Here is a 72089-nt window from a genome sequence, read left to right as displayed (position 1 = left end):
CCATGAAGTCACAACTGCCATGGCCACCGTAGGGGATGTTGAAAGCCGGAGGTGAAGGAAGTTAAGACAGGAGGTCCACGCAGTTGGGACCTGGAAGCCCAAATCAAAAGTAAATGGGCAAGGTCGTGGGCCTCAGAGAGTAACACGCGCACAGATGTGGCATGATCTCATGGCAGCAGGGGTCGATTGGAAGAAAATAGACCGACAACCCAATGAACTCCTGCTGGAACTTTGGAAACAGTTGTGCCCGGAACAGCAATTCTGGAGAAGCCTAAAGGAGAGGTCTGGGAAAGTACCTCCAGGACTTCATGCAGCCACTTGAGGCCTTCTCATTTCAGCTTAATTAGGGGTGGGGCCAAGGTACCTGGTCAGAGGGCATGAGCAGGGACTAAAGGTCCCACGTGGAACTGTCCATACATTGGACCCCTTCAATTGTGCAGAGGGTTTTGGCCCTAGTTGACACTGGTGCAGACTACAGTCTCATTTATGGGAACCCAGAACTGTTACCTGGACCAGCAACCTGCATTGATGGCTATGGGGGAAAGACTGTGGCTGTGAAAGCTGTTTCCTTACCACTGGGTGTACGAAGGCTTCCCCTTATACCTACAAGGTTTATATCTCCCCCATTCCGGAGTATATTCTAGGGGTGGACGTGCTACATGGCCTCAGCTTACAGACATCAGTAGAAGAGTTTTGTCTCCAGATCTGGGAGGTGAAAGCGGTGACATGTGGGCATTGAGCCATTGGCCACTAATATAACTGCCGCGACTGCGTTGGGGAGTCAAGTAGAGGGGAGTCGACGAGAGTCTATCGGTTGGCAGAAAAGTGGACAGCAGGTTGCACGTCATGTGAGCCTCCAGTGAGACAATAGTGGTATGACTCCCCTACCTATGGCTCCGTGGGTGTTCCTTTTTGGCCTCGCCATGTCCTGCGTTCTTATGTGGGGAGCGGGAGAAGAGACCCTACAGGCCACCCAGTGTGACAAGAACTTGCCAAACTTGTGGACAGAACTGGATCCACGAATCCAAGAAGCAAATAAACACCTAATACCTCAATCCCAACAGGCCTTCTCCAAGGCACATTGTATTGAAACTGTCTAAAATCAACGAGAAGGAAAAAATCCTCAAGGCAGCCAGGGAAAAGAAGACGGTAACCTACAAAGGAAAGCCCATTAGATTATCATCAGATTTGTCAGGAGAAACTCTACAAGCCAGAGGGAGTGGAACCAGATATTCAAGCTATTGAAAGAAAGAAATTATGAGCCAAGAATAATATACCCAGCAAAGATATCCTTTAGATATGAAGGAGGAATAAAGACCTTCCCAGACATACAGAAACTGAGGGAATTTTCTAATACACGACCTGCACTACAAGAAATACTAAAGGAGGCTATTCGATCACCATCAACAGGGACAATTTGTGGCAAGCAAAACATAAAAAAGGGGAGAGTAAGGACCTGAACCAGAATATGGGAATGGAGAGAGTAAGCGTGCTGAAGAAAATGGAATACTCTAAATATCAAACTTTCCTTTACATAAACTTAAGGGTGACTACTCAAAAAAATCCAGAACTGAAATATATACTGTAATAAAAGAAGAAACAGAGGGAAACATCATAGAATACCACCACACAGAAATAATAGACAACAACAAAAAGGCAAAGAAACAGTCTTACTAGAAATCTAAAGATAGAATGACAGGAAATCCTCACATATCAATAATCACCCTAAATGTAAATGGACTGAACTCACCAATAAAAAGGCACAGAGTAGAAGATTGGATCAAAAAACTAAATCCAACCTTATGCTGTCTCCAAGATACACATCTCAGCTACAAGGACAAGCGTAGACTCAAAGTAAAAGCATGGAAATTGACACTCCAAGCAAATGGTATCTAGAGAAAATCAAGCGTAGCTACACTGATATTAGATGAAACAGACTTCAGGGTGAAAAAGGTAACAAGAGACAAAGATGGACATTTCATAATGGTAAAGGTGAATATATAACCAGAAGACATAACAGTCATCAATATTTATGCCCCCAATCAGGGAGCACAAAAATATACCAAGCAACTACTAACAGAATTAAAGGGAGAAATTGACCAAAACACATTTATACTAGGGGGCTTAAATACATCATTGACAACTATGGATAGATCATCCAAACAGAAAATAAATAACAAAATAACAGCTCTAAATGACATATTAGATGAAATGGACATAATTGACATACATAGAGTACTTCATCCTAAAACATCAGACTATAAATTTTTTCCTAGCGTACATGGAATATTCTCAAGGATAGACCATATATTGGGACATAAAACTAACCTCAGCAAATTTAAAAAGATGGAAATCATACCAAGCATATTCTCTGATCACAAAGCTTTGAAATTGGATATCAACTGCAAAAACAGATCGGGAAAAAACACAAATAGATGGAGATTAAACAACATACTTTTAAAGAACGACGGGGTCAAAGAAGAAATTAGAGGAGACATCAAAAGATACATAGAAACAAATGACAATGAAAATACATCCTACCAAAATTTTTGGGATGCAGCAAAAGCGGTTTTATGAGGGAAATTTACATCATTGCAGGCCTATCTCAAGAAACAAGAAAAATCTCAAATAAATAACCTCATGTTACACCTTAAAGAACTGGAAAAAGAAGAACAAGTGAAACCCAAAGTCAGCAGAAGAAAGGAAATAACAAAAATCAGAGCAGAACTAAATGAAATAGAGAACAAAAAGACAACAGAAAAAATGAATGTGACAAACAGCTGGTTCTTTGAAAAGATTAACAAAATCGACAAACCCTTGGCTAGACTCACTAAGATAAAAAGAGAGAAGACACTAATTAACAAAATCAGAAATGAAAAAGGGGAAGTTATCACCGACACCACAGAAATACACAGGATCATCCAAGAATACTATGAAGGACTATATGCCACCAAATTCAATAACCTGGAAGAAATGGACAAGTCTTAGAAACATATTGCCTTCCTAGGCTGAACCATGAAAAACTGGAAAATCTAAACTGACCGATCACCGCTAACGAAATTGAATCAGTCATCCAAAACCTTCACAAAAGAGGGTACCAGAGGCTATGGGGGGAAAGGGAGTGAGAGATGAGGGTAAGGGGGATCAAATATATGGTGATGGAAGGAGAACTGACTCTGGGTGGTGAACACACAATGGGATTTATAGATGATGTAATACAGAATTGTACATCTGAAATCTATGTAATTTCACTAACGATTGTCACCCCAATAAATTAAAAATAAATAAAATAAAATAAAAGGCAAAAAAAAAAAAAAAAGCAAAAGTCCGGAACCAGATGGCTTCACTAGTGAATTCTACCAAACCTTCAAACAGGATCTAATACCAATCCTGCTCAAACTCTTCCAAAAAATTGAAGAAGATACAGTACTCCCTAACTCATTTTATGAGGCAAATATTACCCTGATACCAAAACTTGGTAAGGACAACACAAAAAAAGAAAACTACAGACCAATATTTCTTATGAATACAGATGCAAAATCCTAAACAAAATTCTAGCAAATAGAATACAACGGTGCATTAAAAAGATTATTCATCACGACTAAGTGGGGTTCATTCTCAGAGCACAAGGTTGGTTCAACATCCGCAAATCCATCAACGTGATACATCACATAAACAAAATAAAGGACAAAAATCATATGGTTATATCAATTGATGCAGAAAAAGTATTTGACAATATACAACATCCATTTATGATTAAAACACTTATTAAAATAGGTATAGAAGGAAAATACCTTAAGATAATAAAGGCTATATTTAAGAAACCCTCAGCTAATCCCATTATTAATGGTGAAAAACTGAAGCCCTTTGCTTTATTTTCAGGAACACGACAGGGCTGTCCCCTATCACCTTTGCTTTTCAGCATAGTGTTGGAAATCCTTGCCAGAGCAATCAGGCAAGAGAAAGAAATAAACGGCATCCAAGTTGGGAATGAAGTAGTTAAAATGTCACTCTTTGCAGATGACATGATGCTATATATAGAAAACCCTAAAGACTCCACCAAAAAGCTATTACAAACAATCAACGAATACAGTAAAGTTGCTGGCTATGAAATCAACATACGAATGTCCATTGCATTCCTGTATACTAACAATGAAATCTCAGAAAAGAAATTAAAAGAACAATTCCTTTTGCAATTGCAGCAAAAAGAATAAAATACCTAGGAATAAACTTAACCAAGGATGTGAAAGACCTATATGCTGAAAACTACACGACATTTTTTAAAGAAATTCAATAAGACACAAAGAAATGGAAAGACATTCCTTGCTCGTGGATTGGAAGAATCAACATAGTTAAAATGGCCATATTACCCAAAGCAACTTACAGATTTAATGCAATCCGCATCAAAATCCCAAAGGCATTTTTTAAGAAGTAGAACGAAAAATCATCAGATTTGTTTGGAATCACAGAGGACCCTGCCAAAGCAACCTTAAGAAAAAAGAACAATACTGGAGGTATCACACTCCCTGACTTTAGGTTGTACTACAGGGCTACAACAATCAAAACAGCATGGTATTGGCAGAGAAACAGACACATACACCAATGGAATAGAATTGAGAACCCAGAAATAAAACCACCAATGGAATAGAATTGAGAACCCAGAAATAAATATGGACAGATAATTTTGGACAAAGAAGCAAAAAACATACAATGGAGAAAAAACAGCCTCTTCAATAAATGGTGCTGGCAGAATTGAATAGCCACGTGCAAAAGAATGAAACTGAACTGCTGTCTGTCACCATGTACCAAAAAAAATTCAAAATGGATCAAACACTTAAGCATAAGGCCTGAAACAATAAACTGCATAGAAGAAAACATAGGTACTGATCTTATGGACCTTGGGTTCAAAGAGCTTTTTATGAATTTGACTCCAAAGGCAAGGGAAGTAAAAGCTAAAATAAATGAATGGACTGTATGAAACTTAAAAGCTTCTGCACAGCAAAAGAAACCATCAACAAAATAAAGAGGCAACCAACTGAATGGGAGAAGATTTTTGCAGCAGTGCCTCCCATAAGGGGCTAATATCCAAAGTACACAAGGAACTCATGCAACTCAACAACAAAAAAACAAACAACCCAATTGAAAAATGGGCAGACGACCTGAAGAGACATTTCTCTAGAGAGGACATACAAATGTCAAGTAGACATATGAAAAAATGCTCAACATCACTAATCATCAGGGAAATGCAAATAAAAACCACGAGATATCACCTCACCCCAGTCAGAATGGCTTCCATCAACAAGACAAATAGTAACAAGTGTTGGAGAGGCTGTGGAGAAAAAGGAACCCTCATACACTGTTGGTGGGAATGCAGACTGGTGCAGCCGCTGTGGAAGGCAATGTATGGGTTCCTCAAAACCTTATGAATAGAATTACCATATGACCCAGCAATCCCTCTCCTGGGTATCTACCCAAAAAATCAGAAAACATTTATCCGTAAAGACACGTGTGCTCCAATGTTCATTGCATCTTTATTTAAGGTGGCCAAGACATGGAAATAACCAAAATGTCCTTCGATAGATGAATGGATAAAGAAGATGTGGTATATACACAGTGGAATACTATTCGGCAGTAAGAAAAGATGAAATTGGCTAATTTGTGATAACATGGATGGATCTTGAGAGAATAATGCTAAGCGAAATAAGTCAGACAGAAAAAGCAGAGAACCCTATGATTTCACTGATATGTGGTATATAAACCATACACAACAAAACAAGAGAAACAAATGAGAAATAAAAACTCATAGACACAGACAATAGTTTAGTAGTTACCAGAGGGTAAGGGGGGTGGTGGTGGGAGATGTGGGTAAGGGGGATCAAATATATGGTGATGGAAGGAGAACTGACTCTGGGTGGTGAACACACTATGGGATTTATAGATGATATAATACAGAATTGTACACCTGAAATCTATGTAATTTTGCTAACAATTGTCACCCAATAAACTTAAAAAAATGTATACTTGAAACCTATGCAAGTTTACTATCCATTGTCACCCCAATAAATTTAATTAAAAAAAAAATAAAAATGGACATTTCTTCAAATATGACATACAGGTAGCCAATAGACATCGAAAAAATGTTCAATCATCAGAGAAATGCAAATTAATACTGTAATAAGATACCACCTCTCAGCTGTCCGAGCGGCTATCATCAATAAATTAAGAAACAAGTGTTGATGAAGATGTGGAGAAAAGAAAACGCTCATGCACTGTTGATGGTATTGCAAATTGGTTCAGCCACTATGGAAAACAGTATGGAGGTTCCTCAAAAAATTAAAAATAGAACTACCTCATGATACACCAATTCCACTTCTGCGTATTTATCTAAAGGAATTCAAAATAGTAATTTTAAATGATATATGCACCCCTATGTTCATTGCAGCATTATTTACAGTAGCCAAGATATGGGAGCATCCTAAGTATCCATTAGTAGACACCTGGATAAAGAAGAGGTGGTACATATATACAATGGAATATTACTGTGGGGACAAAGCCCCAAATAGCAGTTTCCAGGCTCTCGGCCTCACATAGAAAGGTGCTGGCTCGGGTAATAAATGGCCATCAACTGTAATCAGATGGCCAGCAGCTGTGGCTAGTTGACCGTCAACTGTAACCCGTAAGCCATTGGCCAGTAATATAACTGCCGTGGCTACGCTAGCAGAAAAAAAATGGGGGCTAGCAAGAGCGGATTGCAGAGAGGCGGATGCCACCGGTGAGAATATAGTGATATGACTCCCCTACCTATGGCTCCGTGGGTGTTCCTTTTCGGCCTCACCATGTCCTGCGTTCTTATGTGGGGAGCGGGAGAAGAGACCCCTGACACTCTGCATGACAATTACTCAGCCAAAAAAAAATGAAAATTTGCATTTGTGATAACATGGATGGATCTAGAGGATATTATGCTATGTGAAATAAGTCAGACAGAAAAGACATATACTGTATAATTTCACATATATGTGAAATCTAAATAACAAAATAAATGAACAAACAAAAGTTAGACAAATTGATAGATACAGAAAACAACCTGATCGTTGCTAGATGGGAGGGGTCTAGGGACTGTGTGAGAAAGGTGAAGGGATTAAGAAGTACAAATTGGTAGTTACAAAATAGTCATGGGGATGTAAGGTACAGCACAGGGAATATAGTTAATAATATTGTAAAAATTATGTATGGTGTCAGGTGGGTACTAGAATTATCAGACGGCTGGATAACCTCGTAAGCTATAAAAGTGTCTAACCATCATGCTGTACATCTGAAATGAGTAGACTATTGAATGTCAACTGTAATTGAAAAATAAAAAATATTCTTAAAAAACCTATAGGCAAGTAACGTGTAGACAAATAATTTACACAAGATCTCACAGCTAGTCAGTGGTGGAACTAAGATGTTTAATTCCCATATTTTTTAGTAACTGAAAAAAATATATAAACAATCCTAGATACTATAACAGTGTTCCTTAAATATGAGAAATGTGCGAACCCCTTTTAAAGGAATCAAAAAGTTCTCACAGATTTCATTATCACCACATCCAGAGTCAACATGTAAAAGCGGTGACATAGTAGACCTGACAAGCTCAGGGGGCAACATGGCAGGACTGACAAGCTCAGTGACCGAAAGTAACCACACGAGATGGTCTGATCTTAAATTACTAACTGGGCAGGGCATGGTGCGTAGTCACATCCAAGGCCAAGAGCTTCCTTAGGTCAATCTTTACCTTAAGTGAGCCCTGTTCATTGCAGCCCTTATGCATCAAGGATAACTTATCTTTCAAATGTCAAAGTAATTTTCTTTTCCAGATGCCTTGGACACACAGCCGCTGGCACCAAAGCACAAGACCACGGAACTCCTCATTGTTATCTTGTAGATGGTTAAATTTAGCTATCCTTTACCCACGAAAGTAAAAGAAGTATGTATCTTTCCACTTTACTTTTTATCCAGTCCTAGAAGTTTCCCCACTTTGCTTTTTCCTGCCTCCCTAATCTACCACTCATGGATTTCATGTAGATCTTCTGTTCTCTTCTTTGATTCTACATGCATTAAAAAAGTACAAAACTGCCATTCGCAGGAGCATCTTCTCAGTCCTTTGAAATCTTGCTTGCAGGCATGTCCTCATATTTGGCTTGAAAAAACTCTTATAAAAACACTCTTAGTTAAAAAAAGAAATTGCCAAACTGTCTTCCAAAGTGGCTGTATCATTTTGCATTCCCAACAGCTACAAACGAGCCTCCCTGTTGCTCTGCAACCTCACCAGCATTTGTTCTTATGATTAAAATTTTTTTAAATCATTTTAATATGTGTGTAGTGGTATCCTGTTGTCATGGTCAACTCACTTTTGAAAATAATTTGTCAGTATTCTACAAGCGAAAGATATAAATATGTATTATGATTGGGCAATTTCATATATGTATCGTGTTTCCACAAAAATAAGACCTAGCCAGACCATCCTTTGTAGCAAAAATTAATATAAGACCCAGTCTTATTTTAACATAAGACTGGGTATAACATAATATAATATACAATAATATAATGTAATACCGGTCTTATATTAATTTTTTGCTCCAAAAGATGCAAAAAATGGTGGTCTGGCTAGGTCTGGCTAGGTCTTATTTTCGGGGAAACATGGTACTAGAAGACATTGTTAAGAGCAAAATAAACAAAACTGGGAGCAACCCAAATGTTTGTAGACAGGGGAATGAACAAATTTAAAATGTTCTACTAATATAATAATAGAATACTATGTAGCAGTCCAAAAATATTTAAAACTTAATGTATTATTTATGGAAGTGTACATAGCAATAAAACTATAATGAATATTTGGGTAATGATAAACACAGAATTATAAATAGTAGTTACTTTTTTTCAGGACTTTTTTTGGGGAGGGGTACACAGAGAGCTTTAAAGTAATTGGTTATGAGTTCTGACAAATAAGTTCACGAACTCATCCTAGAAAAAGTGCTACATACCTCGTTGCTGAATATCACTACAGTCACCTTCAAAGTCCTCCCCTTAGGAAGCTATGCACCAACTCCAGTGCCTAGTTCACCCTTCAAAGCAATTTTGGAACGCTTTTTCTGGAATGACCATCAGAGCTGTTGTTGCGTATTACCCTTGATGTCCTGAATGTCATCAAAATGTCTTCCTTTCAATATTTTTTTCATCTTTGGGTAAAGAAAGAAGTCATTGGGGGCCAGATCAGGTGAGTAGGGAGGGTGTTCCAATACAGTTATTTGTTTACAGGCTAAAAACTCCCTCACAGACAGTGCCGTGTGAGCTGGTGCATTGTTGTGATGCAAGAGCCATGGACTGTTGGCAAAGAGTTCAGGTCGTTTTTGTCTTTTTCACACAGCCTTTCAGCACTTCCAAATAGTAAATTTGGTTAACTGTCCAGTTGGTACAAATTCACAATGCATAATCCCTCTGATATCAAAAAAGGTTAGCAACATCATTTTGACTCTTGATTTGGACTGATGGAACTTTTTTGGTCGTGGAGAATTGGCTGACTTCTATTGTGCACTCTGACGCTTTGTTTCAGAGTCATATTGGTACACCCATGTTTCATCACTGGTGATAACATGGCCCGAAACATTGTCTTGCCTCTCCAAAAGATGTTGGCAAACTTCGATTTTCCTTTGCTTTTGTTCATTAGTGAGCTCCTTCAGGACCATTTTTGCACATACCTTTCTCATGCCAAGATTTACAGTTAAGATTTTCCTAGTAACTGTTTTTCTATCAATGTTTACTTGGTCTGTATGCTTCTCGCAGTCAGGGGACGATTTTGATGCACAACTTGACAAAGTTTTGCAATGTTTTCGTCAGATCTGCTCATTACTGGCCGCCCTGACCTCTCTTCATCAGTGACGCATTCTCTCCCCTCAGAAAAACGTTAAATCCATTTGTATATTGCCGTTTTCTTCATGGCATTATCCCCATACCCGGACTAACATGTCCCTGATTTCACTTCCACTCTTGCCATGTTTAAAAAGAAATGGAATGTTTGTTCGTTGCTCTAATTGAAACTCAGACAGTCTCGCGACAGCACACAAAAACATGCAACAATAATGAACACCACTCAACAAGACTGCCACACGTTTACATGAACACAGCTGTGAGACACTGACATACTAAGGTTATGAAACCTTACCGAGCTGTTTGTACCGTGCTGCCAATGTAAGCACACCACGGCAAGTTTGCATTCTTAATTGTCAGACTTTCTATATCATTTTCCTTAAGTTAGATAATGTGTACACCCATGTTTATTTTATTCTTTGTATCTTATATACACATTATTTACTTTGCAGTATTTTTTTATAGTGGAGGCCAATGACACTGCATTATTTCATAATGAAAAGAAAGAAGTAGGGCTAGCCCCGTGGCTCAGGTGGTTGGAGTGACGTGCTCCTAATGCCAAGGTCACCTGTTCAATTCCCACATGGGCCAGTGAGCTGTGCCCTCTATAGTTAAGATTGTGAACAACAGCTATCCTGGAGCTGGGCTGTCACAAGCTGCCTTGGGCTGCTGTGTGCTGCCATGTGCCTCCATGAGTGGCGGGTTGCCCGTGTGAGTGGCCAGCAACTGCCGTGGGCTGCTGTGTGCTCCGTGGGCTGCCGTGTGCTGCCATGAGTGGCTGGTGGCCAGCGTGAGTGGCTGGCAGCCGGCGAGAGCTGCTGTGAGCGGCCAACCGAGGACTGGCAACAGACTATCTCAGCCGTGGGGACGGGGGGAGCGCAAGGCTCATAACACCAGCAGGGCCAGGGAACTGTGTCCTACCCAACAAGACTGAGAAACAACGGCTTGAACCAGAGTGGGGGTGGGGGAGGTGGAAGAAAGGGGAGGAAAAAAAAAAGAAAAAGAAAAGAAGTGAGTCAAGTAGGTCCAGCTCATACTCAAGGGTGTAGTCAAGGGCATGAACCCCAGGGCGTGAGGGTCCTTGGGGCCGAGTCAGAAGCTGCCTACAGCTTTTTCATTTTCAAGTCCATTCATTATTTAACAAATAGGTATCGAGCGCTTTCATATGCTAGGCAGTGTTCTAGTCACTTGTGATACGTCAGTGAATAAAACAGACAAAATGGCCAGCCTGTAGCAAGGAGAGTTAATTATATGTATGTATGTTTCAAGGTGATAAATGCAATAAAACATAGGGCAGGGTAGGAACACTAGGAGAGTTGGGGTTGAGGGTGGGGAGTCAGGAAAGGCTTCACACAGAGGGGCAACTGAACAGAAGGTGAAAGGAGGTGAAGAAGTTGGATACGTGGGTATCTGGAGGTACAGGAACCAATGCAGACTGCAAGGCAGGAGCACACTCGCATCTTTAAGAAAAAGACTTCGGCCACTGGCACCGAAGTCCAGTGAGGAAGGGCAGTGTAGTAGGAGACGAGGTCTGAGAAGGAAGGACCAAAACCTGCTGAGCAGGAGGGTATTGTAAGGATTTTGACTTTTTCCTGAAATGAAATGGATGCCTTCAAAGCGTTTTGAGCAGAGGAATGACATCATCTTATTACATATTTTTGTTTTATAAACTTAAAATAGTTAAAAGACTATACATTCAAAAAGCACACAAAACACAAGTGTATAGCTTAATAAATATTTACCAAGTCAACAATCTGTCAGCTAGTACCCAATGAGGAAACAGAGCATCACCAGCACTCCAGAAGCTGCCCACACGGCCCTTCCCAGTCATACTTCCCTTCCTCTACAAAAGTAACATTATCTTGACTTTTATTGCCAGATATCAATTTTGCCTAATTTCAAACTTTATATAAATGGAATCATACATGTTCTCCTTTGTGTCTGGCTTCTTTTGCCAAACCTCATCAATGTTGTTGCTCATAGTAGTTTATTTTCACTGTTATATATTACTCCATTGTATGAATATACCAGTTTAGTCATGCTTTTGCTGCTGGTCTTTTGCAGTTTTCTGTTTGGACAATGCTATGAACATTCTTGTACACGTCTTTCAGTATATATCTGTCACTGGCTTGTAGGTATACATAATAAATAGGCTGGACCATTTTCCAAAGTGTTTGTACCAGTTTAAATTCCCAATGGTGCTTCATGTTTTAACAGGATCACTCTGGCTGCTGCACTGTGAAGTGAATGTACAAGGGGAAGGGTGGAAACAGGAAGACTGATCAAGAGGTTTTACAGTCATCCCTAGGATGTGATCAGGTGGGGCTCGGCCCAGAGTGGTATTACTGGAGATGGTGATGATAAATATTTGGGTTCTGATTGTATTTTAAAGGTAAAGTCAACAGGAATTTCCTGACAGGATGGATATGGAGAGCAGAAAAAAGAGAGGGGGAAAGGATATGCCTGAGGTGTTTGGCCCAATCAACTTTATGAATGGAATTGTCATCAACTGAGATAAAATCTGTGCAGCCAGTTTGAGAGGGAGGATCATGAGATTTGACATGGGCATGTTACATCTGAGATACCTATTAGCTATTCAAAGGGATGTGTCAGGGAGGCAGCTATCATTCAAGAGAGAGGCCTGAGTCATTGATAGAAATTTGGGAGTTGTTGGAAAATGATAGTGTGTTGGTCAGGGTTCAATCAGGAAAGAAGAATCACACAGTAATTTGAACAGGAAAAGTTTGTATTAAGAATTATTAACTACAACAGGGGATTGGAGCTACGTGACATGAGCTAGTAAGAAAAGAACTTTAAAGAATATAAGAATAGCAGATCCGAGGAGCAGCAACTAGGGTAGAGATAGAAGGCCCAGGAAGAGTGTTGTCTGACCCCCACCCCGACCCCCTAGCTGGAATCTAGACCTCATCGGAGGGGTATTGCCATGGCCCACTTGTGTCAGGGGCGTCCCAGGGGTGCTGCAGCACGGCAGCCTCTTGGAAATCCCTCTCGAGGTGTTCAGAAAGGTGAGGTGTCTCAGTAAGGTGACGCCATGGCAAACTGCTGGGAGCTGGTGGGGATGAGTGAGGGGGTTGCTGCTAGCCGCCAAGTACTGGAAGAGCCTGCCCTGGAGAAGTCAGCCACCGGCTGCCCGGCAGAGAGCAGAGCAGAATCAGGAAGGACTGTTCCTGCAAAGTCTCTCCATTGCCCTATACTGACAAAACCTAACAGCATACCAGTGTCAACGGAAAAATATTTAAAGGGCCCAACTCCTTTTCTTAAGGGTAGGCAATGAAGAACAAATTTGTAGCAATTACAATAAATTGGTAATTGATAACGATGGCATATGAAACTAGAAGACAGAATAACATCACCCAGGGAATAAGTATAGACACAGAAGAAAAGAAGACTAAAGGCTGAGCCTAGTGGGTTCTAACTTAAACAGGTCAGGTAGGAATGGAAGAACCAGCAGAGGTCACTGAGAAGGAAAAGCCAGGGTTGTAGGTGGTATTCTGAGATCTAGGTGAATCTAAGAAGAGAATAGGAGGAACCAGAGAATATATGGACAATACTTTTGTGAAATGTCGCTACAAAGGAGCAGAGAAAAAAGCTATACTTATCTGGTATAGGAAATGGGTTTCAAAAAGAATGTTTTGAGGATTAAAGAAATTACATGTTGTATGATAATGGGAATAGTCTACTAAAAACTGATGATTTGGGGGAGAGATTAGACTGGCTGGAGTGATGCCCCGGAGATGATGGAATCCAGCACTAAAGTGCAGGATTTGTTTTGGTGGACACAGCCGTTCATTTACAGTAACAGGCAAGGAGCAGAGAGGGGCATGGGTGGATGCAGTGGTGGGAGTCTCCACCTCCATTTCCTCAGCGAAGTAAGAAGGAAGCGGGAGGTGGTGGGAAGGACTGGAGAGAGAAGAGAGGTATGAAACGCTCATTTGGAAGAATGGCAGAGACCAGGCAAAGTTAGAAATATTAAAGTGTGGGCAGTCACCGTGGTTTTAGGCTTTCCTGTAGCCATGTTTAGTTGGATTGCTGTAGCATGGAGGAGATGGAGAATTGGGTTTCCCCAGGCTTCTCATTTTACCAAGCAGCTATGATGTGAGGAATGAAGTACGTGAAAGACTTTTGATAATGACTGACCATGGAGTTTAAGCTAGCTTACCAGGGAGGGAGAAGTCGTCAAGGGAGGAAGGTAGTAAAATATGGGTTGGAGGTCCTGGTAGGGTTACAGGAGTTTTGGTTTCAGGGCATTCGAGTGAATAACCTGGAAAGACAGGAGGTTGGAGTGGAATGCTTCAGGGGTTGCAGTCCTCGGACCTGACAAGGTGTAGGGTATGATCACAGGGGAATGAGACTGAGCTAAAACAGAAGACAAGAGTGGCTTCATGGAGCCAAGACGTTAGAAGGATTACAACCTGTACACTGAAATCTCCAAGAAGTAAGGTGCTGGAGTTACAAAATTCCAAGCTCATCACGATGCGGGAAGTCTGTGCCCTGGGGGGCAGCCTCCCGAGCAAAGCAGAGAGAATCCCTGCGGGATGCTGCGGGAGAAATCCCGCTCGCTGTGAAGGGCGGGCGTGCCTGGGGGTGTCGGTCAGCCTAGCTCTGCGGGGCAGAACTGAGCTCTGACGAGGCACTCGTAGGGTTATATTGAAGAGAAAACCTCCCAGACAGGAGGCAGGTACAAACTCTGAAAATGTGCCTAGTTTGGTCGGCACAGGGCACCCACCTCACCTGAGATGGGGGCTAGGAAAACTCCAAGACTGTCCCTCAGGGGGACTGGGCAAACCTGTGCTACAAAACTGCAAGAGGTTGCGTTCTCCGTGCAAAGTCCCTTCTAAGAACAGAAAGGCCGAGGCGTTTCGTGCCCGGTCAGTTCGTCCCTGCCCTCAGTCTGTTGGTCCTCGTGAAGGAGGGAATTATAGCACTAAAAGAGCCCGAGAAATGTCCAGTTCTGCCATCGGTAAGTATGAGCAAGCTGACGAGCCACAGCGACTCCCAGGCGAGTGACACTCCTTTAGGCCGTGCGGGACAGGGAGTGCCTGGGGCTTCCGGAGGGGACGGGCGCGGGGGCCAGGCCGCAGGGTCGCCGCGGCCTGCGGGGGGCACGCCGGGGCGCGCCGCGCTGGGGCTCCGAGTCCCCGCCCCGCAGCACAGGACTCGCAGGGGGGCCTCGCTTCCGGCCCGGCCCTGCGGCGCGGCGCGCGGCTCCAAGGGGAACGCACCGCGCAGGCGTCCTCTGCGCCCACCCCCGGCCTATGACGAGTCTTCCTTCCGGCTTCCCCCGAAAGTCTTCCCTCCCGGGTCTCTTTCTTCTGCCGCAGCCTCGTTTCCCGCCGGCGAGTAGAGTATCCGCGTTGGGTGCCTTTCCGTTTCCGGCGTTGCCCATGCGGGCCTGAGGAGGACTGGCCGCTGTGAACCCGGTGAGGGCTGTGGGCTTGCGGAGGCGGCGGCAGGAGGGTCTCCGGGGTGGGGCGCTGGGGGCATCGCGAGTGGCGCGCACGGCAGGGTCTTCATTCGCTCTCTCGGGCAGTCTGCCTCCCAGGAGTGCCTCAGGCGCTGGATAGACGTAGTCCGTACCTGCCAGACATGTACTCCCGGGACCTTGGGGGACTGGCTGAGTGAGTTCGTGCTGAGACAGGAGGCGGTGGGGAGAGTTAAGAGGTGGTTCAGGCCTTGGTAATCGTAGCAGGCAACAACTGAGCCAGGTCTGTTGACTTCAAATTGTGCTTTTTCCCCTCCCGTCCCCCACTCCAAAAGGAGCAAGGCATCGCGGACGTACAAGTTCAAACCCCAAATGTAGTAGAGAAGAAAAGTAATGTCCTGAAATCACACAGGTATTTATTTTCAAGGCGTCCCCAGAACCCAGCTCTCCTGACTCCCTGCCAGCTCATGCTGCTGCTTGTGGACTTGATTTCCGCTGGCGCGTGTCTCGGGGAAATTGGACTGAGCTGCGTCGCAGCCTTCTGATGTGGCCGCACTGCCTGGCACGGAAGACTTTCGTTTGAATTTCCTCCGCTAGTCAGGGCATAGCTGTAGCCATCTCCTGGCACAGTGCCTACATCATAGGCACACACAAATATTGATTGAACTGAAATTAATTCAGTACCTTAATTGAATGACGTGACCTCCCAATGCCCCCCACCCTTTCCAGCGGTTCTCAGGTTATGGGCCATGAATTCCCGGGACGCTCAGACATCGTTGTAAGAGGTTCTGCACACCCGTGTGGTCTCCAGGCATCATCCACAAACAATCATATCTCCCACGCAGGTATTACTGTTTTTTAAGTGTGTATAGGTGATTGTTATAATTGAAAAGTTTTACAGGATCAAACTAAAAGTAATACCGCTATCATGTTGGAGTGTTACTAAAATTCTTTATTTTTTTAGATAAAATACCTTAAAAACAGTTTAAGTTTGAAGGCAGCTGATATTTAGGGCTGAGCTGTCCAGTATATGGAAACCACTAGTCACATATGACTATTTAAATGTAGAGTTGAATTAAAATTAAATTTCAATTTCTCAGTTTCACTTGGTACATTTTAAATTCTCAGTAGCCACATGTGGCTACTGTGTTGAAAAAGTGTAGCTATAGAATATTTCCATCATTGCAGGAATGGACAGTGCTGATGTAGACACTTAAGATGAATAAACAGTAATCTAAGCAGATGTAACTAATCTAATTTATAGCATAACAGAGGAGTGCAACTGGGGATAATATTAAGCAGTTTCTATCCCTGTTGGGTCAACAATTGCATATCTCTTCATAAAGAAATAAATGTATTGTTTTTCCTTGGTTGTTGTCTAGAGTGTAAAAATGCTTTCCACCCCTTCTCCCACTACTCAGTGTAGGTTAGGGTTACTTGTGAATTGGTGAGAAGCCACTATGGAGACGAAAGACCAGAAGAAACACAGGAAGAAAAACAGTGGGCCTAAAGCTCAGAAAAAAAAGAAACGGCATCTGCAGGATCTCCAGCTTGGAGATGAGGAGGAGAATGCCCAAAAGAGAAATCCCAGAGCTTTTTCAGTCCAGTCTGCTGTGCGGATGGCTCGATCCTTCCATAGGTATGTGAGCTGGATTCATTTTTTCTTTTTAAACAGTAGGAGCCTCTCCAGATGACGTTTGGATTCAGTTCTAAAGGACATGGAGATGTGTGCCATATTTCTTTTACTAAAGCATGAGGAGTCTTTCTTTTGGAAGCTCCCTTGCCTCCAGCATCTGCACAGTGATGGCTTTTTTTGCCCAAGAGAAAAGCTGAGGAGTTTTTCTTTACAGAATTTGTTTGCAAACTTTAAACAATTATATAAGACCTGATATTATATTATGTTATGTTATATTATATTATATTTTATACCCGGTATTGGATTATATTATATTATACCTGGTCTTATAGTACTATAAGACCCAGTCTTATAGTAAAATAAGACTGGGTCTTACATTAATTTTTGCTCCAAAAGACGCATTAGAGCTGATTGTCCGGCTAGGTCTTATTTTCGGGGAAACACGGTAGATGTGCTTGTGTTTTTTTTTTTCCTGGATATGAGTCATATAATTGTAATATATAGTATTAAATAGCTTTATTTAATGAATCCTAATATACTAAGCAGTACACTTTAAACATTATTGAATTGAATTCTCCCAGTAAGAGAGCCACATTTAACCCCAAAGCCTCTGCTCTTACTCGTTGTGATACACTGCCTCCATGTTGGCCTTTTATTTTCCTTTTAAACTATTATAGTCAACTAAAAGCAATCAGATTTAAGGTCTGTATAGTTTTCACTCTACTAATGAAGTCAATCTGTTGTATCTGTTATATATTTACTGAAGTGGTTATTTGGATTGGAGCCAGAAGTTAATAAGTTAATTGTATCCATATACTGCGTTTCCCCGAAAATAAGACCGGGTCTTATTTTAATTTTTGCTCCAAAAGATGCATTAGGGCTTATGTTCAGGGCATGTCATCCTGAAAAATTATGCTAAGGCTTGTTTTCGGGGAAACACGGTATTGTCCTATTCTCTTTAAAATCTTTACTTATAAGGGTAATAACTTATATTTTGAAAATGAATTTACTTTTTTATTTCATGCAATTAGGACTCAGGATTTGAAGACAAAAAAGCATCACATTCCGGTGGTTGATCGAACTCCACTAGAGCCCCCACCAATAGTGGTGGTAGTGATGGGGCCTCCAAAAGTCGGAAAGAGTACGTTGATCCAGTGCCTCATTCGGAACTTCACCAGGCAGAAGCTGACGGAGATCAGAGGCCCTGTAACTATTGTGTGTGGTATGTGGCAGGTGTTGTCATTTTCTTGACTGATAAATGTTAATATCGTCACTTCGTACTTCCTCTCTTGTAGTTTCACTAAGTTGGCTGTAGCTTCAGAAAAAGATAGATTCCCAGAGATAATAATGATGTACATTGTTCTGACTGCTGTATGGATTTGCCAGGTGTGTTCTTCTGAAAGGCTTGGCAGGCCTGGGCACGCTGGCTTTGTCATGGTGAGCACCTTATTTAACAGCGAGTACCTGCTATGTGCCAAGGATGCCTGCTTTCCCTCATGAAGCCACAGTCTTGTGGAAGTGAGGGAGTTCTCTCTTTATCCTGTGGGGACTTGTCTGTTCTGGGAGATGGTGACTTTTCTCAATTTGAGGAAAGATGAAACAAATTTCCAAAATGGCATTGATAGAATCTGAAATCTCTTATTAGAGCAGTAATGTACAGTTTACCCTTGACCTGCATCGGTCCACTAATATGTGGATTTGTACAGTTGGCTATCTGTATCCCTGGGTTTTTGTAATGACGAGCAGGGAAAAGGAGGAGGGACACAGGCTAGAGTGGGGCTAATGAATTTATTTAGCAATATCTAATCAATTTATTTAGCAATATGTAATAGCAAAAGAAAAAGGCAATTAATAGAAAATGTTAATGTCAGAAAGTAAACGTGGTTAAGATTAAACTATATACATTGATAACGAGGTCATGTTAAGGGAGTACACATACATGTAAGTTTAAGAGATCCCAACATATGTTTACTATTGATCAAAAATCACTTGGCTAAATATACAAATAACATCAGTAAGGAGTATCCAAAAGCAGTAATAAGCTTTATAGGATAGTGACTATTACAGTAGATGCCCAAAGCTCACCAAACGGGCAGAACAGCACTGGAAAAGTCATAAATCAGAACCTTGCTACGTCTGTAGCTGAGACAAACTCAGGCCTTTCCCACACTGGTGTTTGCTAGTTCCCAAGATTGTTGCTGCTGTTGTCTTTGTTGTTAGAAGTCAAGGTGTCTTCTGATGTTATAAGCTACAAGCTGCATATAAGTTTTTAAGGTGTTAACAATCTGAAGAAAGTTGCTGGTGATGGTGGTGATGTTGTTGTTAGAAGTTAGGACGTCTTCTGATGTTGTAAGCTGCAACCTGCACACAAGTTTTCTAGATGCTGACAAGTTCTCAAGAAGGCTAACGGTGGGGAACAACACTGGAGAGGCCGGGAACCAGCCAGACCTCACCAGGTTCGCTGCTGAAAGTCAGGACATCCCCTGGTATAAGCTGCATGTTGCTGGAAGTCTTCAAAATGTTAGAATGATGAGAAATCACCAATGACAAATGACCAAATGACGAAATAATAATAATAATTGTCAACTGAGGTCTGTCTTATATTTTTCTCAGATGTACCTTAGAGCCAAGTTCTTTGTTCCTGCCTTCCCCTCCAGGAATAGCCAGTTCCGGGAGGGTCCGGCAGTTACTAATATGAATGTTGTCCATCCGGCCAATTCATCCGGATAAGCAGTATCTGCTGTTCTTGCTTGAAACCATCAGCCCAAGGTCTTCCAAGGCCTGTCATGTGACCCTGATATAACTTAGCTACTTCTTCACTTTGTCTGCTGATGTGGGCGAAACACACAGAACAAGGAGGGAACTCTCTCAACTCCGGATCAAGAATTTCTTTAACCCTAAGCTAACCATCACCTCACAACACAGATGGAACAGAACAACAAACATCATCTCATATCTCCCCTACTCGAGAAAATGAGACCAAACAGAAAAACAACCTCATCTCATGTCTCTCCTGCTGGGAGAATGAGACCAAAGGGGGACAGAAAAACAACCTCATCCCATATCTCCCCTGCTCAGGAGAATGAGACCAAAGAGGGAATTTACTCAACCCCTGATCACAGCACAGAAATCACCTCACATGTATGGACAGATAAAAGCTAATAGACAAAAGCTCACATCAACCAATGAAGGCAAACTTTCCTCAACATCTACTCTACAGTTTTGCTTTGACAGATTCAACCAACTGTGGATCAAAAACAGTATTTTTCAATCTGCAGTTGGGAGTCTGCAGGTCTGGAGGGCTGACTATATGCATTGTTCTATACCAGTTTGTATAAGGAGCTTGAACACCCACAGATTTTGGAATCTGTGGAATTCCTGGAAACCATCCCCCATGGATACCAAGGGAAGACTGAGGTTTTGGGAGAGGCAAAATTTATATATGTGGATTTTCCACTTTGGGGAGGTTGGTGCCCTAACCCCTCATTCAACTGTAGTTGGATTGAGGATTGTCTTTGTCTTTAAGGCTTTTGTATCATGGTGAGTGATTTCTTTTAACTTAATTTAGAAATAATAATTGTTCCGTGCACATTCTGTTACATTAGGTCTGGGGATTTTTTTTTTAGCGATAATGGGAACATTTTGGTAGAGAGAGAAGCTTTGGCCCACTGCTGAACAGCAGGATCAGCGTCATCATAAAACCTGCTTGTCTGCCCATTCTAGTCAGAATGTTATCTGTTTGAGCACTTTATTCATATGAGTAGACTTTTGATAATATTTTAAAATTAGAGAACATAGTGAAAAAAACCGAAGAAGGAATATATTTGATCAGTTTTCTCCTATAAAAATGAACTTTTGGCATACTCTTGTAAGTGTGTATGGTGCTTTACTGGATGCAATTAAAAATGATAATTAGAGTTAATAGATATATTTTTTCAAGATTTGTTTAAAAATAAAATTTTTGTCTTCAATTATAGGTAAAAAACGCAGACTTACCATTATTGAATGTGGGTGTGACATTAACATGATGATTGATCTGGCTAAAGTAGCGGATTTGGTAAGTCAGTGGGGACTGGGTTTCTGATGGGTACTTAAAAAAGTGTGATAGGTTATTTATCTCATATTGACGGGAAGAAAGGTGTATGGTTATTAAGGGCATGGTGAGTATCATCAGGGATGAAAGATGTATTTGAATTGATGATAATGGTAATAATTATTGGTATAATAAAAATGGGATGCGTACAATAAAATGTATTCTAAAATCTAAAAGCAAGTACCACTTCTCGGACCCTCACTGGGCACTGTGCTAACAGTTCTCTATATATTTAGCCCGTCTAACCTCTAGTGCCGTAGAGGTAAGTCGGTATTATCTCCCATTTACATATGAGGAAAGCAAGGCTCCCAGAAGTTAATTTGTCTGAGGATGGGAACTCTGCTCCTGATGGTGCCAGATCCTCTGTTCTAAATGATTATGATAAAATAAATACATGGATTGCCCTTGAGAAGTTGTCAGAGTTTAAAATAAAAAGTCTATACAGTACTTAGCATATGGAAATTATGCCGCTTTGATTGCATTTACAGAAATGATACTGTTTATTAATTATTTTTTAGACTAGCAAAAATGAAGCCAATATGAAAAAAAATAAGACATTGATTAGTAAGTGATACGTTGGTTTTGGTTTTTTTTTTTGATTCAACACTTCCTGGATAGTTGTTTGGTGACTGAGCTACAGATATTGTCCTTTGGCCCAGGAACTCTTCTAAAGTATAAAAAGTAATTTAATGTAGATGTTACGGCTATGCCATTTTAATATCAGAAAACTAAATACTACTCAAATTTTGAACATGTCATGCTACCATTAGTAAAAATAAGTGTGTTATTGTCAACACAAAATAGTATAAACTTACTAAATCTTGTGTATTTGAAATGATTGAAATAGTTTAGCATATGAGTCAATAGTTTCTTTTTTGTAAAAGAGAAACTTGATATAAGTCCCTAATTTTAAAAGCATGCATATATTAAGAAAGGTGTCTTCATATACATCTTCTTAAGATTTAAAAAGGAACACACGCCTTTGGTAAAATATTCAAACTGTACTACAGAGTATATACAATGCATGTTTTGTCTTTTTTTGCTCTGACCCCTAATCTCTCAGTTCCCCTCAAAGCAGTATCTTTTCAGATACGTCTAAATACACATGCAACCCTTTTAAAGCACACACTGTTTATTATACACTGTTTTGTGCTTTGCTTTTTTCACTTAATATGTCTTGGAAGTATATAATAAGCATTATAGCTCAGCCTTATTCTCTTTCAGTATTCATTGTGTATACCTTAATTTATTTAACCTGGCTTATGTTGATTGCTCTACTCTGGGTTGTTCTAAAGCCTCTATGTCCCAGCAAAGGCACACATAATACATGGATTTGTGTATGCGTGCACACTTGTGTGCACTGAAGGAGAAATATCGCCTTCATTTAGCTTTAGTTGATGCAGACTGTCAAAGAGGGGAATGTTTGCCACCTGCTCTGATCCTACAACTGATTGCTTGCCTCTTGGTACTCCATGGTGTCTGATGGGGGGTAGGGTGGTCCCACAGCCAGCCCTTTGACTTCAGCCTGCTCTAATGCTGGACAGCCCTGTGTGCAGCTTAGCCTCTACTCGGCAGCAGCAGCCATGCCTTTCTGCAGTGCTCCGTGGCCCTCCTTCATGTATTTTGAATATTATGAATATTCTGTAATTTAATCAAAGACATATTTTTCTGGGTTTTTAAAACTACTTTTTGTTAGCTACAGAAAGATGAGAACAGAGATGTCTTTATTGTCTTAAAACTAAAAATCTCTAGGAATCAACTCTGAAATTATTTTGCATATTTGAAGAGTCATAAATTTTAAAAATCGATCTTATCTGCTTCTGTTTTCTTATAGATTACCATTTATAACTTCAGTGTTTTTTGACTCAATTCTAAACTGGTAGCTTCTTTTTTTAGTTTCGGGGCAATTATATAAATTAACATATAAGATAGAGCTTTCCTACTTCCCAGCAAAAAAACTTTTTGAGAAGTTTGAAACAAAAATGTTTGGTTTTTCTGTACATTTTTTTATATGTTTCATTTATCATTGTTTCATTTTATTACCACTTCCTCCCATTTTTTGGATGGCAGAGATCTGTTATTTGGTTTCCTTGTTAGAGACCTGTTATTTGGCTTAAAAACACCTTACCAAAAACTTAATTTCTTGAAGTGAGGACTTTTCAGGTAAGGGCCAAATTAGACCCAGCCTTTTCTGAGTTATTTCTTATACATCCAAATTCTTGAAATGGAAGTTTCTATCATGGTGGACATTTTCTCATGGTTGGATTTTAAGAGCAAGTCAAAGGGTGGTTTTTCTTCTGTGTCATGGTAATCCCTAACTAATCATTTGATTTAGTAGAGCAGGAGTTGTCACTTTTTTTCCTGTAAAGGGCCAGATAGTAAATATTTTAGGCTTTGTGGGTCATAGTTTGTGTTGCAACTACTTAACTCTGCAGTTGTAGTTCAAAATCAGACGTCGGTAATAAGTAAATGAATTAACGTGGCTTTGTTCTGGGATAACGTGAGTTGGATTTGGTCCACATGTTGTAGTTTGCTGATGATCTGTTTTGGGTAGTTTCCTTGAGAAATTGTGTCTTCTGCTTTTAGGTTCTGATGCTTATAGATGCCAGCTTCGGGTTTGAAATGGAAACATTTGAGTTTCTAAACATCTGTCAAGTACATGGCTTTCCTAAAATTATGGGTGTTCTCACTCACCTAGATTCCTTCAAGTATAATAAGCAACTGAAGAAGACAAAGAAGCGATTAAAACACAGGTTCTGGACGGAAGTCTACCCGGTAGGAAGAGAATAAATTATTGAGTGCTAACATTGCAATCTTTTAAAAATAGATGGGATGAGTAAGAGAGATTAACAAGTATCTCTATAGGACTCACCCCCCTGAATTTCCTTTCTGTATTTGTTCGTAGTCCCCGGCATATTTCCCCGAGGTAGTCTTTAGTCTGGACTGTTGGTGTGTCTCATTTGTCTCTGTCTCCCCCAGCACCAGGCAGTGTCTGGCTCTAAGTGTTTTAGATTTGTGGCTTAGTAGAGTTCGTCTAAAGTCTCTCACAGTTACAGGCCCGTTGGTCATAAGGTTTTTTCTGTGCCCACAAGCCTCACTGCCCTCTCTGTGCAATACTCCAGACAGATGCCTCTGCCTGATTGGAGAGCAACCTTGAAACTAAATGTATTTGCAGTTCTGCCCCTACAGAGCCCTAGCAGGATGATTCCTGAAAGAAGCGAGAGAGGTTCTGGAAGCATTGTCACAGTGGTTTGCTGGAAGTCTCCCTTTCTTAGGTTGCTTCTTGGTTAGAGGCCTTTATTTTGGTGCAATATTGAATTTAGTTGAAATTTATTTATTTTTATTTTTTTAATGCTTAGGGTGCCAAGCTGTTCTACCTTTCTGGAATGGTACATGGAGAATATCAAAACCAAGAAATTCACAATCTAGGCCGTTTTATTACAGTTATGAAATTTAGGCCGCTTACATGGCAAACCTCTCACCCTTATATCCTGGCAGACAGGTAAAAAAGAACATGTACATCTTTTTCTTTCTTGACCATCTATTTCAAAGCTAAGAAGGTTAAAAAAAGAACAATAATAGAGCTTATTTTATGCTTATTTTTGAATAGTGGGCGGGGGAGAAAGGTGGTTGATGGAGATACCTACTTTTTTGTATCATTACTTAAAGATGCTGTGTTGTGGGAATACAGTATGAACTGTCCAGAAACATGTGAGGACTTCAAAGCGTTTAAGGATACAGGATGTGGCCCCATCCTGCTTTACCAGCTTTAATTTGTGCCACAGTACTCCAGTCACTCAAAAGTGTCCTGTGCTTTCCTTCCGTTGTACTTTTTCTCATATTTTTTTCTCATCCTGGAAGACCCTTTTTCCACCTTCCAAAACCCAAGCTACACTGAAAAACCCAGATCAAAGCTTAATCCTCCTCTAAAGGGTTTTTCTGGACATGTTCTATACTTTTCCCTGACACACATGCATGCATTTCCCATTTCTGATGTCTTATGGAATATATATCACATAGAGAGATGCAGCCATGTTTGCCTCCTTTTCCTTTGGTAGGTGGTGAACTGTGCTTCCTTTTTCTGTTTTTCTGTAATTTTCCAAACATGTTTGGTGAACTAGTGAATGTGTGAATTATTGAGATGTGAAGGGAGGTACAGGAACTTTGGCATTCATTTCTGCCATATGATTGGGTTTTATTTTTCTAGGATGGAAGATTTGACAAACCCAGAAGATATCCGAACAAATATCAAGTGTGATCGAAGAGTGTCTTTTTATGGTTATTTAAGAGGAGCACACTTGAAAAATAAAAGCCAAATTCACATGCCAGGTATCCTTTTGTTGTAAAATGTCTTGTATTTGTAGAACTCTTGGGAAAACTGAAAAATGGCCAACGCAGACGGGCCACCTTGCTGGGGTTTTTAGAGTAGCACAGCATTGCGTTGGCAGCAGAGGTATTGAGCTGGCCAGTCCCCTGCTCCCATTGTGCTGTTTAGCTAGAGAGGCACAGTACCATGTCAGATGAGACCGTTGTCGTGGGTGAGCCTTCTGACTGGGCCATTTCTGCCACCAGTTGATAGACTTGTCAGCTGAAGCCATCTTCCTGCCTCTGTCCTCCAGGTGTAGGAGACTTTGCTCTGAGTGACGTCAGTTTTCTTCCGGACCCCTGTGCCCTTCCTGAACAACAGAAGAAGCGCTGTTTAAATGAAAAGGAGAAGTTGGTTTATGCACCTCTCTCTGGAGTTGGTGGGGTGCTGTATGACAAAGATGCTGTCTATGTTGACCTTGGTGGCAGCCATGGCTTCCAGGAATCGGTGAGAAGGCAGTTACAGGAAGTAATATAATCAGCTTTTATTTACTGAAGCTTTTTGTCTCCGTTCATATTTCTGAGGAAGGCCACAGTGATAATGTAAATATGCAGAACACCTAATTGCACCGAACAGAAAGTAAAAGTTAGGTTCCGTCCCCCTCCCCCACCCCCCGTGCTTCCAGGATGCACAGAGATCAATCCCAGGTCTCCCAGCACGAGCATTGCAAGCACTCGGCTCCTGGACTCTCTCTTTATACAAAATCAGTGTTTTCTGGGTTCTCTGCTCTTTTTCTTTTATTTTTGTTTCTCTCTAAACATATATATAATTTTTTAGGTTATGTATGTTTAGATTATTATATATTATGTGTAAATACTATACATGTGGTATTTGTGTGTGTGAGAGAGAAGTATTATTTGTTACATGAGATCCAACTATAAATGCTTTTGCACCTTCTGGGGGCATCTAAGAATGTACAGTTGCATTGCTCCCTGTTGGTATTTGTGGAGCTGCTTCCATCCGTGTACAGCTGTGCACTACTTCATGGTATGGACAAACCTCATTTACTGGGCAACCTTTGGAGCACTGAGGGGCTCACCCCGTTTCTCCTGGCCTGAACAGTGCTCCTGGTCTGCAGCGAGCACCCTTGCCCGTGTAGCTCTGCTCACTGGGTGGGATCTTTCTATGCAGTAAATTCCTTGAAGTGAAATTTTTGAATCAAAAAGGAGCAAGTTTTTTTAAATGGATTCTAGATTTTTATTCTTTTATTCTTTTTAAAGGGATATTATTGGGCTAAGTGCTTTCTGTAGCTTTGGCACCAAAGGTTTCTCTAGCTAAGCATTTAGGTTATCAGATTGTATATTTTATGAACTTTGGAAAAGTTTAATGAAGACAGAGATCAATTTTAGGCTTTGTTGTAAGAATTTTGTTTTATTTTTTGAGGCAGTTAGAAGGGTTCTTAGGCACTATGTTTAAGGGTAATTTTGAGAAAATAATGGACAGCGGTGTGTATTCAGAATCCTTGTGCATTCCTCACTTTCCCTTTCTTGGTGACCTTAACAGGGCGAGGCTAGGCCCACCCATGAACTGGTCCAGAGTCTCATTTCCACCCATGCCACTATTGATGCCAAGATGGCTTCAAGCAGAGTGACACTTTTTTCTGATTCCAAAGCACTGGGGTCAGAGGATGTAGATAATCAAGGGTAAGTTTGCTATTTTTCTATTTTTGATTTAAAAATATTGTATAACAGAAGATTATATCACCTATAACTGCCATCATAACACACTTCTGTCATTCCAGGTTTTGTTTAGCTTTGCTTTGTATATGGTTTTTTTTGTTTTTGTTTTTTTAAATTTCATTGGGGAAGGACAACAGGACTTTATTGGGGGAACAGTGTGTACTTCCAGGGCTTTTTCCAAGTCAAGCTGTTGTCCTTTCAATCTTAGTTGTGGAGGGCGCAGCTCAGCTCCAGGTCCAGTTGCCGTTATTAGTTGCCATTGTTAGTTGCAGGGGGCGCAGCCCACCGTCCCTGGTGAGAGTTGAACCGGCAGTCTTGTGGTTGAGAGGATGTGCTCCAACCAACTGAGCCATCCGGGAGCTCAGCAACAGCTCGGCTCAAGAAGCCGTGTTCAATCTTAGTTGCAGGGATTGGAGCCCACCATCCCTTGCCGGAATCGAGGAATCAAACCGGCAGCCTTGTGGTTGAGAGCCCACGGGCCCATGTGGGAATCGAACAGGCAGTCTTCAGAGTTAGGAGCAGGGAGCTCCAACCACCTGAGCCACCGGTCTGGCCCCCTGCTTTGTATATGTTTATGTCTCTGAGGACTCTTCACTTAAGTGACGTTACACAGAAATATTCTTGAAATAATATGCAAAATTCAGTTTTTAACAGACTCACAGTATTCCTCAGCTGTCACAAAACCTTTTCCATAGGTTGTTTTTTACTTAGGAGACCTGAGGTCACTTGGCTTTCTTTTAGTGGTCAGAACAGTGGCATAGGCAGCGTCAGGGAGCTTGTTCAGATGGCTCTCCAGAGCCATAGACCTTGTGTCTAAGAGTTTTACTCTGGTTGTTTTGTAGTATCTCCTGTGGGTCCACTTCTAATATCTGGCTTATCTGAATTATTTTCAGTCTCGGTTGGGACTTTGTATGCCTTGTACATAGTGGGTGTTTTGGTTTTGTTGTAGTGATTTATGACTCCCAATAAAAATCTGTCTGAAAATGATTGAGATTATGTAGTTTATAATTTATTACAAATATATATAAGTGAAGGAAAAAGATCATCTGCTGCTCTCTAGCTAGTAGTCGTATAGCATGGTAGTTGAGTGCAATAGGTGTACTCGTTTGGGGAAATCTTCTCTAAGCCTCAATTTCCTAATATCTCACAGGAGTTTTGATGATTGAATATAATAGTGTACATAAACTATTTAGCATGATACAGATGACAAGTATTCAGTAAAAAATGCCTGCTATGATCAGTGTCAATTTTTTGAGTATTCTTCTATTCGTTCTTGTCCACGGATACTTTTTCTAACGTAGTTACAATCATAATACATGTAAAATTTCTATATATTGTGAGCATTTCCTTTTTCTATACAGTCATTTTTAATACTCATAATTTTGTTATTATGGATGTATTCTAACCTGTCCTTTCTCTTTCAGTTCAATTTTTAGTACTTTCCTGATTGCTTTTTTCACACTTTTATATAAACTGCTATATTAAGTAGCTTCATAATTTATTTCATCCCGTGGTTTTAGCATCTTGATGATGATTCTTTATCAAGTATTGCATTAGTGACTTGAAAATGGCAATATTCTTAATCTATTTCTCTTGTACATTTGGTAGCTGGCATTCTTTAACAAGGAGCTTTCACTTCCACCCCTTATTTTAGTATCACTGTTGACTAATGGACTTTTGTTTATTCCAGTTGTTCTTGTCCCATTTCCTATCATTATTCTTTCTGATGCCTATGTTCTTTCATTGTGCCTCCTGTGTCCTTCTGGCACATTCCTCTGTTGTTTGAGCACTACTAGCTTCCTGACACAAGAGGGCGTTCTAGGTTTACTTTGTACTTTCTCTGCCTTGGACCTGGAGTCAGCCATTTCTCTAAGGATCATCTGTTTCAAGCTTGGAAATGATCAGTCTTCTAAAAGATTTGTTAAACATTCAATTCCGCTTTGAAGTTATCTCTTTATTCTCTTAAGTTCTTTTGAAGAGTGTTGTTAGGGAACTGTGCATGAGTTTGCTTATTAACTATTCCGGTATTTAGCAAATCATTACTTCCTAGGCTATGTCATTTAAAACCATCCCTTGACATTTTCTATTTCTTTGCATGTTTATTGACTTGCCATTTCTAGATTAGTGGATTGTCGTACAAATTGAAGTATTTTGCATTTACTTGGTAATATAGGCTGTGGATGCCAAAAGAGGAAAAGCATGTGGATTTGAAAACTGGTCGAGTACGTCGGAAAGCCATTTTTGGAGATGAAGAAGATGAGTCTGGAGATAGTGATGATGAAGAAATGTCTGAAGGTGACAAACTGAAAAATAGCTCTAGTGATGAGGAAACAGAGGAGGAAGGAGATACTGAAGTCTCTGATAAGGTGCATGTGACTGGCAGAGGTGTCAAACGGCAGAGACTCGAGGAGGTGGAAGAAGACGCTGAGGTGGATTTGCCAGCGTTTGCTGACAGTGACGATGACCTTGAGAAGAGCTCCGAGGGTGGAGGAGAAGCAGAGGAGGCTGATGAAAGCAGTGAAGAAGAGGAATCCAGTGTGGAAGGAGAGAGGCATGCTTTAGAAGCTAAAGCTGTAGAAGGAGGCGGCAAAGAAGGTCTTTTACAAAGTAATGGCTTTAGTGGCAGCTTGAATGTGGAGAAAACAATGAAACAAGCAACTGTCACTATTTTCGATTCAGGTCATTGCACAGCTGAAGAGGCATTTGCATCTGAAGATGAATCTGAAGAAAGCTCCTCTCTCAGTACAGAGGAAGAGGATTCAGAAAACGAAGAGGTTGTTAGGAAAAAGTTTCAAAAGCCTTTTGCAGTGGTCAGTGGTCAGAAACTGGGGTCAGAGAACTTAATTGATGAGACCAGTGATGTGGAAGACTTACTCAAAGAGGAAGAAGATTACACTGAAGAAAACAATTTTCCCATAGGAACTTCAGGTATGCTACAATTTAATTCCACTGCTATTATAAACTCGGCACTGAAAATGTTCTACAAATAGAATGTCTACATTTGGGGATCTGCTGTTTTGGATATTGTTAACTGTTCAAATATTGCACCTCATAAAAGGATTTCAGGATGAATGAGCAGTGAGCTTGAAGCAGAGACGACAGATAAACTGATTTCACTAATGTTGGCATTGTCCTTTCAGGTGCCCTCAAGTGGAAGGAAGACCTTTCCAGGAAGGCAGCTGAGGCCTTTCTGAGGCAGCAGCAAGCAACTCCAAATCTTCAGAAGCTCATCTACGGGATAGGTAAAAGAGCTCTGGTTCACGTCTGGATGCATTTTAGTTTCTGAGATTATTTTCTAAAAAGGAGATGAGGAAATTGGTTGGAAGATTTGAGTGGTACTTGTGATACTCATATGTCCCGTCCCTCGCAACAAGGGCAGTGAGGGTGCGAGAAGGGGTGGTTTGGGTTTTTTTAAGCAAGAAACAAACAGAGACTTAATGCAGTTAAATCTCTCTGAAGGCCAGTCTCTCAGTCTCAGAGGGCTGGAGCCCAGAATAAAGCCGGCTGGAGGCTTTTATTGATAGGTACAAATACAAGAAAGTAACATTGTTTCTTACATGGTCTGTGAGACTCAGACCTCATAACAGAAAATGTTTATTCCAATCACCTTTTGTCTTTAAACAGCGGAAGCACAAGGTCCCAGGATGTTTTTCCTTAAAGTATGTACCTTTTCAGGATCAAGTCTCTCACATTGTAACAACTCTGTTGAGAGAAGTGGAAACAGGTGCAAGGGAAAAGCCAGAGCCGGCAACAGACTTTCCCAAGCAGGGGGAAGGGGAGGCAAGGCCCTTTCCCATACCTGTCCAAAGCAGCTCATTGGGGTCCCCACTCGGTTCGGCCAGGCTTAGGTTGTATCTCTCGTGAGATATCTTACCCATCTTTGGCTGCAAACCATCTTTTGGGGACCAGACAGAGAGACATAAGGTGTAAACACAAGGATGGAACAGAGTCCCAGAAAGGCACAATCTCACAAACTCTTCTTTCCTTAAGGAAAGACATGACGGGACAGTTGGCTAGGCTGTTGTGCGACTACACTCATAGATATTTCTGGCTGTTAAGAGTTTACATTTGGTACACGTTTCTATTCATCAGCTCATGAAGACCATAAATTGGTCGTATGAGATAGATATATGGGTTTGCCATAAAACTTTTAATGAGAATACTGTCCATTATGTTGTTTTGTGCCCCCTATACAAAGTCCTTCATGAGAATTTCTTGGTAGAATTTAGTGCCAGAAAAATACAAAGTGATGACCTTTATATTGTGGTTCCCAATTACTACATGAGTAGAGCAAAGCCAAAGGAATATATGTGAGCTAGGAAGTCGAATCAGAGGTGGTGAGTACTCATTTCTATTCAGGTTTTGACTAAGTACTCTTAGTGATTAGAGACTCAACATTCTTCCAGAGAAACTTTATAATTGAAAGCTCAGCCTATAAGTATGTCCCTTCCCTTCCCCAGTCCCCAGTATTCCCCCTCCTCAATGGACTCTTTGTGGCTGCCTTGAAGGAGGGCAGAAGTCCTCCAGAAATGTTGAGCAGAAGTTTCCTAGCTTTTCTGTGGCTGATGTGCTCAGGAGAACACCATACCTACCCCAGACTGGGGCCCTCAGTCGCATGTCCCCTAGGGTGTAGATTTGTTCTCACTTTTCCATCATGGTGGTGTCTTTAGTGACAGAGGATAATGAAGAAGATGGTGATACCCGGGAAGAGCTTGGAGGGTTATTTCGAGTCAGCCAGCCTGCCAGAGAGAGTAAGCACAAGGCTGACTCTTTGGACTGCTCCAGGTTTCACGTGGAGACGCCCCATGACTGGGATTTAGAGGAGGTAAGGCTGACTATGAATAGCATGTTTGATTTATGAGAGAATTAGAGAATTGTTCTCAAAGATCATGTGATTTCAATATTGCCTATCTGTTGTATTATCTTCTTATTTTAATAAGGTAACAGGGTATTTTCCTAGATATTGGAGTGGATATCTCATGCATCCTTAGCAACAACATGTTCTGAGTTTAGTCAGACCATGTGCACGGGTTGTGGAGGAGAGGAAAATGTTCAAGTTTTAGTGTGGATAGTAGTTTCAATCTTTAGTTTGAAGCATTGCACATAAGTTTTATACATTTGAAAAATTGTTTTGTATTAGGATAAACCTAGTGTCCCTGAGTTAGCATTTATAATTTCTGCTATTTGTAAACGAATCTACAAAACTGCTAAATTTTCTTCTCTGGTCACCACTACACAGTCACACTGGAATTGATTCAATTCTCAAATTTGCCAGGCTTAATCCCATCTTAGACCTCTTGCCCCTCTGTTTTCTCTTCTGGAATGTTCTTCTGCTCTTCCCAAGGCTGGCTTCTTTTGATCATTTAATTTAGCTTAAGTGTCACTCCTCAGAGAGGTCTAGTCACTATCACATTACCTATTTTAATTCACTGAGTAGCACTTACGCATTTTATGAAATTGTATGTAACCATTTTTAATGGTGACATTTAATACAGATTTTAGAAGACCATATAAAAAACAGTTGTTTAACTTAATGGGTTACCAGGTGAGAACCGTGTACCCACCATGTGTCTGTCCTAGTTTTAGTCCTCTCGCTCCCTGCAGAAGGAGCCACGATTGTACGTTACAGTGATTATTTTCTTCTTCATAATTTCACCCTTCAAGATTGCATCAATAAACACCATCGTTTATTTTTACCAGGTTTTTGGGGATTTGTTTTTCGCTGTGCCTTTTAAATCTTTAATTATATAATCCTCTTCTCCACCTATCTTTTTTCATCCCTTGTATTTAATTTTTTTAATAATTCAAATATTTGGTGTAGAGACTTTCTCATATTCTGGATTTCGTGGATTCCATTGCATCCCTTTGTGTAATTTATCAGACTCCTCTGTCCTCTGTTTTCTATAGATCAGCACAGAGCACTAGCAATACAACTCCTGATGATGGAGATGACACACATGTGAGCTGTTCGGTACGGCTGCTTGTGGCTGTTGAGCACTTTAAATGTGAGCCAGAACTAAATTTTTAATTTAAGTTTTATTTAATCTTAATTAGAATTTAAATAACCACATTGTGGTTATTTAAATAGCTATCCTGTGGACAGCTCATCTAGAAGTTCGATTGGATTTAGGTTTGATTTTTTTTTTTTTTTTTTTTTAATCTCGGCAGGACTGCTTCCTAGGTGGTGGTGTTCTTTTCACTAGGAGGCACATAAAATCATCTTTTGATGTTAAAAGTTGTTGATCCTCCGTGCCTAGATCCATTAACTAATAAGGATGTAAAGTAGTGATATTCTGTTCAGATTTCTCTGTAGTACATATATATCAACTGGCATAGTTCTATAAAGAGAAACTTCCCCTCATCTACTCTTTGGTTACCCAGTCCCATATAAGCAGGATAAATGTTTGATTCTTTTCATCAGTTTCAGATGATTATCCAAAGGCTACTCTTTTTTTCAAGCATTTTGAACTCACGGAATTTAAACATAGTTGAGTGTTTCCTTCACTGTACTTGTTATCTTTATTGATGTGAGCTTCGATTTTTTTTTTTTCCATCTGCAGCCAGTGGGAGTCTCTTCACGTTGGTCCCTGTGTTCTCTTGACGTGATCCTAGCCATCCTTGATTGCTTTGTTGCTATCTGACAAGATAAGGTGTTCCAGTATCATCTTGTATTTCTGATGCTAGACTTGGAAGCAGCCATAAGAAGTCCTGATTTCTTTTAGTACAAAATGGGATTTCAGCTTCACAATCTAGGCAAAGGAATACTCATTGCCGTGGGTTGTGACCAGAGTTAGAATTTATGCAGATATTTCCAGTTCAGATTCAGAACTGCAGGGTTTTTCACTTAACCTCTTTTTTTTCTTACATTTGTAACCGTTTTTCCATTGGACAGTTAATCTCCTGTTTGAATCTGAAGATGAAGTTGCAAAATTTGCTTTATCCAATATATTACACATAAAATAATATCAGCATAACATTATACATTACTATTAATATTATTCAAAACAGTTAAGTTTTTTTCCGTTTATATTTTCCTGTTTCTCTTTTCAAAAGTGGCTATACCATTTTACGTCCCTACCAGCAGTGTGTGTGGCTTTTGATTTCTCCACATCCTCACTAAGACTTATTATTATCTGTGTGTTTTTTTTTTAATTATAGCCATCCTAAGGGTATGAAGTGGTATCTCATTATGGTTTCTATTTGCCTTTCCCTGATAGCTAATGATTGTCAGGCATCTTTTCATGTGCTTATTGTCCATTTGTATGTATATTTTGAAGTTATGTCTATTTGTTACATTTTCCCATTTTAAAAATTGGGTTGTCTTTTTATTATTGAGTTGTAAGAGTAGTTTATATATTCAGGATAGAAGTCCCTTATCAGGTATATGATTTACAAATATTTTCTTTCATTCTGTAGCTTGTCTTTTCTGTGCCCTTTGAAGCACACATTTTAAATTTTGATGAAGTCCCAGTCTGTATTTTTTTGTGTGTTTGGTATCATATCTAAGAAACCATTGCCAAATCCAACATCATAAAGTTTTACTCCTATGTTTTTGTCTAAAAGTTTTATAATTTAGTTCTTTCATTTAAGTCTTTGGTGTATTTTGAGTTAATTTTTGTATTTGGTGTGAGATGACTCCAGCTCCGTTCTTTTGCACGTGGAGCTCCAGTTGTCATAGCACTATTTGTTGAAAAGACTATTCTTTCTTTCCCCAATTGCGTTGTCTTGGCACCCTGGGCAGAAAAATCACTTGGCCATAGATACGTGGTTTTATGGACTCTTAATTGTATTCCATCGATCTCTATGTCTTTCCTTACACCAGCACAATAGTGTTTTGATTACCATTGCTTGGTAGCAAGTCTTGAAATTGGTAAGTGTGAATCCTCCGACTTTGTTCTTCTTTTTCAAGATTGTTTTGTCTATTCTGGATCTTTTGGGTTTTCTGTATTTTAAGAGCAGCTTTTCTATTTCTACAAAGAAGCCAGCTGGGATTCTGATAGGGATTGCATTGTCTGTAGGTCACTTTGAATAGTACTGATATCTTAACAATTTTAAGTGTTCTGATCCATTAACATGGGATACATTTCCTTTTATTTTGATCTCTAATTTCTTTCAAGAATATTTTGTAGTTGTCAGAATATAAGCTTTATGCTTCTTTATTGAGTTTATTCCTAGCATTCTGTTCTTTTTGGTGCTATTATAAAAGGAATTATTTTCTCAGTTTCATTTTTGAATTGTTCATTGCTAGTGTATAGAAATCAAGTTAATTGTTGTATATTAATCTAGTATCTTACAACCTTGCTGAACTCATTTATTAGTTCTGATTGTTTTTCAGTGGATTCCTTAGGATTTTCTATATACCAAATCTCATCATCTGTGAATAGAGATAATTTTCTTTTCTAAACTAGGTGCTTTCAATTTCTTGCCTAGTAGCCCTGGCTAGAACAGCTAATACAATATTGAACAGAAGTAAGAGCACTTATCCTTGTCCTATTCCTGATCTTAGGAGAAAAGCTTTCATTCTTTCACCATTATATATGATGCCAATTGTGGGTTTTTTTAATGGATGCCCTTTGTCATATTGAGGAAGTTTCCTTCTATTCCTAGTTTGTTGAGTGCTTTTGTCATGGAGGTTTTATTTATTTACGTATTTTATTTGTTTGGCCTTTGGTTCTCCTGAGTTGATTTTTAAGCTTCCTGAAATTATGATCTCCTGGAAACAGTTTCCTTACAGAGCTTCTCGGCACAGAGTAAGTGTTCAGGAAGTGTTCAGTGAATGACAGCAGACATAGGGGAGTGAGTAAATGAACATGTGTGCTTTTGCATCCATTGTAATCATGCTAGCCCCAAGGCTACCCTTTGAGAGTGAGGTTGTGTGTGAAAAACGTGATTCGTAACCAAAATGTGACTCAGGTGGAAGCTAGGACCTCTACGATTTCTGTAAGTGTGCTTTTGTGCCCTTGGCAGTGCATGACATGTGCTGTCTTAGGTCAGGTGCAGCCAGCATCCGCTGCATGTGCACAACAGACGATTCAGCTGATCCGACACAGGGACACCATCAATCCTCTTCACACTACTCATGCAAGACATCTTGTTTTTGTCAGAATAAATATCATTGTCAAAGGAATTAAGTTTTCAAACAGCCACGAGAAGTCTGGAGTAGCAAATAGTAAGATCAGCTTTCTAAAAATGCTGCTGTCTAACTGTATTGCCTTAATACTAATATGCTTTGCAAATCAGTTGAATTGGTAAAGACCCATTGATATATGAGGTCAGTGAGCCCGTGGCGCTCTCCCTGTCCACTGTCAATTAAGTGCCGGCTTTTCTGTGTAAGGTTATGAACAGCATCAGAGATTGCTTCGTGACTGGGAAGTGGGAAGAGGATAAAGATGCAGCCAAGATCTTAGCAGAAGATGGTAAGTAAAGGGCTGTATTGTTCAGAGAAGACCACCTTCTCTGTGCTTTATTTGTTCCACGTCTTTGATAGTTGAAAATAATAGTCAATTGTGAAATGCTTTGGGGAACTCTGACAAGAGTTATGGGTAATGTTCTGGTTCTTCTTTCATGGTGATCTTATTTTCCACCTTTGGTTAACTGACTTATTAGATACAAACCTTGAAGAAAAGTGGAAGTTTCCCATAAATTTTATCATGTATTTGTTAAAAATAAGTTTTGTGTGTGTGAAAAATGTACTCAAATAACATTTACATTTTTGTTTTAATGATAAAGGTAGTATGCATTGTAGAACATTTAGAATAAAAAGTTACTATGATACCATAAACTACTTTTGTTAACCTTTTGAGGTATTTCTTTCCTGTCATTTAAAAATTTTATATATATGTATGTATAAACTTTTCTAGTTACAATCATATTTTATGTAAATTGTGTCATTAAGTTTTTTTTAAAGATTTCCTCTTTATGATTTAAGTGTTCTGTCATATTAAAATTCAATTTATAGTTTTATTGTTTGACATATAAGCAATTTGCTTTGTCCATATTATAAATAACTGCACTCGACCACCTTGAATAACTCTTGGATCTCATTTTTTATTTTCATAAGATAAATTCATAAAAGAATTGTTGTTTTTATGGGCCACAGTTGCCAAGAAGTTTTTCAGAAAGTCCTTCTATGTTCCCCTGAGCAGCGCCGCTTGGTCCTTATCAGTTTACTGCTTTCATTCAGTATTTAGTGCTGCCCGTAAAAAATGGTTTTCTTTCCAATTTGATAGATGAAATGGTTTCTTGTATTTGTAACTGCCATTTTTTGATTAAATGTAAGTGAGAATATTTAAGGTGTGTTGGCTATGGCATTTCTTTGGTGAATTCATTGTGTCCTTTGTCCATTTTTCTGATGGCATGTTAATGTGTTTTTTTACTGATTTGTAAAGTTAATCTCTAAAGGATATTTATCCTTCATTTGTTTCATGTGTTTTCCTGCTTTTTATGATTTAATTTAAAGTTTTGTTTAGTATTACAGGAACCATACATTTAAAAATATTGTGTAGTTAGTTCTATCAATATTTTTTGTGAGATTTTGTTACTTTTATTTTTTTCTATAGACATTTCCTTTTGCATTACTGCAAGAGCTGGGGCATTTTTATGTTTTCTTTACTAACAATCACACATCCCAAAATGACAGGACTTTCAAATCTACAGTTTATTACAGGAAAAGGATGCAATCTAGCAGCATTAGTACAGGCTGCCACACAGCCCAGGGTCTGCAGAGGTCAGGTGCAGCTGTAGCCTTCTTCCTCGGGGAGGGCCGTTGGCAGGATGCACTTCCATTGAACACCAGGAGCCGGCGAGCCCAGCAGTCCTGTCCAGTGTTGCTTCTCTCAAGAGGCCTCTCATCTCACCTCCTTCATCTCATTATCAATAAACAGTGCTCCTGGAGCAAACGGCCCCCAAACTCCCCGAATCCCTGGTTCTAGAGCAACACTGTCTTATCTATTCTGTTCCACGTGTTGACCAAGGGTGCTTGTCTTCACGGAGTTTTAGCCAAAGAGCTCAGGCCAGCTCCAGGCCCTTGAATGAACCCTCACAGCACAGTCACTGAAGCACTTAAATCTTGTATGACGAGCCCTACAATCGTTTTTATACTTTGATTTTGTACATTTAACTTGATTCCGTCTGGAACTTCAGTAAGAATCAACTTCATTTTATTTGCAGATCGTCATTTTTCTATCACTGTTGGTTCGATAATGTTGGTTTATGATGCATTCTTACTGTGCACGTGCGTGCACCTACCGATGTGTGCATATATCAGGGTCAGTTATAAGGTCATCTCTGCACTTATTGGGTGATTCTTATCGTGATTCTCATGCTATTCTAGTATTTTCTCTGTTAAATCTTTGATACCTTTTGAAATCTAAGGCAAGTCACCTCCTTTTCTATTTTCTTAATTGCCTTCACATTCACACCTGTTCTTTTAGATTAACTTCTATTTAATTTTTATATTTTTGTTTAAATAAAAGTAACAGCAACACTCGCAGGTTATTCAAACACAAAGACTTTAAATAGGGGAATGTAGAAAGGACAGAATTGTGGAGTCCTCCTTCCCTGCTACTCCCAGCTTGTGGAGGTGTAGTCACTGTGGTATCATTTTTGTTTCTATAAAAATGCTGTTTAACCTAACATGTTCTATAGCATGCTTGTTTTACTCGAGTACATGTGACATAGACATTGTGTGTCAACGTATTTGGAACAACCTCATTCCTTTTAATGGCTGTGTGTTGTGTGGATGTGCCATTACTTAGGGAACATTGACTATCGTTCAGTTTTTGTTCAGTTTTTTATTCTTAAAAATAAAGTCACAGTGAACATCCTTATATTTTGTGGGAATATTTCTGTAGAGCAGATTTTTAGAAATGGAATTACTTTGTCAAAGAGTATTTACATTTTAATTCTGAATTAAGCTGCTCTAGACAAATGTCCTGAATTTCATATACCTACTTACAACAGCATATAAGAACAGTTTTCCCTGTATCTTGACCAAAACTGGATGTTGTAACTTGTTTTTAGTTTTGACAGTTCATAGGTCAGCAGTGGTCCAAATTAACTTTGAAAACCACTTTGGTAAATTATAAAACGTATTTTGTTTTTTAATTGGTATTACATTAAACTGAAAAATTGCTTCAGGAATAATTGAAATTTTATGCAGTATTCAGTTCTCTCCAGGAACACATTCTACCTGTTTAAATCTTTTCTATCTCTAATTATTGTTTTGTGCGTCACCATATATTTCTTACTATTATTCATAGGAATTTGATAGTTTTGACTAATTTTTAATGCCTTTTTGTCATCTCTTGAGTTACTGTTTTTTTCTTATTAAACTTGTTGATGTAATTTATTATACTAATAGACCTCCTACCCCGAATTTGGTTTGGATATTGAGACACATGACAGCACACATGCATCAAGAGGATGTGGACTCACATAACGAGGGAGAGCAGGGCAAACTTCCCCGGCTAGTTCAGATACAGCTTGAGAGAGCATGGAGGGGGAAGGAGACGCGCTTGGGGATATTAATGGTAGTTAAATGTGGAGCTTAGATGACAGCAGGGGTGTGTATGTGGTTTCATTGCATATTTCCCTAATGGTTAGTGATGTAGAGCTTTTTGCATGTGCTTATTTGCCATCCATATGTATTCTTTGGTAAAATACCTATGGATGTGTTTTTTCCTTTTCCTAATTTGATAGTTTTTGTTTGTTTGTTTCTTTGTTTTTTTACTGTTGAATATTGAGAGTTCTTTATATATTTTATTCCATTGTTTGTTTGCAGTGATATGTGGTTTGCAGATATTTTCTCCTATAGTTTGTCTTCATTTTCTTAATAGGGCCTCTCACAGAGCAAAAGTTTTTAATTTTGATGAGGTCCAATTTATCACTTTTTTGTTTTAGTGAGTGTGTAGTTGGTGTTAAGTCTAGGAACTATTTCCTATTCCTAGATCCTAAAGATTTTCTCCTATTTCTAAAAGTTTTATAGCTTTTTTGTTTTCTGTTTATGTCTGTGATGTTTTGATTTTTTTTATAAGGTGTGAGGTTTAGATCAAGGTTTGTAGTTTTGCCTGTGGGTGTTTATGCATAATTCTTCCAACACTTTTCATTGCATTGAATTACTTTTGCACCTCTGTCAAAGATTAGTTGAGCATTTTTATATAGGTCTAAATTTCTGGGTTTTTCTGTTTCATTCATTCATTCATTCATTCATTCATTCATTCATTCATGTATTCATGTGTTAGTCCCTCCACCAATACCAACTATCTTAGTTTACTGTAATTATGTAGTAAACATTAATATCAGGTAGAGTGACTTCTCTCACTGGATTCTTTTTTAAGGTTGGTTTATCTGTTCTAGGGCCTTGCATATAAATTTTAAAATAAGTTTGTCTGTGTCTGCAAGAAACTGCTGGTATTTTGATAAAAGTCACATTAAAGCTATAGATCAATTTGGGGAGAATCTTTACTATTTTGAGTATTCTGATCCAGGAACATGGTATGTCTATCCATTTATTTTAAGTCTTGCATGTGTTTTCTCAGCACTTTGTAATTTTCAGCATACTGATGGGGAATATTTTTTGGTAAGTTTATGCTCCTTTGCTTCTTTTATTTGATTAATTTGATTTCATGTTCATTGAATTTTTTGTGTTTGCCTTTTACTCTGCTGAACTCACTTGTTCTAGGAGGGTGTTTTTTTTTCTTGTAGATTACTTAGGATATTCTACATAGACAATTGTGATGCTGCAAATAGAGACACTATTATTTCTTCCTTTTGAACCTGTGTGTCTGTCTTTCTATATTTTTAAAGTTGTTTTTCTCTTCTTGTAATGGCTAGGACTAATACTAAGAGTGAAAATCCTGCCTTGTTCCCAGTGTTTTTCACTGTTATGTGTGATGTTAGTTTGGTTTTTCTGTAAGATGCTCTTTATGTGCTCTATTCCTAGTGTACAGAGAGATGTTTTTTGTTTGTTTTTTTAAAATCATGAATGGGTGTTGAATTTTGTCCAAATGCCTTTCAGTGTCAGTTGATAATACCATGAATTTTATTCTTTACGCTTTTGATATAGTGGTACATTGATTAATTTTTGAGTGGTTAACCAGCCTCGCATACCTGGAATAAATCCCACTTAGTCATGGCATGTAATGCTTTTTATATGTTGTTGAATTTCATTTGATAGTATTTTGTTAAAGAATTTTGCGTTGAAGTTCATGAAACATACTGGTCTGTAGTACTGTTTGTTTTGTTTGATTCATCTGGTTTTAGTATCAGAGTACTACTGGCCTCATAAATTGAGTTGGAAAGTGTTCCAAATTTTTCTGTTTTCTGGAAGAGATTGTGTAGAATTGGGATGAATTCTTTAAATGTTTGGTATAATTCTCCAGTGAAACTGTCAGGGACTGGAGATTTCCTTTTGGGGAGATTATAATTACAAATTTTATTTTTGTATTGGTTATAGGACTTTAGTTATCTATCCCATCTTGCCTAAATTTTGGTAGGTTATGGTTTTCAAGGAATTTCAAGGCCTATTGGGGAGGTGAAAGTTTCACTAAGTGCCTTCTCCAAGAGGCCAGGTTGGGTATTCTGAGTGTAATGTTCATAGTAGTCTCTTAATAGCCTTTTAATGGTTGCAGGATCGATTGTGATAATTCTATTTCATTCTTGATATTTGTGATTTGTGTCTTCTCTCTTTTTATCTTTGTCAGTAAGGTTTATTAATTTTGTTGATTCGCCCCCCAAAATAACCAGCTTTTGGTTTCATTGATTTTTCTGTTTTCTAGTTTTCAGTTTTGTTGATTTATGTTCTTTATTATTTCTGTTCTTTGCTTGTTTTAAATTATATTGGACTTTTCTTAGATTATTGGTTTGAGAGTTGTCTCATTTCTAATGTGAGTGTTTAGTGCTGTAAATTGCCCTCTCAGCACTGTTTAGTTGTTCCCCACAAAGTTTCATATTGTATTTTTATTTTCATTCACTTCTATGCATTTTTGTGTTTTCTTTGACCCATGTATTATTTAGAAGTGTGTTGTTGAATTACCAAATGTTTAGAAATTTTCCTGTTGTCTTTCTGTTATTGATTTCCAGTTTAATTACAATATATATTAAGAACATTCTCATGATTTCAAACCATTTAGATTTGTTGTGATTTGTGTTATTAACCAGCATGGGCCGTGTTTTGGAAGATGTGCAGTGGGTGCTTTAAAAATTGTGTATTCTGCTGTTGTTGGGTAGAGTGTTCTATATGTGTCAGTTAGATTCTGATGGGTTGACTGTGTGTGGAGACAAAGCCCCAAAAAGCAGTTTCCAGGCTCTCAGCCTCACATAGAAAGGTGCTGGCTCAGGTAGTAAATGGCCATCAACTGTGATCGGATGGCCATCAGCTGTGGCTAGTTGGCCGTCAGCTGTAACCCGTAAGCCATTGGCCAGTAATATAACTGCTGTGGCTACGCTAGCAGAAAAAATGGGGGCTAGCAAGAGCGGATTGCAGAGACGGATGCCGCCGGCGAGAATATAGTGATATGACTCCCCTACTTATGGCTCCGTGGGTGTTCCTTTTTGGCCTCACCATGTCCTGCGTTTTTATGTGGGGAGCCGGAGAAGAGACTCCGCCTACCGCTCCGAACGACACTGTTCAAATCTTCTGTATCTTTGCTGATTTTCTGTCTAGTTTTATCAGTTGCGCAGAGGAAGAAGTCAACAAGTATAATTGCAGATTTACCTATCCTTTTAACTCCGTCAATTGTTGTTTCATATATTTGAGACTTTGTTTGGTATGTACACATTTGGGATTATGTCTTTCTGGTGGATTGATCCTTTTGTAATTATTTATTACAATCACTTCCTAGTCACCCCCTCGGTGAGGGAGGGATTCCAGCCCTAGGGTTATAGGTGTGGCAGAATGGCAAAAGCTGACACTGGCCAAATGAGATCAACAGTAGTTTATTAGTCCTGTGCACTCATGGCCTGAGGAAAGAGGACGCTGTGCGCCATGCAGGGATTGCATTTGGGTGGCGGTCTTTGTACTTAAAAGGATCCTGGGATGACCATTGGTTCCCTTGGGGAGATGTGATTAGCTTCTCTGAATAAATTCATGGGCTGGCAGAGGAGAAATGAGACTTCTGTTAGGGTGAGGACTAGGTGAGAGCAGCTGGTCCAACTGATAAAGAATTAGTTGGGTGAGGGTCCTTTTTCATAGGGTGGAGGCATAACTGGCAGGCCTACTCACAGCCAGGCCTTTGGGGCCTGTGAGGCTCAAAGGTGTCAGGGAATTTTAAGTCATACAGTTCAATAAGTCCCACTCTGGCTCTGATAATTTTCTTTGCTCTGAAGTTACTTTATGAGAACACTTTTAGCACTTTTAGATATATACCACTTTTGCTTTTTTAAAAGATGAGTTTGCATGGTATATCTTTCTCCATCCTTTTACTTTCAACCTGCTTAGTTCATTACATCTGAAGTGAGTTTCTCGTAAATAGTGTATAGTAGGGTTATATATTTTTTTTATATTCTTTTTTTTGTTTTAATAGTGATTTACTATTCTCTCTCATAGTAAATAGCATTCTGTCTCACAATTGTGTAGTTTTTTTTATTTTCTTCTACTTGACTTTGAATTTCTTTTTTTTTAAATTTATTGGGGTGACAATTGTTAGTAAAATTACATAGATTTCAGGTGTACAATTCTGTATTACATCATCTATAAATCCCATTGTGTGTTGTTCACCACCCAGGGTTTTATGTTTTTATCCTCTCTGTCAATCTGTCTTTTGGTGTATTTATGCCATTTATATTTAAGGTATTGTTGATATGTAATTGTTTAAGTCTGATATTTTAATATTTTTTGTCTGTTTATTCTGGTTCTAGTTCTTCTGTTTTTTCTTGTTTCCCTTTCCTTCTATCTTGATTTGTTTACAGTGTTTTTGGGTGTATTTCCTTGTACCGTGTTTCACTGAAAATAAGACCTAGCCGGACCATCAGCTATAATGTGTCTTTTGGATGCATTATACCTGGTCTTATAGTAAAATAATATGATATGTAAATAATATATGTATATGTATATATACAAGTAATATATGTATAAACAATATATGTATAAATAAAATATATGTAAATAATATAAAATGATATGATATATAATATGATGTAATGTAATGTAATATAATATAATACATAATTAATACTATAACAATATAATAATATAATGTAATACAAACAATATAATATAATATAATGTAGCATAGCGTAGTGTAGCATAGCATGACATGACATAACATAACATAATATAATACCGGATCTTATATTAATTTTTGCTCCAAAAGATGCCTTAGAGCTGATAGTCCGGGTAGGTCTTATTTTCGGGGAAACATGGTATGGTTTTTGAGTGTTTGCTCTGGGTATTACAATATTCATGTTGTAATACAACAGCCTATTGGTACCAGCATTTTACCACTTTGGGTAACATGTGGAAACCTTTCTTTCATTTTGGTGCCTTTACCTTCCCTACTTTTAAATCATTAAATATAATTTCAAAAGCTCATAAGAAAAAGGATAGTTTACGTGTCCATATTTCTGTTCTCTTTTTATTTTTTTCCTGATGGTCCCAGATTTCTCCTTTTATAATTTCCTTTCTGCTTAAGAACTTTCTTTAGCCATTTTTAAGGGTAAGTATGCTAATGACAAAGTCCTGTAGTTTTCCTTTGTCTGAGAATGTCTTTCTTTTCTTAAGAATAGTTTCACCAGATACAGAATTTGTAGATGACAGATCTTTTTGTTCAGCACTTGAAAAATGTTGTGCCACCTCCTTCTGATCTTCATGATTTCAGAGGAGAAATATCCTATAATTTGAATTGGTGTGGCCCTACAGGTAATCTTTCGTTTCTGGCTGCTTTCAAGACTTTTTTCTTTGTATTTAGTTTTCAGAAGTTTGATTGGTGTGAATTTCATTGGGTTTACTCTGTTTGAGATTTGCTGAACCCCTTGAGTCTGTAAGTTTATATCTTTCACCAAATTTGGGAATCTTGAGGCATTATTTCTTTCAACCTTAGTCTCTTTGTGACACTGATGATATAAGTGTTGAATATTTTGTTTCTGTCCCACATGTGCATGAGGTTCTGTTTATTATTTTTAGGTTTTTTTTTCAAGATTGTTCAGACTGGGTGAATTCTGTTGATCTGGCCTCAAATTCTCTGATTCTGTTCTCTGTCATCTCTACTCTTATTATTGAGCCCATCAGTCTAGTTTTCTTCCTTCCTTCCTTCCTTCCTTCCTTCCTTCCTTCCTTCCTTCCTTCCTTCCTTCCTTCCTTCCTTCCTTCCTTCCTTCCTTCATTTTTCAGTTCTGTAATTTCCATTTGGTTCTTCAGTTTCTTTCCTGAGGTTTTCACTTTTTTGGTTGTTGCCATAGGGTTTACAGTTACTTGCTGAAGTATTTTTATAATAGCTGCTTAAGATATTAGTCAGATAGTTCCAACAGCTGATTCATTTCCATGTTGGTGTCAGTCAGTTGTCTGTTCATACTTAAATTACTACAGATTTCCTGGTTGTGCATATGACAGGTGATTTTCTGTTCTATCCTACACATTTTGTTATGTTAGGACACTGTCAGCCCTGTGTAATTTTTTACATTTCAGCAGGCATCATCCTATTTATTCAGCAGTCATCATCCTATTTAGGTTGTGTGCAGGTCCTGGTCTACTTTGTGGGCTGGGATTCCAATGACAATTGAATTTCAGAGCCTTTGCAGAGCTGTTCTAGTCTGCTTTATTTATTTGGTACCATTGGTCCCTTAAGGGAGCAGAGGAGCTTCCCCAGTCTTGGTCATCTGATGCGGCTAGGTGAGGGAAGGTTGTCTTGGCTTATGGAGCCAGTTTGCTTGTTGTGGGGGACTTCCTTTGCTGGTCTTGCCCAAATACACATTGTTTTAGGTAGAGGAAGAGAGTCTCATGCCTGTGGCATCCCCCCTTTCTGATAACCCTTGGTCACCTGGTATGGATATCTTGGTGAAGGAAAGGAGATTGAGGCTCCTCATGGAAGGTGCGCACTTTTCCTCTCACTTATTGTCGTGGGCCTCCTGATCCATGCCTTCTGCCACTGCTGCGTAGGATACCTGGTATTGCTAGTGAAGTCGGTTTGATTTGGGAGGAAGAGTGAGCCTATCTGGGCTGCCCTCTATTGCTAGCTTTTGGGTTGAGAACACTGACCCAGAGTCGCTTTTCTGTGGGTTTGGTGTAGTGAGACACTGGCCACTATGTCATTTCTCTAGTGCTGGGGACCACTGCCAACACATCTTTTTCTTTCTACCTTTGGTTGTCTCTTGTGCTTTAGTGTTATTTGTGGAGCTGATGGTTATATGTAGTTGGTAGCAACAAAGGAAATGTGTAGATACCATCTTGTCCAGATCAGAAATCCTTGGTGGTTTTTTCTCTTGTAACTGTGTCAAAGGATTGGTGTCTTACTGATACTGAGTCTTCCTTTCCTAACACATGGCAGTCTTTATCTGTTCAAGCAGATGATTATTAATAATGCCTCCTTCATTGGGCCGTGCTAAGGAACGTAGGTAAGGCATACAAAGCACTGAAGAGTGTTCACTAATGTTATTTCCTGGGTCCTTGGTACCTTATTAAAGCTCTTACAATTTTTGGAATAAAGATCCAGCACATTTCTTAAGCATTCCTAAGTATGTTATCCCTTTTTGTTTTTATTACGATGAAATCTTCCCAACTTTTATATATTCCTTGGCTCTTTGGTTCTTGGCTCTTATATGAAAATGCTTTAATACCCTTCTAAAGTTGCCTCCCAAAGGAGTTTTAAGTTGTCTATTTCTGTTAAGGGTAAGACCCATAGCTAAATGTAGAGCTCCAAAAATGAATGAATGAATGAGTGAATGAGCAAGCTCTTCATGTGGATTCAGCACTGTTTTATGTACTACTCTTACTCTAAATGATGTCTGTTATGTAATCTAAGGTTTTCCCTAGGTATGTCACACGTTTATGTTGTGTTGATCGTACTGTTGAGACTCTTTTTCAAATGTGCTGTTATCTAAGTGGCTTTTCAAGTTACTTGTTTTCATATTTTTTATTAGTTTCAGGTGTACAAAACAACATAATGATTAGACATTTACACCCCTAACAAATTGGTAACCCCCCTTCAAGTCTACGACCCCTCTGACGTTGTATACAGCTGTCACAGTACCATTGACTATCTTCCCTATGCTGTACTTTACATCTGTGACCGTATATACAGAGGGTGCCAAAAAAATGTATACACATTTTAAGAAAGGAATAAACTATTAAAATTGTAATACTCAAGATATATCAATAACAAAAGATGAATACAAGTCATGTTTGACTTCTGCAATTACAAGAGGTGCTCAAAGAGGTTACCATCAGCGTCCAGACACTTCTGATTATGGCAAACTACTACTGCTTGAGCAACGTTGACCAAAGTGTCCATGTGTATACATTTTTTTTGACACCACCGGTGTTTAATTATAACTGACATTCAATATTCTACTTCAGCTTCAGGTGTACAGCGCAGTGGTCGGGCATCTACACAGTCTATGAAGTGATCCCGCTGACGAGTCCAGTGCCCATCTGCCACCCTATATAACCTTTACAACATTATTGATGATATTCCCCACACTGTATTTCATATTCCCGTGACTATCAATTTGTACTTCCTAATCCCTTCACCTTCTCCTCTACCCTCACCCCTCTCCCATTGTTACTCTTTGAATTGTTTTAGGGTCTCACCTGCAGGGCCATACAGGTCACTTCTGTGCGTCCCTGTTTCAGTGTCTATCACCTACACTGGGAACATGGCTGTGTGGGATGTCAAAGTGAAGTATGGAAATGTGGACTGGGTGTGTTTACTTAACCTAAACAGATGGTGATACAATGTAACAAAAAGAGAAGCCTATGCAAGGGCAGGGTGTGTAGCAAGAGGAACAGTAAAAATGAAGTTTGGGAAGCAGAATTCACTGTCCCCAGTGCTGGATGGTACTAGAGTGTCACATTCAGACCCTACTCACAGAGGAGCCATGTGGGTGTTCTTTTTCCAGATGAGCTCTATGGTGACTTTGAAGACCTGGAAACGGGGGCCGTGCACAAGGGAAAACCAGGCCCGGTCACTCAGGTATGACTTTTCAGTGGCCTGCTGCCAGCCACGGGTCCTTGATCTCTGGTCGGTGTGTCTTGAGAGAGGCTTGTTTTGTGAACTTCGCATCTTGTTAGCTGTAGATTCCAGACTGGATGGAGTCCTTCCTAAACAATGGAGGGTGGGGACACATCAGAGGCTGGGGGTTTGTTATTCTTGATCTTTTGGTCAATACCTATTACTGCTTCTTGTCCCCATTCTTCAGTTACTGAAAGGTTTAGCTCCTGAGTCACTGTCTTCCTCGTCACTATTCCTTCTGCCATCATTCTCCTCTTCTTAAATTTAAGTGCCATTTGGAAAAACGAATTCCCTGTTCTCGCTAAGATTCCCATAGAACAGTATCTGGGAGCACATGGGTTGGGGACACTTGCTGTTATTTTTATTTATGTTTAGGGTCCCAGACAGATTAAGGAATGGCAATCCTTAATGGTAATGTAGATGTCTAAATGTCTCTTGTAGCAATGCATGTTATTTAGAGCTGAAGGCTTTGGTTTGTTTTATGTTTATGATGATCGTAACTAAGATTTTGCGGCTCAAATAGAACTTTTGAAATCTGGTTTAAGTTTAAAAAAACGATCTTCACAAAATTTTACAAAATTTTCTCTTCTGGGAATTTAAGATTGAAGATGTAGAGGAAGAAATTAAGGAAGAAATTGACCCAGAGGAAAGTGCCAAGAAAAAGCATTTGGATAAGAAGAGAAAATTGAAGGAGATATTTGATGCAGAATATGATGAAGGAGAAAGCACATACTTTGATGATCTTAAAGAAGAAATGCAGAAACAAGCGCAGGTAAGAAACCAGATCTATCAGCCTCATGCCAAGGCTGTAATTCAGTATTGTTGATACCTGACCTTCTTCAGATCTCTGCTCCCTGACCTGCCTCTGTGCTTCTCATTTGGACCCTATGCCAAGATGCAGGTGAGTGTGTTTACTCATGCAGCCATCTACTTGTTTCTTCAGCCAGAAACTGACCAGAAAGGCCTAAGCATTAAGTGCTGAGGAAACAAAAACGGCTGAGACTCTGCTTCCTCTGTTGAGAATCTTACAGTGTAGTGACGTGGGGTAGTATGTTTATTCAAATGCCAGCATTGCCTTGACCTTCTGATGCCCTGGAGCCATAATTAAATCATTAGGATGAGCAGGTGATTCTAGGTCTGTGTGGCTTACGCACACACCAGTGCTCTCTAGGAAAGCTGTTCTGAAAACTCACCTTGGTCAGAGTTCAGGGAATATTTCGAGGTAAGGGCAGATGTGGAGATAAAGGGAGCATGTGGAATGCTGAAAGGGAGAGAGTGTAGCCCTCTTGCCTGGGTGTGCTGAGCAGGCTGGTGAACTCACTCTGAAAGACACACAGAGATACGTACACAGGTGATGGTGAGTGTGTGGGTTGTGCTTTGACAAGTGGGACACCAGGAAGTTCTATAAGCCGGACCATACTCGATATGCCTTGTGCAAGATGAGAGTGTGAAAATGTAGTCCCCAAGCTCTGCTCAGCCGAGGCCTTTGTCGAGTCAGAGGAGCATTTCCTGCTTCGTCACTAAGTGGTTCCGAGTCTGTGCTGACCTTTGGCAGAAGTGACCAGGAAATGTAAAGCTAGTTCTGAAGTCTTTGCTTCAGGCATTTACGATGTAAAACCACCTGGAACCTGTGGGCGTCGTAAAGGACTTTGACTTTTCACTATGCGTGAAATGGAAGTCCATCTGAGCAGAGGAAACACATGTGTGACCTAATTACCTCTGTGAGGAGCGCTCTGCCACAGTCCAGCAAGATTAAGGGAACTCACCCTGGGCGTAGGAGGCTTGTGGCAGGGGAGGGGGAAGAGTCAAGTTGTGGGTGTACTTTATTTAAAAGGCAGACCAGTGGCATTTCCTGGTGGGTAGAATGTGGCATATGTGAGAGAAAATCAGGATGACTTACTGGAAGAACTGGGTTGGCATGATAAGACAGAAAGGCTTCTAGCTGGTGTAGGTTTGTCCACGAAGATGAAGTTTGGGTCTCTTAGGTTTGAATTATCTTTCAGAGAAGTGGGGTGTCAAGTAGTCAGTGAGGAGTTGTGGAGAGAGGAGGGGGCCAAGAACTTAGCTGTGCAGTTCTCAGAGGCTAGAGGCTCCCTGGCGCTGTGGCAGGGATGGGGTGACGTGGGAGCTGGCTCAGACAGGAGGGGGGAGGACCACGACTGACACTCGGTCCCCCTGTGTAAGGAGGCTGAGCCGCGAGGTGGTCGCAGCAGTAGGGGCTGAGTAGAGCTCAGAAGACTGAAGACATCTAAGAGAATATGAGGTGTGCCAGAAGCCACTATAGATGGAAGGGATTGTTTTAAATCTCGCGATGTGTTGATGATTAAGACAGAATTGACTACTGCATTAGGAACGTGGAGGCCTTTTGAGTGACTTTGGCAAGCATTTTATGGAGTGTGGATTAATGACCTGTTTCAGAAAATCTTATTTTATTACTATTTTTTAATTTTTTTTAAATTTATTGGAGTGACAATGTTAGTGAAATTACATAGATTTCAGGTGTACAATTCTGTAATACATCGTCTATAAATCCCCTTAGTGTTCACCACCCAGAGTCAGTTCTCCTTCCATCACCATATATTTGATCCCCCCTACCCTCATCTCCCACCCCCACCCCCCCTTACCCTCTGGTAACCACTAAATTATTGTCTGTGTCTATGAGTTTTTGTTTCTCATTTGTTTGCCTTGTTCTTTTGCTGTTTTTGGTTTATATACCACATTTGAGTGAAATCATAGGGTTCTCTGCTTTTTCTGTCTGACTTATTTCGCTTAGCATTATACTCTCAAGATCCATTCATGTTGTCACCAATCTTCCTATATCATCTTACTTCCGAATAGTATTCCATTGTGTATATATACCACAACTTCCTTATCCATTCATCTATCAAAGGACATTTTGGTTGTTTCCATGTCTTGGCCACGGTAAACAAAGCTGCAATGAACATTGGAGCACACGTGTCTTTATGTATAAATGTTTTCAGATTTTTTGGGTAGATACCCAGGAGAGGGATTGCTGGGTCATATGGTAATTCTATTCATAATGTTTTGAGGAACCTCCACACTGCCTTCCATAGCGGCTGCACCAGTCTGCATTCCCACCAACAGTGTGTGAGGGTTCCTTTTTCTCCACAGCCTCTCCAACACTTGTTACTATTTGTCTTGATGATAGCCATTCTGACTGGGGTGAGGTGATATCTCATTATGGTTTATTTGCATTTCTCTGATGATTAGTGATGTTGAGCATTTTTTCATATGTCTATTTGCCATTTGTATATCCTCTTTGCAGAAATGTCTCTTCAGGTCCTCTGCCCATTTTTCAGTTGGCTTGTTTGTTTTTTTGTTGTTGAGTTTCATGAGTTCCTTGTATATTTTGGATATTAGCCCCTTCTCAGAGGCACTGTTTGCAAAAATCTTCTCCCATTCAATTGGTTGCCTCTATTTTGTCGATGGTTTCTTTTGCTGTGCAGAAGCTTTTAAGTTTCGTATAGTCCCATTTGTTTATTTTAGCTTTTACTTCCATTGCCTTTGGAGACAAATTCAGACAATGCTCTTTGAACCCAAGGTCCATAAGTTTAGTGCCTATGTTTTCTTCTATGCAGTTTATTGTTTCTGGTCTTATGCTTAAGTCTTTAATCCATTTTGAATTAATTTTGGTACATGGTAACAGATAGCAGTCCAGTTTTATTCTTTTGCACGTGGCTATCCAATTCTCACAGCACCATTTATTGAAGAGGCTGTGTTTCCTCCATTGTATGTTTTTAGCTTCTTTATCAAAAATTATCTTTCCATATTTATGTGGTTTTATTTCTGGGTTCTCAGTTCTATTCCATTAGTCTATGTGTTTGTTTTTCTGCCAATACCATGCTGTTTTGATTATTGTAGCCCTGTAGTACAAGCTAAAGTCAGGGAGTGCGATACCTCCAGCATTGTTCTTTTTTCTTAAGATTGCTTTGGCTATTCGGGGTCTTTTGTGGTTCCAAACAAATCTGATGATTTTTTTGTTCTATTTCTTTAAAAAATACCATTGGGATTTTGATGGGGATCGCATTAAATCTGTATATTGCTTTGGGTAATGTGGCCATTTTAACTATGTTGATTCTTCCAGTCCATGAGCACGGAAAGTCTTTCCATTTCTTTGTGTCTTCCTCAATTTCTTTCAAAAATGTCTTATAGTTTTCAGCATATAAATCCTTCACATCCTTGGTTAAGTTTATTCCTAGGTACTTTATTCTGTTTGCTGCAATTGCAAAGGGAATTGTTTTTTGTATTTTTCTGAGATTTCATTGTTAGTATATAGGAATACAATGGACTTTTCTATGTTGATTTTGTAGCCAGCAACTTTACTGTATTCGTTGATTGTTTCTAACAGCTTTTTGGTGGAGTCTTTAGGGTTTCTATATATAGCATCATGTCATCTGCAAAGAGTGACAATTTAACTTCTTCATTCTCAATTTGGATGCCTTTTATTTCTTTCTCTTGCCTGATGGCTCTGGCAAGGACTTCCAACACTATGTTAAAAAGCAGAGGTGATGGGGACAGCCCTGTCGTGTTCCTGAATGTAGAGAAAAGGGCTTCAGTTTTTCACCATTAATTATGAGGTTAACTGAGGGCTTGTCATATGGCCTTTATCATGTTAAGGTATTTTCCTTGTATACCTATTTTTTTAAATGTTTTAATCATAAACGGATGTTGTGTCTTGTCAAATGCTTTTTCTGCATCAATTCAGATAATCATAGGATTTTTGTCCTTTATTTTGTTTATGTGCTGTATCACATTGATGGATTTTCAGATGTTGAACCATCCTAGTGCCCCAGGGATAAACCCCACTTGGTCGTGATGAATAACCTTTTTAATGCAGTGTTGTATTCGACTTGCTAGAATTTTGTTTAGGATTTTAGCATCTGTATTCATCAGAGATATAGGTCTGTAGTTTTCTTTTTTTGTGTTGTGCTTACCAGGTTTTGGTATCAGGGTAATGTTTGCCTCATAAAATGAGTTAGGGAGTACTGTCTCTTCTTTAATTTTATGGAAGAGAATGAGCAGGATTGGTTTTAGATCCTGTTTGAAGGTTTGGTAGAATTCGCTAGTGAAGCTATCTGGTCCTGGACTTTTGCTTTTGGGAAGGTTTTGGATGACTAATTCAATTTCGTTACTGGTGATCAGTCTGTTTAGATTTTCCAGTTCTTCATGGTTCAGCCTCGGAAGGCTATATGTTTCTAAGAACTTGTCCATTCCTTTTAGGTTATTGATTTGGTGGCATATAGTACTTCACCATATTCTTGGAATATCCTTTGCATTTCTGTGGTGTCTGTGATAACTTCATCTTTTTCATGTCTGATTTTGTTAATTAGTGTCTTTTTTATCTTAGTGAGTCTAGCCAAGGGTTTGTCGATTTTGTTAATCTTTTGAAAGAACCAGCTCTTTGTCACATTAATTTTTTCTATTGTCTTTTTGTTCCCTGTTTCATTTAGTTCTGCTCTGATTTTTGTTATTTCCTTTCTTCTGCTGACCTTGGGTTTCACTTGTTCTTCTTTTTCTAGTTCTTTAAGGTGTAACATGAGATTATTTATTTGGGATTTTTCTTTTTTCTTGAGATAGGACTGTAATGATATAAATTTCCCTCTTAAACTGCTTTCCCTGCATCTCAAAAATTTTGGTAGGATGTATTTTCATCGTCATTTTTTTCTGTGTATCTTTTGAACTCTCTTCTAATTTCGTCTTTGACCCAGTCGTTCTTTAAAAGTATGTGGTTTAATCTCCATGTATTTCTCTTTTTTCCTGCTTTGTTTTCGAATTTGATATCCAATTTCAAAGCCTTGTGATCAGAGAGTATGCTTGGCATAATTTCAATCTTCTTAAATTTGCTGGATGATTTTATGCCCTAATATATGGTCTATTCTTGAGAATGTTCCAGGTACACTCGAAAAGAATGTAGAGTCTGATGTTTTAGGATGAAGGGCTCTATATATATCAATTATGTACGTTTCATCTAATGTGTCATTTATGGGTGCTTTTTTTTTATTTTTTGTTTGGATGATCTATCCTTAGTTGTCGATGATGTATTTAAGACCCCTAGTATAATTGTGCTTTTGGTCAACATCTCCCTTTAGTTCTGTTAGTAGTTGCTTGGTTTATTTTGGTGCTCCCTGATTGGGGGCATAAATATTGATGACAGTTATGTCTTCTTGTTGTATAGTCCCCTTTACTATTATGAAATATCCATTTTTGTCTCTTATTACCTTTTTCAGCATGAAGTCTATTTCATCTGATATCATTATAGCTACACCTGATTTTTTTCTGGGTAGCATTTGCTTGCTGTGTCAATTTCCATGCTTTCACTCTGAGTCTATTCTTGTCCTTGTAGCTGAGATGTGTCTCTTAGAGGCAGCATATGGTTGGGTTCAGTTTTCTGATCCAATCAGCTACTCTGTGCCTTTTTATTGGTGAGTTCAGTCCATTTACATTTAGGGTGATTATTGATACGTGAGTATTTCCAGGCATTCTAGGTTTAGTCTTCTGGTAAGGCTGTGTCTCCATTGTTTCTTTGCCTTTTTGTTGTTGTCTATTATTTCTGTGTGGTGGTGTTCTATGATGTTTTCCGCTGTTTCTTCTTTTATTACAGTATATATTTCAGTTCTGGATTTTTTTTGAGTGGTTACCTTTAAGTTTATGTAAAAGAAAGTCTGATATTTAGAGTATTCCATTCTCTTCAGCATGCCTACCTTCTCCATTCCCATATTCCGGTTTAGGCCTTTACTCTCCCCCTTTTTATGTTGCCACAAATTGTCCTTGTTGATGGTGGTCGAATAGCCTCCGTTAGTATTTCTTGTAGTGCAGGTCGTGTATTAGAAAATTCCCTCAGCTTCTGTATGCCTGGAAAGGTCTTCATTCCTCCTTCATATCTAAAGGATATCTTTGCTGCGTATATTATTCTTGGCTGTAAATTTCTCTCTTTCAATAGTTTGAATATTTGGTTGCACTCCCTCCTGGCTTGTATAGGTTCTGCTGAAAAATCTGATAATATAATGGGCTTTCTTTTGTAGGTTTCCTTCTTCTTTTCCTTGGCTGCCTTGAGGATTCTTTCTGTGTCGTTGATTTTAGACAGCTTCAAAACAATGTGCCTTGGAGAAGGCCTGTTGGGATTGAGGTAATTAGGTGTTCTATTTGCTTCTTGGATTTGAGGATCCAATTCTGCCCACAAGTTTGGGAAGTTTTCATCAACAATTTCTTTGAGTATATTCTCTGTTCCCTTCTCTCTTTCTTCTCCTTTTGGTATGCCCATTATTCTTATATTGCTCTTTCTGATGGAGTCAGGAAGTTCTTGTAGAGTTCTTTCATTTCTTTTAAGTCTCAAGTCTCTTTCTTCTTCCATCTGTGTCATTTCCGGGTTGGTATCTTCGATGTCACTGATTCTTTCCTCCATCTGGTCAACTCTACTACCTAAGGTGGTTATTTCAGTCTTAATTTCTTCTATTGAGTTCTTGATCTACAGAAATTCTATTTGGTTCTTTTATAAAATTTCAATCTCTTTCGTAAAATGCTCATGTTGTTCTTTTTTTTTTTCAATTTATTTATTGGGGTGACAATTTTTAATGAAATTACATAATTTCAGGTGTACAATTCCGTATTACATCATCAATAAATCCCATTGTGTGTTCACCACCCAGAGTAAGTTCTCCTTCCATCACCATATATTTGATCCCCCTTACCCTCATCTCCCTCCCCCCACCCCCCTTACCCTCTGGTAACCACTAAACTATTGTCTGTGTCTATGAGTTCTTGTTTCTCATTTGTTTGCCTTGTTCTTTTGCTGTTTTTGGTTTATATACCACATATCAGTGAAATCATAGGGTTCTCTGCTTTTTCTGTCTGACTTATTTCGCTTAGCATTATACTCTCAAGATCCATCCATGTTGTCACCAATCTTCCTATATCATCTTTCCTTAACGCTGAATAGTATTCCATTGTGTATATATACCACAACTTCTTTATCCATTCATCTATCTAAGGACATTTTGATTGTTTCCATGTCTTGGCCACCGTAAACAAAGCTGCAATGAACATTGGAGCACACGTGTCTTTATGTATGAATGTTTTCAGATTCTTTGGGTAGATACCCAGTAGAGGGATTGCTGGGTCATATGGTAATTCTATTCGTAATTTTTTGAGGAACCTCCACACTGCCTTCCATAGTGGCTGCACCAGTCTGCATTCCCACCAACAGTGTATGAGGGTTCCTTTTTCTCCACAGCCTCTCCAACACTTGTTACTATTTGTCTTGTTGATAATAGCCATTCTGACTGGGGTGAGGTGATATCTCATTTTGGTTTTATTTGCATTTCTCTGATGATTAGTGATGTTGAGCATTTTTTCATATGTCTATTTGCCATTTGTATGTCCGCTTTGGAGAAATGTCTCTTAGGGTCCTCTGCCCATTTTTCAGTTGGCTTGTTTGTTTTTTCATTGTTGATCTTCATGAGTTCCTTGTATATTTTGGATATTAGTTCCTTCTCAGAGGCACTGTTTGCAAAAATCTTCTCCCATTCAATTGGTTGCCTCTATTTTGTCGATGGTTTCTTTTGCTGTGCAGAAGCTTTTAAGTTTCGTATAGTCCCATTTGTTTATTTTAGCTTTTACTTCCATTGCCTTTGGAGACAAATTCAGACAATGCTCTTTGAACCCAAGGTCCATAAGTTTAGTGCCTATGTTTTCTTCTATGCAGTTTATTGTGTCAGGTCCTATGCTTAAGTCTTTGATTCATTTTGAATTAATTTTGGTACATGGTGACAGATAGCAGTCCAGTTTTATTCTTTTGCACGTGGCTATCCAATTCTCCCAGTATCATTTATTGAAAAGGCTGTGTTTCCTCCATTGTATGTTTTTAGCTTCTTTATCAAAAATTATCTTTCCATATTTATGTGGTTTTATTTCTGGGTTCTCAGTTCTATTCCATTAGTCTATGTGTTTGTTTTTCTGCCAATACCATGCTGTTTTGATTCTTGTAGCCCTGTAGTACAAGCTAAAGTCAGGGAGTGCGATACCTCCAGCATTGTTCTTTTTTCTTAAGATTGCTTTGGCTATTCGGGGTCTTTTGTGGTTCCAAACAAATCTGACGATTTTTTTTGTTCTATTTCTTTAAAAAATGCCATTGGGATTTTGATGGGGATCGCATTAAATCTGTATATTGCTTTGGGTAATATGGCCATTTTAACTATGTTGATTCTTCCAGTCCATGAGCACGGAATGTCTTTCCATTTCTTTGTGTCTTCCTCAATTTCTTTCAAAAATGTCTTATAGTTTTCAGCATATAAATCCTTCACATCCTTGGTTAAGTTTATTCCTAGGTACTTTATTATGTTTGCTGCAATTGCAAAGGGAATTGTTTTTTGTATTTCTTTTTGTGAGATTTCATTGTTAGTATATAGGAATGCAATGGACTTTTGTACGTTGATTTTGTAGCCAGCAACTTTACTGTATTCGTTGATTGTTTCTAACAGCTTTTTGGTGGAGTCTTTAGGGTTTTCTATATATAGTATCATGTCATCTGCAAAGAGTGATATTTTAACTTCTTCATTCCCAATTTGGACGCCTTTTATTTCTTTCTCTTGCCTGATGGCTCTGGCAAGGACTTCCAACACTATGTTGAAAAGCAGAGGTGATAGGGGACAGCCCTGTCGAGTTCCTGAACGTGGAGCAAAGGGCTTCATTTTTTCACCATTAATTATGAGATTAGCTGAGGGCTTCTCATAGATGGCCTTTATTATGTTAAGGTATTTTTTTTCTATACCTATTTTATTAAGTGTTTTAATCATAAATGGATGTTGTATCTTGTCAAATGCTTTTTCTGCATCAATTGATATAATCATATGATTTTTGTCCTTTATTTTGTTTATGTGATGTATCACATTGATGGATTTGCGGATGTTGAACCATCCTTGTGCCCCAGGGATGAACCCCACTTGGTCGTGATGAATAATCTTTTTAATGCATTGTTGTATTTGATTTGCTAAAATTTTGTTTAGGATTTTTGCATCAGTATTCATCAGAGATATAGGTCTGTAGTTTTCTTTTTTTGTGTTGTCCTTACCAGGTTTTGGTATCAGGGTAATGTTGGCCTCATAAAATGAGTTAGGGACTACTGACTCTTCTTCAATTTTTTGGAAGAGTTTGAGCAGGATTGGTATTAAATCCTGTTTGAAGGTTTGGTAGAATTCACTGGTGAAGCCATCTGGTCCCGGACTTTTGCGTTTGGGAAGGTTTTTAATGACTGATTCAATTTTTTTAGTGGTGATCGGTCTGTTTAGATTTTCCAGTTCTTCATGGTTCAGCCTTGGAAGGCTATATGTTTCTAAGAACTTGTCCATTTCTTCTAGGTTATTGAATTTGGTGGCATAGAGTCCTTCATAGTATTCTTGAATGATCCTTTGTATTTCTGTGGTGTCCGTGATAACTTCCCCTTTCTCATTTCTGATTTTGTTAATTAGTGTCTTCTCTCTTTTTATCGTAGTGAGTCTAGCCAAGGGTTTGTCGATTTTGTTAATTTTTTCAAAGAACCAGGTCTTTGTCACATTAATTTTTTCTATCGTCTTTTTGTTCTCTATTTCATTTAGCTCTGTTCTGATTTTTGTTATTTCCTTTCTTCTGCTGACGTTGGGTTTCACTTGTTCTTTTTTCTAGTTCTTTGAGGTGTAACATGAGGTAATTTATTTGGGATTTTTCTTGTTTCTTGAGATAGGCCTGTAATGATATAAATTTCCCTCTTAAAACTGCTTTCACCGCATCCCAAAAATTTTGGTAGGATGTGTTTTCATTGTCATTTGTTTCTATGTATCTTTTGATCTCTCCTCTAATTTCTTCTTTGACCCAGTCGTTCTTTAAAAGTATGTTGTTTAATCTCCATGTATTGTGTTTCCTTTTGCTCTCTTTTCGCAGTTGATATCCAATTTCAAAGCCTTGTGATCAGAGAATATGCTTGGTATGATTTCAATCTTCTTAAATTTGCTGAGGCTGTTTTTATGTCCCAATATATGGTCTATCCTTGAGAATGTTCCATGTTCCACTCAAAAAGAATGTATAGTCTGATGTTTTAGGATGAAGTGCTCTATATATGTCAATGATGTCCATTTCATTTAATGTGTCATTTAGGGTTGCAATTTCGTTATTTATTTTCTGTTTGGATGATTTATCCATAGCTGTCAATGATGTATTTAAGTCCCCTAGTATAATTGTGTTTTGGTCAATTTCTCCCTTTAGTTCTGTTAGTAGTTGCTTGGTGCATTTTGGTGCTCCCTGATTGGGGGCATAAATATTGGTGAATGTTATGTCTTCTTGTTGTATAGTCCCCTTCACCATTATGAAATGTCCATCTTTGTCTCTTGTTGTCTTTTTCACCCTGAAGTCTGTTTCATCTGATATCATTATGGCTACCCGTGATTTTCTCTGGGTACCATTTGCTTGGAGTGCCAATTTCCACCCTTTCACTTTGAGTCTATGCTTGTCCTTGTAGCTGAGATGTGTCTCTTGGAGACAGCATATGGTTGGGTTTAGTTTTTTGATCCAATCTGCTACTTTGTGCCTTTTTATTGGTGAGTTCAGTCCATTTACATTTAGGGTGATAATTGATACGTGAGGCTTTCCTGTCATTCTATCTTTAGTTTTCTGGTAAGCCTGTGACTCCATTGTTTCTTTGCCTTTTTGTTGTTGTCTATTATTTCTGTGTGGTGGTGTTCTATGATGTTTCCCTTTGTTCCTTTTTTTATTGCAGTATATATTTCAGTTCTGGATTTTTTTTGAGTGGTTACCCTTAAGATTATGTGAAAGAAAGTTTGATATTTAGAGTATTCCATTTTCTTCAGCACGCTTACTTTCTCCATTCCCATATTCCGGTTCAGGCCTTTACGCTCCCCCTTTTTATGTTTCGGTTGCCACAAATTGTCCCTGTTGATGGTGGTCGAATAGCCTCCTTTAGTATTTCTTGTAGTGCAGGTCGTGTATTAGAAAATTCCCTTAGCTTCTGTATGTCTGGAAAGGTCTTTATTCCTCCTTCATATCTAAAGGATATCTTTGCTGGATATATTATTCTTGGCTCATGATTTCTCTCTTTCAGTAGTTTGAATATTTGGTTCCACTGCCTCCTGGCTTGTAGAGTTTCTGCTGAAAAATCTGATGATAATCTAATGGGCTTTCCTTTGTAGGTTACTGTCTTCTTTTCCCTGGCTGTCTTGAGGATTCTTTCTTTGGTGTTAATTTTAGACAGCTTGAATACAATGTGTCTTGGAGAAGGCCTGTTGGGATTGAGGTAATTAGGTGTTCTATTTGCTTCTTGGAATCGAGGATCCAGTTCTGTCCACAAATTTGGGAAGTTCTCATTGACAATTTCTTTGAGTATATTCTCTGTTCCCTTCTCTCTTTCTTCTCCCTCTGGTATGCCCATTATTCTTATATTGCTCTTACTGATGGAGTCAGAAAGTTCTTGTAGAGTTCTTTCATTTCTTTTAAGTCTCAAGTCTCTTTCTTGTTCCAGCTGTGTCATTTCCGGGTTTGTATCTTCGATGTCACTGATTCTTTCCTCCATCTGGTCAACTCTACTACCTAAGCTGGTTATTTCATTCTTAATTTCTTCTATTGAGTTCTTAATCTTCAGAAATTCCATTTGGTTCTTTTTTAAAATTTCAATCCTTTCGTAAAATGCTCGTGTTGTTCTTTGATTGCGTTTCTGAGTTCATTAAATTGCCTTTCTGTGTTTTCTTGCATCTCTTTGAGGGTTTTCAGAACTGCAATCTTGAATTCTCTATCATTTAAGTCACATATTTCCATATCTTTAAGTTCCTTTTCTGGAGACTTCACTTTCTTCCTGAGCTGTCTTGTTGCCTTGGTTATTCATGGCAATTAATGATTTATTATTTCTCTTCCTAGACATCTACAGGCGTGGCTTCTGCAACAGGTTGATAGGAAGAAGTCTCTCTGACACAGTAGTGCTATATTTTGTCTGCACTTTTCCAGCTTCTCACACAATGGGGGGATTCCCTAGGAGACGGGCCTCTCCGCTGTTAACAGTTCACCTGGGTCATAGGGCGCCACGTCCCTGTGGGGGTGCGGAGAGCTTTTGAAGTTTCAAAGGTCTTTCTGCACCCGATTCAGAGTCCCTATGTTTCAGCAGTTCTGTTTACTCCTGCAGGGATCCGCCCAGATAGGTGGGGCCAGGGGCGGGGTGAGTTGTGAGAGGTGGCCCAGAGCAATGGCTGCGACCACCACCACAGCTGGTCCTGCTTCCACAGCTCCCTCCCCTTTGCCGGAACTAGTTGAGCTGCGAATCTGTGTCTGCGGTCCACAGTTCTCAGAACAGCAAAGATCCTGTCCTTGTGATCTGACACTGCTACTTTATCCCTTCTAGCACCGGGCAGGTGGGGGCGGGGCGAGCTCTGGGAGGGTAGGGAGGGGGCGGCAAGTCTCAGTGCCTAAGGCTTCCGTTCTCAGCTCGGCAGTGAGGGCTTAAACCACAGTTTTCAGCCTTCTTCCCTCAGTCTTTTCTCCGAGGTCTGCCGTGAACATTGGGTTCAGCCATGTTATATGCTGTCCCCTCAGCCCTGTGGGCCGTAAGCGGAGCCCTAGCAGTCCGAGTCCTTCCCTCTCCCGCAGCTGTAGTAGTTCCGGGCGCAACGGGCTCCGAGCACTGAGCTAGGTCTGCGTCCTGCGCCCGCGCGGCTCCGTCTCCGCACTTCTCCTCTCCCTCCTCCCCCGCTCGTGCGATTCACCCACCTGGAGGTGAATTCAGTAGTGGGCCTCTTCGCCTTGCCTGTCTGCTGTGCAAGGAGTCCTTTGTGGAGTTATTGTTGTCCGATTCGTTGTAAATTCCAGGGGAGCGTTACAGAGGCTCACCTCACGCCGCCATTTTGATTCGGAATCTCATGTTGTTCTTTGATTGTGTTTCTGAGTTCATTAAAATGCCTTTCTGTGTTTTCTTGCATCTCATTGAGGTTTTCAGAACTGCAATCTTTAATTCTCTGTCGTATAAGTCACATATTTCCATATCTTTAAGTTCCTTTTTTGGAGACGTTTCACTTTCTTTCTGAGCTGTCTTGTTGCTTTGGTTATTCATGGCAATTACTGATTTATTATTTCTCTTCCTAGACATCTACAGGAGTGGCTTCTGCAACAGGTTAATAGGATGAGGTCTTTCTTTTGTTTTCCAATACTTGTTGGTAGAATGTTTATTTTCTCCCCGATTGTAGCCTTTTTTTTTTTCTCTCTCACACAGTAGTGCTATGTTTTCTGTGCACTATACCAGCTTCTCACACAATGGGGGGATTCCCTGGGAGACAGGCTTCTCCTCTGTTAACAGTTCACCTGGGTCATAGGGCGCAACGTCCCTGTGAGGGTGCGGAGAGCTTTTGAAGTTCCAAAGCTCTTTCTGCACCTGGTTCAGAGCCCATATGTTTCAGCAGTTCTGTTTACTCCTGCAGGGATCCGCCCAGATAGGTGGGGCTAGGGGCGGGGTGAGTTGTGAGAGGTGGCCCAGAGCAATGGCGGCGACCACCACCACAGCCAGTCCTGCTTCCACAGCTCCCTCCCCTTTGCCGGAACTAGTTGAGCTGCGAATCTGTGTCTGTGGTCCACAGTTCTCAGAACAGCAAATATTTTGTTCTTTTTATCTGAGAGTGCTACTATTCGGCTTCTAGTACCTGTCAGGTGGGGGCAGGGCGAGCACTGAGAAGTTGGGGGGGGGCGTCTAGTTTCAGTGCCTAAGGCTTCCATTCTTTGCTCTGCAGTGAGGGCTTAAACCACCGTTTTCAGCCTTCTTCCCTCAGTCTTTTCTCCGAGGTCTTTGCCGTGAGCATTTGGTTCAGCCGTGTTATGTTCTGTCCCTTCATCCCTGTGGGCTGTAAGCGGAGCCCTAGCAGTCTGAGTTCTTCCCTCTCCCGCAGCTGCGGTATTTCTGGGATGCAGCGAGCTTGGAGCACTGAGAATGGTCTGCGTCCTGTGCCCGCGCGGCTCTTTCTCTGCACTTCTCCCTTACCCCCTCCTTCCCTTGCGCAATTCTCCCACCTTTAGGTGAATTCAGTAGTGGGCCTGTTCGTCTTGCCTGTATGCTGTTCAGGGAGTCTTTTGTGGAGTTATTGTTGTTCGATTAGTTGTAAATTCCAGGGGAGCTTTACCTGTTTTAGGAAATTTTAAGAGAATGGGAGCAGAGGAACTATAGAAAACTTGTGTGGCATTTGTCTTCAGAGAGAAGCAGAGGAAGGGGGGACTAGTTGAAGGAAGTAGCGTCAAAAGGTTTTAAGGTGAGAGGAATAACAGGCAAGATATGTTGGAATAAAGTCCAAGTGTTGATGATTTCTATGTGGTGTGCATGTGAAGCTTGACATTAAGTAGAAGTGTTGGTAAATAATGTGTAAGAGCCACCAGTGGAACTTTCTGTAATAAGAAAAATGTGTATCTGTGCTGTACCGTGTTGTAGCCACTAGCCACTGGTTGATACTGACCACTTGAAATGTGGCTAATGTGATTAAGGAACTGAACTTTTTTTATTTTTTACTTAATTTTAATTAATTTCACTTTTAAAAGCCATGTGTAGCCACCATATTGAACAGTGTAGAACTATAAAAAAAGACTGGATATGGGTGTAAACCCTCGTAGGGAGTTGGGTATGGAAGTTCTTTTAGATTGTTTAGTTTTTGAGTGAATTATGAAATAGTCGATAGGTAAGAGTGAAGATGAGGGGGTAGGTACTGGGTGTTTGAAGAAAGGAGAGAAAGTGGAGTAATTGTTTGGAGAGTAAGAAAACAAAGTGTGCCCTGGGGAAGTTGAGGGTATTTGCTCACGGCATTATGGGGCCCTTTCAGAGTTGTTCACATTTGCTGTACCCTGGAGCGACTGAAAAGAAAATTGTTGGGACATAATCTGGAACAAATTTTGAAGATAAAATTTATATTGTTTATAATTAGGATAAAGCCTACGTAATTTTGTTTATGGGTCCTTTATTTAGGAATTGCTCATTTTTAAAATGTCCGTCTTACATTTATCAAAGATAACAGCATTTTGGGTTTTTACTGTTTGTTCCCCCTCTCATGTATAGCTTAACCGGGCAGAATTTGAAGATCAAGAGGATGAAGCCAGAGTTCAATATGAGGGCTTTCGACCTGGGATGTATGTCCGAATTGAGATAGAGAATGTCCCTTGTGAATTCGTGCTTAACTTTGATCCCCATTACCCAATTATTTTGGGTGTTTTGGGCAGTAGTGAGGGCAACGTTGGATATGTACAGGTAGGTACGCTTGCTTCATGCTCGAGTTAGTTGGGCTTTTGGACATACTTCCACTGGTGATCTAACTGAAATCTCTTCTTCCCTCAGGTGCGTCTGAAGAAACATCGTTGGTATAAGAAAATCCTCAAGTCCCGAGATCCAGTCATTTTTTCTGTAGGGTGGAGGAGGTTTCAGACAATCCCACTCTATTATATCGAAGACCACAATGGAAGACAAAGGCTTCTAAAATACACCCCACAGCACATGCATTGTGGAGCAACCTTTTGGGGTAAATGATTAGAATAATTTGCTTTTAGGTTAATTAAAACCGTTTAGGCTTTATCATTATAGTTTTGTCTTTTTTCTTTCATGAAATCCCAATTCATAGATTTTTCTCTTTTTTGGATTGGAGCACGTATGTAAAAACATTCCAAATTTTGTGGTTCATTATATATATTTTTTGTTTTATTTAAGGTCCTATCACTCCACAAGGAACTGGGTTCTTGGCAGTACAGTCTGTCAGCGGCATAATGGTAAATACCTTAGATGATTTATTCTACAGCTTGTGTTTGAGAAATGTCTTGAATATCGACTATGTACCTGAAACTTTACGTTAAAAATTACTCCTTTTGAGTGTATAAGTTAATTTCTTTGCTTTTAATTTTTCTACATCTCTTTAAGTATGTTGTGGGAGTGGAGCAGGGGGTACAAGAAGAATTGTGATGGTACTGATGACATATTTTTATGTACTTTTTGGACTTATTTTACTAAATATATTTAAGCAATGCTTGCCATGTGCTACCTGCTATCCCAGGTTCTGGGGGTGAATCAGATACCAGCTGGACATGCAGCCAGCCCGGTGATGTCAGGTTAGCAAAGTGTGTTCACACAGTCTTGATCTAATCAACCGGAGCAGGTTTCATTGCATTGGTCCCATTTAACAGAAAAGAAACAAAATAACAAGCAGGTGGAATCCATCCTGGAGGTCCAAAATTAAATTTCTTAAACATTGTAACCAAATTTTTATAGTCCTTTTCATTCCAAATAGGTCATTGTTGTTGAAATTATGTTACTATAAAATCACCCTCAGGAAAATACTGAAGATGTACATTGTCACTAGTTGGGTTTATGTGTATTATAGTTTCAGATTACTTTTGTTAAAATACTGTTCTGCATATTCAGATATTCTTTCTTGTTCTTTCCTAGCTGATTGTAAGTGAAATATACATAGGTAACTTGTATCACAGAGAACTGTAGTTTTTCTCCTGCTGATGTTATTCCTTTATTCAAATTTTGGGGGTTTCCTTTTTAGCCTGATTTCCGGATTGCTGCCACAGGAGTTATCCTTGATCTGGATAAATCCATAAAAATTGTGAAGAAATTAAAGCTAACTGGTTATCCATATAAAATTTTCAAGAACACTTCATTCATAAAGGTCTGTTTATCTGTATACTCACATATCTATAAATGCATGTATTGTTGAAGGAGGAGTGAAATACTTCTAAAAATAGGTCTAATGTTTTCAGAAAAGTATTTGAAATCTTTTATAAACTTGGTCTTTGATATTTTTAGTGGTCTCTCTGTGTTACCTAAATATGTTCAGAAATCTTCAGGTGAAGTAAAATAGAGATATTTAGTAATTGAGGCTATTACTACTTTCATGTGAGACTATCACAGAGCTAACACTGAAATCTGATTCACTGATTTTGTTTCCTACCTTTTTGGTTTGTGTGAAGAAAGGGAAACTCATAGGTTTGTCAAACAGATGAGTAGGAAAATAGACAAAGCAATTCTCAAAATACTTGTTGGCAGCGGTACAGAAAAATGGACACATGTAATATAACATGGGAGGGTGGTTTGAGCGACATTTATTGAAAATTTCATTAGTGGGGATGTTTCCATTAACACAGAGCTAAGATGATCATAAAATGTTCTTATAACGCAACATTTATCTAGCTCTTTTTGTTTTTCTGAGTGTGTGCACCTAAGTAATAGAATATGAGCTGCAGGCCAGCCCTGAGGCACTGCAAAGGCTGTCTGGGCCAGGTCAGGCCAACAGATGTCTTTCTGACCTTCTCATCTACAGAGATAGTAGTGACGAGAGTGCTAAAGCACCCACAGTAGTCTTGATTAATGTTATTTTCGGGAGAATATAATAGAGTCGTAGTGACTTATTAATTCCACTTTGGTGAGGGAGTGGAATACATTTTGATTATCACCATTATTACGCTTTAGTGAGTTGCTTTATGTTTTATAACAAGGATGTCTTTATGAACTAAGTGGTAAAGTATCTGTGTGTTTGTGTGTACTTATTATATATATGTGTGTGTATATATATATATATATATATATATATATATATATATGTACCTGTAGGGAATGTTTAATTCTGCCTTAGAAGTGGCCAAATTTGAAGGTGCCGTGATTCGAACTGTCAGTGGAATAAGGGGACAGATCAAGAAAGCACTCCGGACTCCAGAAGGAGCATTCCGGGCCAGCTTTGAAGATAAGTTGCTGATGAGCGGTAAATATCCTTTTTGGTGTGTTCATACAGTATGTCACCATTCACAATTGATTTCTAGTTAATGTGGATTAGAGGTTGTCATTTAGATTGTTAGAAAGTGGGTGTCAGCTCCAGGCCCCCCGGTTGGAGTGTCTCGACATGCGTGTGCTAAGTCACACATTTGGGCCATGTGGTTCACAGCCAGCACCAGTTTGGTGATATCCAGGAGTATTTCACGTGCTGAAATCTGTCGTTAAGTACTGTGCAACCAAACAAGTAGAGAAGTTTGAGGCATATTCTGTTTGACAGATTGGTGTGAGTCTTCTTTTGAAATGTTAAATTTCCTCTTTTTTCTAGACATTGTCTTCATGAGAACTTGGTATCCTGTCTCGATTCCTGCCTTCTATAACCCAGTAACATCTTTGTTGAAACCAGTTGGTGAGAAAGACACGTGGTCAGGAATGAGGACAACTGGTCAGCTCCAACTCACCCACGGGGTCCGAATGAAGCCCAACAAGGACTCTCTGTACAAGGTACCATCACACATGTGCTCTGTAGATGGACATCCAGAAGCTTTGTATGTAATGTCTTCTGGGCTGTGAATTTCCAAGTAGAAAGGCTAACATTAAATGTAACTGAACACATTGGGTATTCATACAATACTTTGGAAGGAAAAGGAAAGTGGTAATAATCTTTTCTGTAGCTTGGAAAGGAGACTTAAAGTTTTCATTATATATTCTTTTTTCCACTGTATACATATATTACTTTTAAAAACAATATGCTAATTCTCACTGAAGCAGTGTGGGTTTTGGGGACAGTTTTAACAATTTTTTTTCTGATTAGTTCACTTCTTTTCTTTAGATTCCACATATAAGTGAGATCATATGGTATTTGTCTTTCTCTGTCTGACTTGTTTCACTTAACAAAATGTTCTCTAGGTCCATCCAAGTTGTTGCAAATGGTAAGATTTCTTTCTTCTTTATGGCTGTGTAATACTCCATTGTATAAATGTACCACAGTTTCTCAATCCAGTCATCTACCAATGGACATTTCGGTTGTTTCCATGTCTTGGCTATTGTGTATAGTGCTGCAATAAACATAGGAGTGCATAAATTTTTTTGAATTAGAGTTCCAGATTTCTCCAGATAGATACCTAGGAGTGAAATTACTGGATCATAAGGTAGTTCCATTTTCAGATTTTTGAGATACCTCCATGCTGTTTTCCATACTGGCTGCACCAATCTGCAATCCCACCAACAGTGCACAAGAGTTCCCTTTTCTCCACATCCGCACCAGTACTTGTTGTTTGTTGATTTATTGATGATAGCCATTTTGACTGGGGTGAGGTGGTATCTCACAGTGGTTTTTATTTGCATTTCTCTAATGGTTGGTGAGGTTGAGCATTTCTTCATATGTCTGTTTGCCATCTGTATGTCCCTTTTAGAAAAATGTCTCTTCGTGTCCTCTGCCCATTTTTTAGTTGGGTTGTTTCTTTTTTTGGAGTTGAGTGAGTTTTTTTATAAATTTTGGATATTAACCCCTTATCTGATATATCATTGGCAAATATCTTTTCCCATTCAGTAGGATCCCTTTTGTTTTATTTATTTATTTTTATTTTTTTATTTTATTATTTTATTTTATTTTTTATTAGAGGATTAGAGGAAGAACTATGGACTCAATTCCAGAGAAGTTGATACAGCCAAGTTGAACAGCTAGATTTTTCTCGTGAGTCTAAAAAAACACCTCAGTGCCCCAAAGATAAGGCCTGATTTTCCATTAAAAGAACCTTTGGATCTATGTATCTACTCTGTTGAGACTGATAGTCTGTGCTGTAGAAACAGGCACCGTTGTTCTTGGAAGAATTGTAAATATAGTCTATGTATTTCTCTGTTTTGCCTGGAGCTGTTCCTGTCATTTGCAGCAATCCGTGCTTGATGAGTGACTGAATCCTTATTTCTGATGGTCAATAGATTCTGCTGTTACCAGTCTTGTGGAAAAGCCAATCCATCGAGTGGATTTCATGCAAGTTTTAAATGCACATAGACCATAATGCCACAGTTTTTGTTTTGTTTTGTTTCAGCCAATCGTGAGGCAAAGGAAACACTTTAATTCACTGCACATTCCGAAAGCCCTGCAGAAGGCTCTGCCCTTTAGGAACAAGCCCAAGACCCAGGCAAAGGCAGGGAAGGTACCAAAGGACAGGCTGCGGCCAGCCGTCATACGGGAGCCCCAGGAAAGAAAGGTATGTCAGTGGTGGCTTCCTGAACTGCATTCAGATGTGAAAGTAGTACTTTCAGCAGCCCCTTTGGCATTTCTACTGCCTTCTCAGTCTTCAACAGGAAAAGATAAGGGCCTGACTTAGGGCACTGGGACTGGAAGTTAGGAGAAAGGCCAGACTCCGTCCATTTCTCTCCTCACGTTAGTCACACTCTGCCTTGTGCATCTTACTGGGGAGCAGCAGGCGTTGAACTGGCGGGTCCCTCTGTCTTGAGTAGTTGTGCACAGTGTCCAGGCAGTTTTGTGCTGAGGGCCGTTTTTTAGTATTTTGCCAGATAAATGGACTCCTACTTAATATCTCCATGCAAATTATGATTTCGTAGTTCAGAATAAATTTTCACTAGGTTAATATTCATTTGGATCATGAATTGATCCTGGTTTGGCAGTCCATCCGCTGAGGTGTTTGGGCCCCTGGCACTTAGCAGGCAAGCCTGCTGTAACTGTGAGAACATGGGTGCTCACTGGTTCTGCTCCCCCAGGTCCTCGCACTGCTGGACGCACTGAGCTCCGTGCATGGGCACAAGGTGAGGAAGGCCAAAGAGCAGCGGCACGAGCACAACACAGAGCATTTCAGGCTGAAGCAGAAGGAGGAAGAGGAGAAGCTAAAGCGACAGAAGGACCTCAGGAAGAAGCTCTTCCGAATTCAGGGTCAGAGAGAAAGAAAAAATCAGAAGTCTAGCCTAAAGGGGCCTGAGGAGCAATTGAAGTGAGCTGCAGACACACAAATTTGTTTGGATCTGCAGAGAGGGGTGATTTCTGGCATGATAGTACTTGTGAAGGACAGGCCAGCAGACTGGAACCCAAAAGGACTCTGCTGGATGTGTCTCCCAGACTATGCCTTTGAGAAGACAAGTGCAAATGTGCTGATAAGACACCTGTGTATTCTGAGCGTCTGGATTATGCCAGGATTTAAAGCGACATAATTTATGGTTTTGTAGATTCCCTCACATGTCTCAGTGTAATTATTTTGTGCTACAAAGATATAAAGATATCATTAAAATATTTTCCTGTTAATTTTGGCTTAGGAATAGTGTTCATTAGGGGTGAATGCTTAAAGATTGTGGATAATTCTACCACCTTGATGATGAGTCTTCCAGAGGGGAAAAATGAGTAACTTGAAACCTCAGCTTTAAAGTAAAATTTTAGAGGGGGTGTATGGTACAGTGCACAGCCGGGTTTCCCGGAGGCCACGTGATGTGCAATAATGCAACAGCCGACTGCAAATGGGAGAGTCCAGCTTCGTCGAGTAAGCCAGACTTAAAGAGATTTGGAAACTAATACGGTGCTACTTTTGTACAAATTGCTTTTGCTTTAGAAAATATTCTTCACAAGAATATTCTATTTATGTTCCATGTAATGGGCCATTTTTGTTAAAACAAATTAATAGAAAATACTTTAAATTTTTCTTATCTCTAATTTCTTACATAGTAAGGATCGATAGATACAACCCACCTGAAGAAACAGTCTCTGAGGTCCTTATTTCTAAGAGTGTAAAGATGCTGAGATCCAAATGTCTGGGAACCACTGCCCTGAATATCCTCCTGTGGTGGCCCCCAAGCTGCTCACCACCATGTACCCAGAACCTAACAGACCGGTGTTGGGTACCTCGCAGGTGTACAACAAACAGGGATGAATAAGTGCCTGCTCTGTGAGAGAGTGCTTCGATTGTTCCATCCTTGCCAAGACTCAGTGGCCTGGCAGCAAGTGCATAGGAAGACAGGAGCTGCTGCCAAGTGTTCTGACCCTTCCCTGTGCCATTCTGAACACACTTCTGTAATGCAGGGTCTCTGGTCCCACTCCCCACACAAGAACGCAGGACATGGTGAGGCTGAACAGGAACAACAACGGAGCCATAGATATAGATAGGGAGTCATACCACTATATTCTCGATGGTGGCTGGCCGAGACACAAAACGCCAGTACCCCAACGAGGGGTCTTCCTGCACCTCCATCTCGCTGGCGGCCGGGCGAAACACAGGAAGTAGGATCAACACAATCCGCAATCCACCGTCTGCTCTTGCTAACCGCAATCTGCTTGCTAATGGCATTTGCTAGCCGCCATCCACTGTCCGCTTCTCTGCCAACCAGCCAACCCCCTAGCGTAGTCATAGCAGTTATATTAGCGGCTAATGGCTAACTGGTTACATCCAATGGCCAACTAGTCACAGCTGACGGCCATCTCTACCTGAGTCAGCACCTTTTCACGTGAGGTCGAGAGCCTGGAAACTGCTCTCCTGGCTCTGTCCTCACACTTCACTTGCCCAAGACCTTAGATGCAGTTGATGGCTTGCCAGTCCTGGGGAAGGGCGGGTGGTGGTGGTGGGGGGAGGGGGGACTCGAGTGTGATATTGTGCTTTAAAAACCGTAAGTTCTGGCAAAATTGATGTGATAAGACCTTAGTAGGGAAGTTGTTACCTAGGTAGAGCTATTTCACCATCGTCTTTAGTTTCCTTTCCCTCCGTGGAATCCTGACTGGAGAGAGAGAGAACAGAAGATGGGCCCCAGTGCAAAGGACTGGCGCGACGAGGAGACAGAGCCTGGCTGCACAATCCACTGCTTTCTGCTGAGGGACGCAGCCAGAGCCCCAGCCCGAGAGCCTGCATGCCCTCTAAATGATGCCCTCTGCATGCCCTTGAACAGAAGTACAGTGCTACCACATCAACAAAACGAAAAAGGCAACAGGTGAAATGAATTTTAATATTTTTAATTTTAGGCCAATATATATAAAATATTGCAACATATAATCAATGTAACAATCATTGGAGGGAGCCCACAGATAA

General features: G+C 39.7%; 1 protein-coding gene across 2 annotated transcripts; it reads left to right on the top strand.

Moving 5' to 3' along the window:
- The first annotated feature begins 15218 nt into the window (after positions 1-15218).
- On the top strand, positions 15219-70715 carry BMS1 (BMS1 ribosome biogenesis factor). 2 transcript variants are annotated; one of them, XM_081074697.1, is made up of 25 exons: positions 15296-15347; positions 15685-15761; positions 16079-16194; positions 16771-16988; positions 18017-18207; positions 20963-21042; positions 23665-23853; positions 24438-24580; positions 25286-25407; positions 25698-25891; positions 26948-27087; positions 29297-30051; positions 30264-30365; positions 31794-31948; positions 36458-36539; positions 48175-48248; positions 48889-49059; positions 64363-64551; positions 64639-64819; positions 65005-65063; positions 65843-65965; positions 66907-67054; positions 67391-67566; positions 69114-69275; positions 69790-70715. In XM_081074697.1, exons 4-25 carry the CDS (start codon positions 16810-16812, stop codon positions 70018-70020), a joined length of 3846 nt encoding a protein of 1281 aa, XP_080930823.1. In that variant the 5' UTR covers positions 15296-15347; positions 15685-15761; positions 16079-16194; positions 16771-16809; the 3' UTR covers positions 70021-70715. The 2 variants fall into 2 exon arrangements, with proteins under 2 accessions (XP_080930822.1, XP_080930823.1); XM_081074696.1 differs by lacking the exon at positions 15685-15761 and having other exon boundaries at positions 15219-15347.
- The last annotated feature ends 1374 nt before the right edge of the window (positions 70716-72089 follow it).

This window comes from Rhinolophus hipposideros, assembly GCF_964194185.1.
Source record: "Rhinolophus hipposideros genome assembly, chromosome: 15".
Classification (NCBI taxonomy): domain Eukaryota; kingdom Metazoa; phylum Chordata; class Mammalia; order Chiroptera; family Rhinolophidae; genus Rhinolophus; species Rhinolophus hipposideros.
Note: the sequence above shows the minus strand (reverse complement) of the source record. Positions and strands in the feature narration are given on the sequence as shown.

Coding starts and splice junctions, on each gene's coding strand:
- BMS1 (XM_081074696.1), top strand. CDS start 16,810: ATGGAGACGAAAGACCAGAAGAAACACAGGAAGAAAAACAGTGGGCCT. Junction 16,989..18,016: donor ATGGCTCGATCCTTCCATAG/GTATGTGAGCTG, acceptor TCATGCAATTAG/GACTCAGGATTTGAAGACAA. Junction 23,854..24,437: donor TCTGGACGGAAGTCTACCCG/GTAGGAAGAGAA, acceptor TTTAATGCTTAG/GGTGCCAAGCTGTTCTACCT.